Source organism: Cupressus sempervirens, chromosome 5 (genome assembly GCF_028749045.1).
Source record: "Cupressus sempervirens isolate cs-2001-9-10 chromosome 5, ASM2874904v1, whole genome shotgun sequence".
Lineage (NCBI taxonomy): Eukaryota > Viridiplantae > Streptophyta > Pinopsida > Cupressales > Cupressaceae > Cupressus > Cupressus sempervirens.
This window is the reverse complement of record NC_143122.1, coordinates 861739023-861811111: the sequence shown is the minus strand read 5'-3', so window position 1 is coordinate 861811111 and position 72089 is coordinate 861739023. Positions and strand designations below refer to the sequence as shown.

Genomic DNA, 72089 nt, shown 5'->3' with positions numbered 1-72089 from the left:
CTGCTACTCTTACTTGCAAAATTCCATCTTGATATCCCCATTCTCCACCAACTCTCTAATGAAGATATATTTGATTTCTATATGCTTGCTTCTCCCATGGAAGACTGGATTCTTGGACAATGCAATTGATGAGATGTTGTCACAATAAATTGTGGTTCCATCCTCTTGCCTTTCATTCAAATCTGTCAAGATCCTCCTCATCCAAATTGCTTGACATGTTGTTGCATTTGCTGCAATTTATTCAACCTCTGTTCTAGATTGAGAAACAATAAGTTGCTTCTTGGATGCCCATGAAATTGCACCCAATCCCATATGAAACATGTATCCGAAAGTGCTCTTCCTATCATCTATACTTCCAACCCAATCACTATCTGTGTAACCCACCAACTTAAAGTCATCATTTGCAGTATACAAGATTCCAAATCCTTTGGTACCTTTCACATACCTTAGGATCCTTTTTCCCGCTTGTCAATGGGAATCCTTTGGTGTTTCCATAAATTTGGAAATCAAACTTACTGCATGCATTAGGTCTGGCTGAGTTGCAGTCAAATACATTAGACTTCCAACCATACTCTTGTATAGTGTTGGATCCACTGTCTTGCTAGAGTCTTCCTTGCTCAACTTCAAACCTACTGTTGTTGGTGTGGGGGCTGCCTTACTATTATGCATGTTAAATCTCTCCAAGATTTTCCCTGCATACTTTTCTTGAGAGATGAAGATGCCATCATGCATTTGTTTTACTTCTATGCCTAGAAAGTATTTCAAGAGACCTAGGTTTGTCATTTCAAATTTACTTTTCATGGCCTCTTTGAACTCATCAATTAGAGCCTTATCATTAATAGTAAAAATTAAATCATCTACATACAAGACAACAATAAATACATTACCATCTGTTGTCTTGATGTAAAGAGTGGGCTCACCATTGCTTTTGCTAAAGCCATTGCTCATTAAATATGAGTCAATCCTATTGTACCATGCTCGTGGAGCTTGCTTGAGACCATAAAGAGCTCTCTTCAATCTATATACTTTATGTTCTTCACCTGCAACTTCATAACTAGGTGGCTACTCCACATACATTTCTTCTTTCAATACACCATTAAGGAAGGCGGACTTCACATCCATTTGAAATACCTTCCATTTGTGCTGAGCTGTAATAGCTATGAAAACACGCACGGTTTCCATTCTTGCAACCGGGGCATAGGTCTCATCATAATCTCTTCCATACTATTGTTTGTAGCCCTTGACTACCAGCCTTGCCTTATGCCTATCAATCTTGCCTTCAGCATTGCATTTGGTCTTATAGACCCATTTCACTCCAATCACTTGCTTCTTGGGAGGCAATTCAATTAGCTCCCATGTCTCATTCCTTTCTATGGCATCTATTTCCTCATCCATGGCATTACACCATTTCTTCTCCTTAATAGCTCCTCAAAATATATTGGATCACTATGAGAAAATAATGCAAAATTAACACTCTCATCATAATCTTCATACCTTTCATCTTGGTATATCTCCCTAAGACTTTTGGTCTTTCTTGGTAATAAGGAGGAGAGTGTGGGATTGGAATCTTCACTGTTGTTGCTTTTTTGACTAACTCGGTCTTCACTGGTACTCGGCACTGACACTCGATCATGCCTAGAGGAGCTCGGCAATGTCTGAATCTGCTTGCCTTTTCTTCTACTTGTTCCTTCTTTTTGCTGTTCATCAGTATCTTCTTCGCTCATAATTGGCACTTTACTTGAAGTGCATGGTGACTCATCAATTTGTCCATACCAAGACTGATTTTCAAGAAATTCCACATCTCTTGAAAGCATCATCTTGTTGTTCAATGGGTCAGACAATCTGTATGGCTTTGATTCTAGGCCGTACCCTATGAAAATGCATTTCACACCTTTGTCATCAAATTTTTGCCTTCGCTCTTTAGGCACATGTGCATATGCAACACATCCAAACACCATTAGGTGTTCAACTACCCATCTTATTCATGACCAAGCTTCCATTGGAATTCTGTCACGGACTGCCTTTGTGGGACACCTATTAATTAGGTAAACTGTTGTTGCCACAGCCTCTCCCCAAAATTTAGTTGGGAGACCTTTCTCTTTCATCATGCTCCTTGCCATTTCAACAATGGTCCTATTCTTTCTTTGAGCCAATCTATTTTGCTGTGGTGTATAGCTGGTTGTGAGCTCTTTCTTAATGCCATGTTTCCTTCAAAAATTTACAAAAGAATTGGAGGTATACTCCCCTCCTCTATCTGATCTAAGGACCTTGATATAGTGTCCACATTCTCTTTCAGCCTGAGCTTTAAATTCTACAAATTTATCAAATGCTTCAGATTTATTTTTTAAGAAATACACCCAAGTCCTACGACTAAAATCATCAATGAATGTTATAAAATAAGTACTCCCCCCAATGGAAGTAACTTGCATATGACCAACTACGTTAGTATGCACTAATTCTAATGGATATCTAGCCCTCCTAGAATTTCCAGAATTAAAGGGAAGCCTATGTTGCTTACCCAAAATACAAGCCTCACATTTGTCACAAGAATTTCCTAAATGTGGCAAACCTTCTACCATTCTTTTATTTGACAATAAATTTAAACCAGCATAGCCAAGATGACCATACCTGAGGTGCCATAGCCGTGAGCGGTCTTCAATCACACTCCTTAGAGATGATTGTGTGGGAGGTGCAGCACTAACTTGAGATGATAAACATGTCTCAATCCTCAAGGGAAACATTTTGTTCTTGGTCATTTGAACTGCTGCAAGTAGGTTCTTGCTCTCATCCTTTTCTTGAATGACACATATGTCATTCTCCATCAGCACTTTGTATCCATTTTGAATGAGCTGACCAATGCTCATCAAATTGTGCTTCATACCAGGGGTGAAATACACATTTTGTATTTCCCTTTTCTCACCTTTCTTGGTGCGGACCATAAAAGATCCTTTGCCCACAACTGGTAGGGTTCCATTATTACCCATCTTAATTTTTGATTTGAAACTCTTGTCAATGAATGAAAACAAGGTTTCATTACCACTCACATGGTTGCTACATCTACTATCGAGGTACCAAACCTCAGGGCTTCCTTCTTCACCAACATTACACACGATGAAGGCAGTGTTTTCACTTCCCATATTCACATCAGCCACATTTTCTTGTCCTAACTGATCTTTCTGCTTCTTCCAGCATTCATTTGCATAATGCCCATATTTATGATAGTAGTAGCATTCTACATTACTCTTATTTGAGTTTTAGTTTTTTTTACCTCCTCTTGAAGTATTTTGTGAGCTACTTGCTCCATCGGCTCTTCCTGAGCTCTCTGCTGCAGCATTTCTCTTTCCTCCATTACCTTGGCCTCTACCTCTAGAGTTTCTGCCTAAGCCATTTCTTCCTCTTCCCCTTTTTTTTGGATTTGACTGAGCCTTGAATTCTTGGTCTTGGGTAGAAGAAGATGTGGATCTATTGATCCTATACTCATGGGTTTGAAGAGAACCCATCAACTCATCCATTGTCAAAACAGTGAGGTCTTTTGCCTCTTCTATGGTCATGACCAAATGGTCATATTTGTGAGGTAGACTCCTCAATATCTTCTCCACTATCCTCTGCTCTTGATAGTCTTCTCTATTTGACTTCAGTTGGTTAATCACATTGGAGGTCCTTGAACTGAAGTCTGCAACTGATTCATTCTCCTTAATCTAAAGGTTCTCAAACTCCCTCCTTATGTTCTGCAGCTTTACTATATGGACTTTATCAGTCCCCTTGAAGTTCATCTCAAGGATAACTCATTCTTCCTTTGCATAATTTGCTGCTGAAATCTTTGGGAATACTATCCCTGTCATTGCTGCTTCAATAAGGCTTAATGCCTTAGCATCCTTCCTCCTTAACTCTTTCAAATGAGTCTTCTATGCATTTGTGAGAGTAGTATATTGAGTTGGATCAGTCACATCATTGAATCCATTTACCACAAACTCCCACAAATCATTTGTAACCATAATGGTTTTCATCTTCTTTGCAAATGTATCATAATTCTGTCCATTAAATGATGGTGGCTGCTACCATATCTTTCCTGCATCTCCTGCCATGTCAAATATCCCAAGAGAAACAAATGCCCTAACTCACTTTGGATGTGGGGCCTCAAAGCTCTGATACCATGTGAGAAATACAAATTAAAATCAAACTCACAACTTAAAACTACAACCCTAACCCTAAAAAATTTGCTCAGCACTTGAAGAAAAGTGCTCGGCACAGGAAGGTGCTGAGTGCCAAAAATTACTCGGCACTTGCTTGGCACTTGAAGGTGCCAAGTGACAGGCAATAGCTGCTAGTGAACTTGGTACAAAGAGGAGCTCGGTAGCAAATGCCGAGTATGGTCGGCTCACAAAGGAAATGCTCGGCACCAATGGATGACGAGTGAGCTCGGCACCAATGGAGGAAGAAGATGTCGAGTGTTCTATTTCAAACTTAAGAAATATAACATAGGAAATATTTCAACGTGAATGCTTTCACCATTAAAACCAGAAAGAAAAAGCTTGAAGCTTTCAACCAAACTTGTTAAATCCAATGAATAGAAGATGAAGAACAATGGATTAACTATGCTGCTTGCTTTCTAATCAACTCAGATTTAAACTATTACAAAATCTGGTAGCATTCGGCTTCAACCAAAAAAAACCCTAAAATAACCCTAAACTGATTATGCTTCGGAAACTTTAAACCTGCAACTCTAACAGCTGCATACATGAATGCCTGAAGCAATCACTACTTCAACAGGACGAATCAAACAATAACAAACTTACAAGGTAACCAGCAATCAATCACGTGCAACTACAAGCACGAAACAAACATACTTTCTTCTCCTTCCAGTAACTGATCTGCTGATCTTCTCTTCTCTATCTGCAGCTTCTAATCTAATCTGCTTGATCTGCACTTCTTTGAATGAATGTTGAAACATTCCTTTTATCATATTTCATTTTCCCTCTCAACGTTCAAATTTCAAACTCTCAACTACCAAAAAGTGAATGCCTATCATCCATAAATGCCTGTGGTGCTGATAGGGTAGATGGGTGTGGGGCTCGAGGACAAACAGTTGGCATCGACGTTAATTTCTAACAAATATTAATTCAAGGATGATGTGATCTCTTGAAATGATACTATTGATTTTGCTATGAAATGTGTCTCCTTCCTAGACAAGTTGAAGGACATAAATAAACTATATAAAACATTTGTCCCCCGTATAATTAGTTCTTCTCAGCTAGTTTAGCTTTTTATTTTTCCAATGCTTTAATTATTTTATGATTCCAGAATTCTGGTATCAGGTTTCTAGTTATTTCTAGTTCCACTTTTCTGTGAATTTCCTTTTGTTTGTTTGTTGTTTATATTAACAAATTATGAATCATTTTTCTGTTATCTATTCGATACTTGATGTTACTTTGAACTATTGGGCTTGGTCTTGTTGGAATGAGTAGTTTTCACTTCAAATGAACTGTAAAAGAATAATAGAGAGGATTCTAGAAATTTCAAAAAGATTACTAGATAGGGTTAGGTAAAATTCTAGAAGATATTTATAGATAAGTCTATTTGTCCTATGTCCTAATGTAGATGTTTCCAGAAATGATCTAAGACCTCTATAAATAGAGGCATCATGTAATGTAATTGGCATGTACAAAATAATGAATGAAAATAATATATTTTATTGTCTATCAGCACATCATGTTCTGTGTTTCATCAAATTGGTATCAGAGCTTTCCTGGGTTTCATCAAAGTGGTATCAGAGCTATTGTGTGTTTCTATAGGTTTGTCTCTCACTTGATCTGATCCAAACTATAACTTTAATTTTGTACAAACTTGATCCATAAATCCATCCAAAATTCATAGATCTATTCTTAAACTATATAATACAATATTTTTATGTCAAATTTTATTCATCTCACATATGAAATTGATATGTATATCCAAATAGTTTTATTATGTTTATTATATTTCCTATTAAAATGAAAGCAAAAAATACTTTGCATTCCTTGAACTAACTTACTTGAACTTGAAACAACTATATAATTATTTTCTCTAAATATGAAATACTTGAGCTCTTAACGATTTGTCCCTATTGTTGTCTCAATATGATTTCCAATTTATTGTATCTTTTCCCCTAATCCTTTAAGTTTATATACCATTCCTTTCACAATATTAAACCTCCATTATCATCAAAATAACTAGCAACATCTATAGAATGAAATGCATTCTCATCAAATGTAAAAGATTTATAGCCTTATTTTTCACATTAATTGCAAAAAAAGAAATCACAAATGTACTTAGAAAATAAAGCAAATTTTTTTTGCAACATTTAAACATCATAAACAAATAATATGGATCTAAGTCATTTATAGTATTCTACAAGTCATTTTCTTCTTCTTCTAACTACACACACACACACACATACACACACACACACACACACACACACACACACACACACACACACACACACACACACACACACACACACACACACACACACACACACACACACACACACAATATTATTTATTCATACAAACAAAATTCTCCTTCCTATTTTATTATAGAAAATAATACAATATTATCTCTCTTTTTTCCCTTGTCTTTGATTCTACTAAAATATTTTTTTTCCATTCTTTAAAAATTTAGGTATCTCTCCTTATGTAAAAATTTCAAATAATTGATCTCTTTTGAATCTCCTCAAATATTTATTCTCCTTTTTGTAAATCTAATTGTTTGCATCTAATTTCATATAATTAAATTTATAAGCTCCACCGTAATAGTCTCTTTGATAGTGTTCCAAAAAAATAAAAAAATTCCTTGTAATTAATTAACTATAGTAATATTTAATCCTATAATAAACCTATGATTTTGTATTTTGGTGATTGTTTTTCTTGTCTTGCTAGTGGGGGAGAATCAATAGCCTTACACAAGCTTTCTAGTAACAATTTTTTTATTTCCCTTTTTTGGGTGGATGTATAAATATAGGAGAAATATTTGTGGCACTCTTTATCTAATTTGGAGTAGGATACAACATAACAACCTTTCCTTCTAAAGAAAAGGAAATATTTGTGTCACTCTTATCTCTTTATCAAATAGAAAGATAGACAAGATAATAGAACTATGTGTTATAATTAGAATGGTCTCTATAGATTTCTTTAATATCTCTTCCACAAAATTTTCACTTAGGACTAGACATAAATTATATGCCTAAAACTTCATTTTTAATCCTCCTTTACATTAGAAATCTCTTACAACATTAATTAATACTTTATTTTATTTGAATCAAGCTCCTTTATTCTTGAATTAATAGTCTACACACACTGAAGGTTTTTGAACTTCTTCTTCTTTAAGGCTTTACAACTATCTAATTTGGATGTGTTTAAAATATAAGCTATAAACAAAAATTTATCATAGTTTTCTACAATTTGATCTTTTTCAATCCAATGGTTCCCTCTTTGTTCATTATTAACACTCTTTTTCCAATTATCGTTCCTCCTTATTGGTCATGCTTTACACCTTGAAATTGAATTTTTAAATTTCGTATTTGACTTTGATTGAAAATTCAGTTGATTATAAGTCTAACAAATTAGTCAATTTCAAAATAGACTTTACACAATCTTTTCTGATTCAAGATTTTATAAACTATCTTTCTACCAATCTACTGTTTCTATGAAATTCATACTTCTCTAAACCCTCTTTGCACTAGTGTACCTTTTCCAACTTCACTAGTAATAGCCAAACTCCAATATGCCATTCTCAAATATACTAACAATCACCAAAATCTAAGTGAAAAATAGTCAACCTATCCTTACCACGATTTTAATACTAGTTTGATTGGTGGGTGGATATGGACACAAAAAAAGATATAATACATAAAATACAAATGACATCAAATGACTTTAGAAAGCTACAACCGTAGTACTCAACATTGGATTACTAATCCAAAGAAAGGAAAAAAAAAATTATAAATATTTAGAATTCTAGATGAGATATCATCCTTCCTTCAATCCTACAATAATAGTGTAATAAAATCAAGACATGTATAAAATTATAGAAAAGAGAAAAAATGGATAATGCATAATTTTACATGGAAAATCCAAGTAAAATTATAGCATTACAAAAATCATAGGAATATATCTCAAAATACTATTTCTTTAGAAATATCATAGTTATAACAATTTTCAAAATGTATGAAAATTTATGAGTAAGTTTAACATAATAAATAAGTTGCGGAGTCCAAACTATATACTACTTATTAAATTTAGTGTGACACATACAACTACATGTAAAACACTTGTTAAATTAACTATTTTTTGTAAGTAAAAAAAATGACATAATTTTTTTATATTAAGTCAACTCATTCAAATGTTCTAAATATAGCAAGTCTCAAAAAAAATTCTCCCACATGAAGTCAAATTAAAATTTTTGAATTTACTCTATTGAGAGACAATTTCCATTACTACCTGCAATCAGGTAATCTATAGATCAAGTGAAGTTCTACACCAATTGAAGATCTCTCTACATATAGTAGTCCTCATATTATTTGTAGGTTTAACTTTGGTGTGAATTTTTGTGATAGATTTGTGTCCTCCTTCTACCACTTCATAAACAAAATGATATTGAATATCGATATGCTTTCTAGAGTAATAGGATTATTAATGCTCTAAGTGAATAACACCTTTACTGACACAATGTTAAACTATTTTGATCTATTTTACTTGTTAATCACCTAAAATATTATAATTCCAAATAACATCCTTAATATCCTATGTTGCAACCATATATTTAGCTTCAACTATTGCTAATGGCATTCATGATGTAGAGACCAAACTAACAACACATTCAACTAAAGAGGAAAAAGAACTTGCAATAAACTTTCTTTTACCTCTATATCTAGCAAAATAAACATCTTCAAAACCATGTACTTGATTACTACTCCTACTATAACATATAATAGTATCTTAATTGACTCTTAAATATCTATGAATCCATTTCATACATGTCCAGTGATCAATATCAAGATTCATCATGTATTGATTGAAAACTCCCACTATTTATATGATGGTTAATCTAATGCATACCATGGCGAACACAAGACTTCCAACTATTAATAACTATGGTACATGAGACATCTATATCTTCTCTACTTTTGTGCTCATGTACAATTCTAAAGACAACATAATGTGAAATAGAAATGGAGCACTAATCAGTTGGACATTATCCATGTTGAAATGGTCTAGAACATTCCCCAAACAAGTCTTAAATAAAAATCATAATTTCATTTTATTTTTGTCTATATGTATCCTCATTCAAAGAATCCATTTTGAACTTACCAAGTCCTTCATGGTAAAATTTATAGAAAGAGGAATTTTAAAATGGACTATTCTACCCATGTTGGGACCTACAATCAACATATCATCTACATATAAAAGTAGATTGATAAAATTGTCATCATAACACCTTTGAAAATAGGAACAATGATCAACCTTATAGATCCACTGAAACCTATAGTCATCATGAAAGAGTTAGACCAATTGGACCAACATATTGCAAGCCTTATTCAACCATATGATGAATTTTAAGTCTACAAAAAAAAAAAAAAAAAAAATCTCCTTACCCTTTTTTCTTGATAACTTCTAGCTAAGTTGTAGATAAATGTCCTCATAGAGATCACCATTAAGGAGGGTCATTTTAAAATATAGGTGCACTAATTTTAAACAAAGACTACCAAAAAGAGATAAAATAATTCCTTTAGTATTCAAATATAGACTTGGTGAATTTTTTTAATGAAAACCTATAATAAAATTCTGAGCATACACCTTTACTAGAGAACAAAATTTCTATCTCTCTAAATTAAGATTTACATTTGTTTTCACCTTGAAGACCCAATAATACCAAATAGCTTCTCATCTTTTGAGCAGCAAAAAAATCTCCTATGTCTCATTTTCATGAAGACATTATATCTCCTCTTCTATACAAATTATTCATTTCCCTACACATTCTACTTTAAAACCCTCTTGATATTAACAACATTTACCAACATTACTTAGAGGTGCATAATAAAATTACAAGTAGGATAGCACCTTTCAATCTCCTTGGATACTCTACTAGATCTTCCTAAAAGGGGTTACATTTCACCTTGTGGCTCATGTAGTTGTTGTTCAATTGGATGATCTTCTAATTTTTCTTCATCTAGAAAATCTAGAACACTAATTTGTTCTTCCACCTCTATTAGAATAACTTAGGCACATTTTTGTTAAAGAACACATATTGGCTAATTACTATCTTGTGGAAGTAGTATCTCACAAAATTGGCCCCTCAATACCTTTTACATAAAAAAGATAAATACATTTTCTAGACTTCTTATCCAACTTATTTCTACTCTCCTAGGAACATGTGCTTAAGAAACATAATCAAAGAAATGATTAGTCAATTGGCTTACCTTTCCATATTTCTTTAAAAAAATTATTATCAAGAGTATTGTTGGGACATATATTGATCACAAAATTCATTATAACTATCTCACTTAGAATTTTTTATTTCAAACTAGCAGCACTCGACATACATCAGGCTCACTCTATAATTGAATACTTCTTCCATTTAGAAACACCATTTTTCTAATGTTTTGGAGACTATCAATTATCTTTCAATTTCATGTTCACAAAAAAAATGGTTAAATTCAATTGGAAAAACTTTCCTCAATTATTTGTTCTTAAAAATTTAAGTTTCTTAATTTTTTTATTTTCCACCAAAGCTGTAAACCTCTTAAATAATGAAAACACTTTAGATTTCTTCTTGGGATGTTATATCCACACCAAACCTTATAGGAATAGTCATCTATAAATGAAAAAAAAAAACTCCAATACATGTTACACAAGTTTCCCAAGTATCTAAATGAATAAAATCTAAAACATCATTCCTTCTAATAGTATTTCTAGAAAAAAATGGTCTATTCTGTTTTCCAAATAAGAAATGTTCACTAAAACTTAGCTCTTTGAATTTAGTAACTAAGAGATAATTTCTAACAATATTAAACTCTTTGGCACCTAACAATGCCTTCAGACCTAATTTACTCATTTGACATAATGAGTCATTTTCAAAAAGAATTAGCACAATAGCCTCTCCACTACCAGTTTTACCAACCAACCTATATTTATTAAAAACCACTAAATTTAAAACCTTGTTCATCAAACAATTTAATTGAAATAAGATTTTTCTTTAAACTGGGCACAATGCCCAACATGCTCAATAAGTTTTGATAAGTTTTGTGTCTCATATATTAAACCCTAAAGAAAATATTTGATAAGTTTTTTAACCACTCAAATGATTACAAATCAATCAATAAAGAATTTAAAATAAAATCAATCAATGGTTCAAGCATCATTGAATGATAAACCCTATGGAAAAAATCCACTTCTGTTGTGAGCATAGAGATAGTATAAGAACTTAATAGAAAAGAAACAGATACGCAAAAAGAAGGCAAAAAATTTACCGATCAAATAATTGAAAAAGGCTCAATATGAAACAAAATGACTCACATAAATGATGTCAAACCCGATCGTGAAGCTAAACCATATGTCTATCATCAAATAGACATTGCAATTAAAATAAGAAACTTAACCTCAATTTGGATAGTGTTGAACATGAAAAAATATTGATAGGAAATGAAGGCCAATCAAAGATAGGAGATAGAGAGCTGGAAAAGTAGGTTTTATTACCGAAAAAATGATTACATAACAAAATGTACAGGGGCCTTTCCAAAATATAGCTTAATCTACGATGAAGCCACTTGTAACTTAAACAACAAAAATGATCACAAGGTCTACAAGAGCAAAAGAAAATGGGTTTGGTCAAATAATTTGATGGTAACGTGTAACACTAGAACCAAGTTCTTAGGTCAACAATAGATTGGTAACAAAGCAATAAATATAGATGATCTAATTAAAAATGAAGTGTTTGGCAAAAATCTGATCAAATTAGAATGAAACCCATTTGCACTATTTGGTTGACACGAGTATAAATTTTTGCTAACCTTAGGAGTTTACTAGCTACAAACTTATTATACACCAGAGACAAGAACCATCGCCAACCAAATAATGACTGTAAATAAACTATGAGTTAATGGGTTTGTCAATAGAGTATAAATAAAACAACCATTAAAGGCATCTTAGAAAATAATTAAAAATATTCAAACACTGACAATTAAGATAGAAAAATCAATAGAGAAATGTCGAACTGTCATTAATTTAGAACAAAATATGTCAAATGTGAATCACCTTTTGTGAAAATTGATGTCAAATGAATTCATGGATATTCTCATAGGAAGGATACACTAAACAAGCAACTATAAACCTTTACAAAGAGACAAGTAAATGTCTTGAGATGATTATTAATGTACAAGAACTTTTATTAAATAGACAAGACTGAGAGATGTAATGATCTCTTAATAAGATGTAATGATAGGTAAGAAGTTGGCAATAACGAACTACCTAGTTACAAATACCTGTATGCTTAAGAGTTATAACAATTAATACCTAAATAGCTTAAACATAAAATAAATTTTAATTTACCAAAATAGCTTAAACATAAAATAGATTTTAACTTACCCAATACAATTTTGTAGTCTCTCATTTAATTATTGTCTAGAAAACATATCACTAACAGTATCATATCGCTTACATAGTTCCCTAGGTCATGGAGGGTGAAGTATATTAGGATGAGCTGACGTCTACTATGATACTTAAAGTATTATATGCTTTTAATTTACTTAAATTCACAATTCAATCTTTTCGACACCCTAATTTTCATTTATTGGTGTTCTTTAAAAGCTGTTGCAATCAAAACACTGCTCTGTGAGGAATTAAAGGTGATGAGGATCATGAGAATTTTCAGTTGCCAGAAGATTTACTCGGTCAGGAGCTATGTGGATTGAGCATCCTGGTGCTACGATGCTCACTTGACATCAATAAATTTTCTGGAGATTTGATATTGCTTCGCTTGACTAAATGTAACTGCAGCTGTATTCCTTCAAGTCTTTCACTAAGGAGTTTGAGAGTATTGGAGCTTTCTGATGTCAATTTAAAGGACTTGATCACATTTTGTGATGCTGTTCAGGTAAGGAGATTTGTTCTCTATTTCTGAATCATAATTGAAGGACCGATTTATTCTCTATTGATGATGTATTAAAATAAGAATGTTTTAATCGCAGGAGCCGTCACAAGTACCATTCAATAGAAAGTGTCTGCTCTCTAAGCTGTTCCAATCAAGGCCATCTTTTCATCGTAGAAAAAGCTACGAGGTTCTCTCCTCAAGCAATTCATTCGTCATAACATCCACAGATGCATCCTCGTTAGATTCATCGTTGCCAGAAAGTAGATGTCAAGTGTGGTTCAGAAAGCTGAAGAAAACATATTCCAATTTGTTTTCAAGAAACATTAAATGTCTGCCATCACTCCCAATTAAATTTGAGGAAGTTAGAAACCTAACACATTTAGATCTATCAGGGTGCACAAATTTGGAAGAGTTACCCAATTCATTCACTCAAATATTGCAACTTCAATATTTATCATTGCGAGATTGCAAGAAGCTTGTTCTCAGAGATCTAGGAGAAATCTCCACCCTGGAGTACTTAGACCTGCAAGGATGCATTTTGCTGAGTGAATTGCCAAGTGGAACCACACATCAACGGTCATTGAAATACTTAAATATACTCCATACACCGTGGAACAACTGCCTGAGAATCTTGAAAAGCTAGGAAACCTAGGACAGCTATTCATAGGGAGCCTAACGTTGAAATGTCTACCATGCTCTTCGAAATGTTTGGGCTGGTTAACTGAACTGATTCTATTTGAATGCTTCAGTCTGGTTGACATTGGTGATATTGACCAGTTGGTGCATTTGGAAAGACTGCGGATATCTCGGTGTTCAGCAGTGAGGATGCTGCCAGAAAGAATTGCATGGAACAATATAAAGAATTTGAATGTGCGGTGGTGTTTAATGTTTGATGGGTTTCAAATGGAAATGAAATCAGGTAGAGCTCCATCTGATAGATTTTTAATCCATAGTGCAAATCATGGAGCAGATGATCTTGGCAATCTGACTATGAGAGTTTTTAATTGGAACAATTTAAGTGGTTTAACAAATCTTATCATAAGAGACTGCCGCATAACCCAGGTGTATATTCCTCAAGCCAAATCACTTTGTCCTAACCTTGAGATTGTTGATCTGTCCAACAATCTACGTTTGACAAGCAGTGAGGGCTTATCGGACAGTTTGATAAGACTAAAGCTGATGGATTGCCGAGCATTGAAGACTCTTACATGCCTTCCTAATCTCAGACACCTTAAATATCTCGATATTAGTGGGTGTGATGCACTGGAAAACCTGGATGTGAAAGGCCTGAACTCAATAGATGTAATTAAAGCAGGCAAATGTTGGACGCTGAGGAGGATTCAGGGACTGGAGCCGTTAAAAAAGCTATCATATTTTCAGTTATCCACATTCAACACAGTCTCGAGCTCTACCTGGAGAGATATTCTGGTCAGTACAAATATATAGGAATTTTTTCACACCTCGCCTCTTTCACTATCATTATAAGAATGCTTCTGTGTTTATTGATTGATATAAATTTAATTGTCATTGTAGAATACACCAACACATTTATATGATAGCCCAATATTGTCCACTTCATTCGTTTTAAACTTTATTTTCATTGCAAAACTTTATCAAAGAAATGGCATTTCAATTATATTGTAATTAGATCTTTCCCTTTGAAACATGGGCAGTCCTTTCCATCGAGTGTATCAACAGCCATTCTTTGTGGAGCAACTATCAACATGGAGAACGTCGGTGAAATGGTAGTGGGCATTTAATATGTGTTCTTCAAAACAGAATTTGGATTTCTAATATTTGCATCATTGTTAATTGACAATTTCATGATTGAGGTTGACTTTTGCAAAATGTGTAGGAAGGGTTTGCTCACAATTGCCAAGATATTACACTGAAGGGCATTCCCTCGCACCTACTAGAAACTGAAAGACCACTTTCTGTGAAGTTTGTATGTGGAGATTTAGAAGGAGCGATTTTATTGTGCCTAGTAGCAGATAAGTATTCCAAAATTGAAGTAACAGTTGATGGCCATATTTATAATAGCTCATGTGTAGTGGATGATATGAACACCTCATGTGTAATGAATAATGGAAACACCAGTGCTCTACACATGATGATGTGGGCAAAAGACTCTCAAGTATTTCAAGATTACAAATTCTGTAACGATGAGAGTGTGGTTCTCTTTGTAAATCCAACAAACGCCAGACTAAAACGTGGATGGATTGTGACAGCGAAAAGTTTAGAATTGTGTAAACGATTCGCCAGCTCAATCTTCGTAAACTCCATTTTGTAATTACAATAAATAGTTTCCAGTGAATTTTCAGGAACGGTACAAGCACAGCTAAAAAAGCATTTAAACAAGCAAGCAATGTTCTGTTTATTTCTCTGTAAACTATTTCTGTTCTTCAGTACATCCAGAAAATTCTCTTCTACCTAGATTTGATATCCTTTTGACATTAGAGCTGATTTTTTTCCGTAGAAATAGTTCTGTTAAATTAGCTATTTCAGTGATATTCATTTCCTATTGTATAGTAAAGTCATGATTTTCGATAATATACAAATGCAGATTAAGATGAAAGATTGTAAAAAATTATATTCCAAATTCAATGGAGGATAGGGTGTTCAATCCATTAGATTGATCACAATCTGCATTTGGCAATTGTCATGGATTGAAACTAAAAAACTTTGCATTTTTTCTTCACATGGCAAAAATAAGGCATATTATATATCAAAATTTATAAAAAAGCCAATTCGGATCCATTGGCTAGGCCTGCTTTTATCTAGAAGGTTATTACTGCAAGCCACCCCATAAAAACTTCATTTATTCATTTTATGTACCTGTAGTCACTCTAATTTAGTGACAATACACAGGAAAAAGGACTTGTATTGAAGAGGACCCGTAACATTTTGATGTAGTGTTGAATTGAGATAAATCTTGTTTTTGAATAGTGGACTATGGGATGTTTCCAAAGAGCATGTACTCATCAATGCTGAAGCAACTAAGTGAACTTAATCAACTTTGAATAACAATTTGTTTGGCATCCTAACTTGCACCAACAATAACTTTGCACCTAGAGTTAAAATCAAGGTACAATATTTATTTTTGTGGGTTTGATAGTAGATACAATAAAAATTTATATGTGTGCTAATGAACAAACTTTGAAATCTTAAGTTTAAGCATATGTATAGTTTAATAATATTTATAGTTTGCAACAATAGCTTAACAATTAACTAAAATTGCTAATGCAAAATTGTAGATGTGAATGACATCATACCATTGATTTGATAAACTTGTGAATGCCACTCTAAATCGAGAATGCACATCCAATTGTGTTATATATGAATGGACGAAAGGCAAAGCTGAAAAAACCCAACACTTATATTTATTTAATAGGTCTATTAAGTTTTAAAAATTATAGACCATCATTAATGTTATAACTCTAGCTGCTATGGACGAGAGAATGTCCTTAGCAAGCCAAAACATAGAAAGTCTTGATTTGCTTTTATTTTGAGGAAATTAACCTTGCCTATAAGAGTCAAAGTGGCAATGTTCATGATGGTCTTAACTTAAAATACCTAATTAAAGACCTCTAACAAAAATGAAAACCTACTATGTTTTATCAGCCCCACTTGATGTTGTATGCATATGAATTGAGATTGCATATTGAACTATGGTCTCCTTCCACATTTCTTAAAATCAAGCAATTCACATAATTAGTAGTCATGCAATCATACATTAATGTTGAGTTTCACTTGGTTTCAAGAATAGTTTAATATTCTCTACTAATGAGGGCCAACCATGTGAAAGTTGAAGCTCATTTGGCCCCACCCCCTCCCTTCTTAACATCTAAATTCCCCGTTAACATATAAAATTCAATCATTCTATTAATAAAATGTAAAATTCATGAATTATCACATGATAACATTCATAAACACATAAGTTTCATTAGAACATTGACATTAACATTAAAACATATCATTCATTAGAACATTCAATGGAACATATATAAAACATCTAGACATAAACATCAATCATTATCAATTAAGTTACATAAGTTCACATTAATCATTTCCTTCTTCATGTTCTTTTTCATTTGTCCCTCCCTATATTGTTGTAGAGGAATATCAATGTCATCATTGATAATTCTTCTCACCTGTGGATGTGATCTCATTATCCTTTGCAAAGGTGGGTCCTCTGTAATAAAAAAATAAAAGGGTTAAATTTTAAAAAAATTGAGACTTTAAAGATTTTAAAGAATATTGTAGTGCTCTTTACCTTGTCTAACCACATTATCTTGCCCGCTAGCTTGGACCTCAACATGCTTATCAAGAACAACCTTTGCATCCCTTACAACTACAATACAAGATGTTTCCTTAATCCCAACAAATATTATAATTTCAAAAAAAATCATCATTACACCAAATTCAATTTAAAATTTATATTAATAATTTAGATATAAAATATCAAATAGAAAATATATGCATTTAGTACTATGATCCACAAAATTTTAATCCTTCTAGTGAAGATGATTTGAAGAAAATACCACACGACTCTACCCATGCAACACTTTTATGTAGTAATCCAATATTGGTCAAAGTGGATGAGATTCAAAAGATAAAAGTTGCATATATAGGGGATGAACCACAAAACACATGAAATATACCCACACAAACTATAGAGGTAAAGGAAAAGGCATCACCAGATCTATTAATAGGTCAAAGTGTAAACCTTGAATAGGAAGATGTTACGCCAAAGACACTATTTGCAATGTCCACAGTTGTCATTTGGATGAAAGAAGCAAGGGCACAACCAGAACCTACATTATTCATAAGCCTACATATTTCAAGTTTAATAGCCATAGTGATTGTTGACAAGGATGGAATAGAAGAGAACAAGGGTAAGGAAGCAATTCATGTACCTATTCTGCCATCACACAGTGCATTTTAGCAAGGAGGAGAAAAGACTAAAGATGATATGTTGACTACTACATTTGAGGAGAAAATTTCCATACAGATGCTAGTTACTTTGCCAGTCTCTACATCTCCTATCATTAGTCAAGCTCTTTAGAGGCCGAGTACATAGGATATTCCACTGCAAATATCAAGGCCAAGTTCCAACACACCCAAGAGTGTTGAAGTTACATCATTTGAGGATGTAAGGTCAAATAATATGACTAAGCTACCAAAGTTTAATTTTGAGCACAACCACAATTGAAGAAATGAGCATTCTTCAAGACACTCTACAAAGGAAGAAGAGGTAAAAAATCTTAAGGGAGCATAATAAAAAACAAGTTCTCAATGAAATCAATGGCATATTCATTAATACTTTCAACTTCTCAAAAATAATAAGGTATGGAAGATACACAACAAAATTTTCAAATTTTGAAAGTTTTGTATAGAAGCTGACCAGTGTATGTATATTGTCTAACTTATACAAAAAATAAGGATGTATATGCCATGACAAAGTGTTTTTCCCACTCATGTCAAAGGGGAGATTGTTGATCTCATATTGGTTTTGACAAGGCAATGACAAAATACTTAGTCATTATCTAGCAGAATTATAGTGCATAGTGCATGCTGAACATGCTAAGCATAAGTTTCTAGATAGTACAACCCAATAATCAAAGCATGTCGAGTATAAGTTTCTAGATAGTATAGCTGAGTAGTATGAATAGTTAGTGTCGAGAAGATAGTATGTGTTGAGTCACTCAAGTGCCTAGCAAGTTATACATGCTGAGTGATTGAGGTGTCGAGTAGTAGCTAGTATCAAATTCTACAGAAGCTGAGTTCTAGCATTTAGAGCATAGTGAAGGTCGAGCATCAGAGCCTTAGTTTTTTCTAATGACACAAGCTCCTATGTGAACCATTTTTTGTCAACATAATCATGAATTTATGATTATAAGAGATAAGTATGGAGTCATATTTGGAATCCCTATGCAATACATGCAACCAAGCATACTAAGGAAAACATTAGGTGGCAATAAGGATCAATCACAATCATTTATTCTAACCTAATCTATCTCCACCTATGTTTATTTAAGAAAGGAAAACCCCTATGAAGTTTATCATTGTGAGAGTAGAAAAATGCTAAGTGTTAAGGGACCACTTACGGTGGCTATGTTGGCTATGATAGAGATATGCAAAGATGAATCAGTCTAGAGGAACAGAGACAAGTAGTGAGAGAATTATAAAAGATAGATCTAATCAAAAGGATCAAGATTCAATCAGTAAAGAGGAGATCTAATGACAAGTAGAAAGGTGCTAACCAAAGATCAAGTGTTGAATCATTCTAGCAAGTGATGCAGAGTAAATTTCTTAAATGAATAGTCCTAATAGGTTATTGTAAATATCTTAACTGGGTGCTTAGTTAATTATGAGTTGAAATCCTTTAGCAAGGTGAGACATAACAATATTTGTAAGCCTTTAACAAGGAAGACCCCTCATATGGTAGATCATAGTTTATGATCAAACACTTTGTAGCCATAATTGGTCACACTTTACAACTGTAGTAGTAAAGATTTGTGGGTGTCATCCCCACTCTAGTTTCACCTTCTCAGTGGAGGGTTTTTGGGTAACCAATTTATTGTGTTATGTTTTATTTGTACTTTATGCTATGGATGTGATGCATGTTAAGTTATTTCAGTTTATATGTTAAGTTATGAGATGGATGTTGGTGGTATGTTTAAGATGCAAAAATTTTATGTGTTGATTCATAACCTCCCCTCCTCCACCCCCCTCCCCCACCACCCCCCCCCCCCCCCCCCCCAACTCTCAAAACTTACTTTCCCATTGTTATTTCCAACAAATAGATAAAGGATGCAAGGAAATTATGATTCTCAAGTTAGAATCTCCAAAGCCTATGACATGATCTCATGGTACTTTCTAATTAAGGTCCTTAATAAAGTTAGGTTTTAAAGTTGAATCTTTTAGTTGATGGAGGCATGCTTCAAAATACTAAAGTTCTTTTTCTTGGTTAATAGTTCCCCAAAGAGTTTCTTTAGTACTTTCGGAGGTCTAAGACAAGGTCACACTATATCCCCTTATCTTTTTATCATTTTGGCTAATGTTCTTGATAGAAATATTAGTAGGATGTTGGCTATTGGTTCCATTAAAGCCCTCAAATCTTTATCCACCATTGATATTGTCACCCACAAACAATTTATGGCTGACATCCTACCAACAAGAGAGGCTACTATAGTGGAAGGGAAAGCCTAAATGTAAATTATAGGGGATTACGCCCTTTCTTCTGGTCAATGATTTAATTTTTTGAAAGTTTCTTTTTACATTTTAAGCACTCTTGAAAAGCTTCAAAATTGGATTGATATGATTATTGGTTTCTAGATTGCCCTTCTTCATCTCATTTATCTTGGTATTCCTATAACTATAATCAAAGTAGACAATGTTTTTTGGGTAATTTTTCTAGAGAGGATTGAGTTCAAACTGGTGGCATCGAATGAAGCTTTTCTAAGTAATTCTAGGAAATTTCAAATTCTCACATCGGTCCTTCAAAGATCGACTGAGCATTTGATGTCTCTCCCCCATATGCCTATTGGGTGAATTAAAAATCTAGATTATATCAAAAGAAGGTTCCTGGGATTTTTTGAGGAAAATAAAACACTCTCATCTATCAACTTGGATATAGTCTATTCCCCTAAAGATAAAGTTGATCTTAATGTTAGGAATTCTCATCTCATGAGTGTAACCTTCATCTCAAAAATTGGATAAAGTGTTATTAGGTTGGATTTAGATTATCCTAAGATATTAAGAGCCAAGTATGTTAATAATGGGAGTGATACCATCCTACTTAAAAACCCTTCATTCAAGGGTTGCTAATCTAGAGTAACTTGAATAAGACAATTCCTGTACTATCTAAAGGTACATCTTGTCTTGTTAAAAATGGGGCTACTATTAATTTTTGTGAGGGAACCTTGGAGGATATTTTTTCCTTGGATTTCAATCCATTTTTCTTATATATAAAGATGATTCTAAATTTATGGTTGGGTTTCAAGGTTAAAAACTAATGGGAGAGTGTGGGTAATGGTATTAATGGAATATTAACATTAACTGGTTTGAGGTGAGTTTCAAGCCCATTGCCTCTAAAATCCCTAAACATATTAACACCTTATTATTTGTAAGATCATCACAACCCTTTGTTTTGAAGATCTTAGTCTAGGAACTACTCTATTAAAATGGTCTTTGACCTATTATCTCCTAACTAGCTCAATACATTTTATTAGAGAATCTAGAATAATATGGCTATCCATAAAATAAGATTTTTTTGATTGGATAGTCTATCATAAAAATGATTCTCACTTTGGATAATATTAAAAAGAGAGGAATTGATCTAGCCAATTATTTTTTTCTATGTGAAAAAGAAGTAGAAACTATTGATCATATTTGTTTCTCTTGCCCATTCACCCAGAAAGTTAGAAGATGCACTAGTTGCCTATTCAATTTGCACTACTAATGGAAAAAGGATCCTATGAATGTGGTCAAAACTTGCAAGCCACATTTCTCTCATCCTTCTATAATAAAGCTCTAGTATAAATCCCTTCTTTATAATAGTTAGTTCCCTTGGAAGGAACATAACAACAAGATCTTAAGGAATAAAACAAAAATGTCAAGTCTAGGTTTTTGGACCTTAGTTAAAGTGTAAAGGAAAAGTTGGAGAGACTTAATTCCACTAATCACTTCCCTAATATTTATTCCTTTTCTTGAGATGTGGGTCAGCTTTGGGGACTAATGGAAAACTTAATTTTTAAAAAGTAACCTACCCATTTCATTTGAAGGAACACAAAATGGAGCAACATAAATTCAAATTTTAAAAATGAATTTATGTCCTTTAGGGCCAACCTTAATGAAGAAAATAATACATTTATAATTCTCATCCAAAAGGTTTCTGATGCTAAGAATATGAAGGATTTATGGCCTATTATTTTAGGTAATACTATCTATAAGATTTTCTCAATTTTTGGCCTTTCACATTAAACCATTCTTGAATCATATAATCCACCCTCAGTTGAAACATTTTTTCTTGGTAGGAAAATAATGTATGCTATCCTCACAAGTCATGAAGTTATCCACTAAATAGATAATGAGTAAAAGGAAAGTATGATTTTCAAGTTAGACATCTCCAAAGACTATAACATAGTCTCATGGGACTTTCTCATTAAGGTCCTCAAGAAAGTTTAGCTTAAAGTCAAAGTCCTTCATTTGATGACTCTTTATCCCCTTATCTCTTTATCACTTTGGATGATGTTCTTGGGAGGAATCTTAGCAAGATGTTGGCTACTTGTTACATTAAAGGCTTTAGAATTTCCTCCCCACTCCTATTGTCTCCCATGAGAAATTTGTGGGTGACATGTTGCTACTGGAAAAATCTACTATTGTGGAAGTACAAGCCTAGAAGTACATTATAGGGGAGTATGCCCTTTCTTTTGGTCAAAGATTAAATCTTTCAAAAAGTGTTCTTTACTTTTTTAGTTCTCTTGACAAGATTCAAAATTAGATTGCTATGATCATTGGTTCCTAGATTACTCATATTCACGTCATTTTTCTTTGTATGACTTTAACTATGATCAAAGTGGAAAATGGTGTCTGGCTGACTTTATTGGATAGGATTTAGTTGAAATTGGTGGTTTGGAAATGAGCTCTTATAAGTGATGTTGGGAAACTTTGAATGCTCATTGTGGTCCTCCAAATCTCAACTCAGTATATGATGGATTTCTTCCATATGCCTAATTTGTGGATACAAAATCTGGATTCTATCAAAAGAAGGTTCTCATGGGCTAGTTTTGTAGAAAAAAAGTGGCTCTCACTTGTCAATTGGGATACGATTTGTTCCACTGAATATCAAATTGGTGTTAATACTAGGGATTCCCATCTCATGAATGTATATTTCATCTCAAAATTTGGATAGAGTATTATAGGGTCATATTTGGATTGGGTTAACATCTTAAGTGCTAATTATCTTAATAATAGGAGTGGGATTATCCAACTTAAGAACCCTCTTATTCAAGGGTCAATAATCTAGAATAACTTGAAGAAGACAATCCCTCACCTATCTCAAGGTACTTCTTAGCTAGTTGAATATGGAGCTATAGTTGATTTCTAAGATGACACTTGGTACAATATGCGTTCCTTGGATTTCCATCTATTTTTCCTATCTCATAGAGCATTCCAACTATGCAGTCAAGTTTTAAGATTGGGGACCAATGTGAGAGAATATATTAAATAGGATTAATAGAATATTGAGATCAACTTGTTTGAGCTTGGCTTGAAGCCCATTACCTCTAAAATACTCAAACATCTTAACACATTCAGATTTTATAGTCTAGATCATTACAATGCTTTGATTTGAAGAACTCTTAGTCTAGGGACTACTCTATTAAAATAAGTGTTAACTCGTTGTCTCCTAACTAGCTTGGTATGTTTGTTTGGAATAGAGTTTGGAATAATAATGTTTTCCATAAATTCAAATTTTTCAATTGGATAGTTTATCATTAAAAAATTCTCACTTTGGATAATATTCAAAAGATAGGCATTCATCTTGCCAATTGTTGTCTTCTATGTGAAAAAGAAGCATATACTATTGATCATATTCTTTTCTCTTTCTCATTCACCTAGAAAGTTAGAAAAAGCATTTGTTTGTTGAGTTTGTACATTGGTGTTGGAAAATTGATCCTAAGAAAGTGGTAAACTCTTGGAAGTCCCTTTCTCTCATCCTTCTATAGAAAATATCTAGTGGAAATCCCATCTTTACAATTGTTAGTTCCTTTAGATGTAACATAAAAACATGATCTTCAAGGATAAAAGAAAAAGAGCCAAGTCTACATGTTTTTGGTTCTTATTCATAATAGAAAGAAATATTTGAAGAGTTTTAATCCAACATATCATTACCCCCCAACTTATATTCCTTTATTTGAGAAGTGGGTCACCTTTGGGGGCTGAAGGAAAACTTGAACTTAAAAAAACTAAACAACCACTATGATTTGAAAGAATATAGAATAAGAGTTTGAGAAGATTTACGAGGGATTTGTAATTTTGAAATATACTTTGTCCATGATAGCAGAAACATATAAAGTAATTTGACATTATTGCAATAAGATCATACATTTATTATTAATGAATTATTCTTTTTATGGAGTCCATTTCTTGTGACCTTTTATTAAGTTGGGTTGTTCCCTAGGTTGGGTTATTTAGCTTCCATGTGAAACTAAAAGACTGGTATTTGTTTCTTATTCAAAGTAATTTGACATTATTGAATGAGATCATGTATTTATGATTAAGGAATTATTCCTTTTATGGGGTCCATTTCTTGTGACCTCTTATTAAGTTGGGTTGTGCCCTAGTTTGGGTTATTTAACTTCCATGTGAAACTAGAAAAGTGGTGTTTGCTTCTTATTTCCCTGAATTTTTGGATAAAAGCCAAAGTCTTTAAGTGGTGTAGGTAGTTGTGTGCTGAGGAAAAGGTCATAGGGGTGTTAGTGTGAGCCATTTCAAGTTGAACCTGATGAATGGGAAGCATATTAGAATGATAAGGAGTTGTGAGAAATTCTTAAGCATGGAAGGATTATAAAACATGTCATACGAATGAAGGGTTAAAAACCCAAGATCTCACACAAGATAGTAGAATCATGGAATGTTGGTAAGATTATTGTGGGTTATGTTTCTTCTATTTTGATACTATATTTGATCTTTGGCCATTTTTGAGTTGGGTACGGAAGGTGTGAAGATTCTATAGAATACAAAGATGTAATTCAAGGAGGGTCTAAAGAATTTTTTGGATCCAAGTGAGAAAATTGCTAGAATGCATTCTGCGTTTAACAAAGAATTCATTAAAGGGGTATGGTAAAGTGTGGTGAAAGTGTTCACTCAATTCAGCACTTGTGAATGGAGGTATAAAATGTTTCATTCTCTCCCATTTCCTATTCTTAATCATTTTTCAAGGAATGATTTTATTTGTTTTCTTTTTTGGGTGTATTTCTCACTTTCCATTTCAATGGAAAAATGCAAGAAAAATGGTTATCTTCCCAAACACCAAGGGCTTGTATTTTGGCTTTATGAGTACCATAGGATTCTGGTCCCTTGGACCTCCCCTCAACTTGTGATATAGGTTTAATAATTAGGTATTCTCTACCATCTCTTCCTTGTCAAAGCAATCTTATACTCCTAATACTCCTAATACCACCTCTAGTTCAACTATTAGGATTCCCTTCCCCCACAAAAAAACTAAAGAAAAGAAAGATGATCTCCCCAGGAATTGGGAAGAAATTGTGAAAATTTTAGAGGACTTTGAAAAAGGCTCTTTCTCAGCCATGATGATTGAATAGACCCTATTGAACTCTTTCATATTTTTAACTCCCCTTTCCATAGGCTCTATGATGTACCCTCCTTCACCAATCATTTATTTAAGTTATCTAGGTGACCCTCAATTATCTCAAGAAAACTCTTCAGGCCTAGTTTCGGAGAAGGGATTTTCAGATTTGGAAATGCTCACCCTTCATTTGATAGAGCTAGGATTATTTTACAATACGGTGAAAGAGTTGGCAATATGACTTCTATTCAAGATGAATATTACATGTAGGAAAATTAACAATATGGAAGCCATTGGTGAGGAAAAATGGAACTCTGTTGAGTAGACTTTGGGCCACAAGGATGAAGTGTGGTGGTAAGTGGATCAGGAGCTAGATGATAAATTGCAAAATTAGGAACCACAATTTGTATTGCATACAACAACACCTCACATGTATTAATCATGAAGAAATAGGTATCTATGGAGAGGTGGAGACTAAAAGATAAATAGATATAGATTAAGACTGAGGGAGGCAAACTAAGTATGGTCCTGATGGCGCACAAGTGAAACGTATTGTTTCACTAAATGAATGGATAGATATACAAAATCGAACATAAATAAAAGAATTTGGATGTAGATAGGGAGAGCTGAAAGGTGAAGAAAGAGATAAGATTAAATAGAGATATGATGGGAGAACGGAGTGTCTATTTGTTTGAGTAAAAAATATTTCACATTGACATAAATGTGGATATCATTTGTAGAAGAATGCACAACACTTGATTACAATCTATGATTGGCTATTGTTTTAGCCATAAATAGTAGCTAAAAATTAGTCATTTAAAGTCTCTTTTCATGGAAAGAGGACTTTCTTCTTCACTATCTGATGTTTAATGTGAAATATCCTTACCAAAGTAATAAAAATGTTCTTTTAAGTATAATGTATGTTGTTAGGATGAGAATTAACCTAAGTATGTTTTAAATATCAAAATACATAAGTTTTGCAAATCGTATAAATATTTCCTTTTGTACTGAGCCCAAATTCCTATGTTTTTTAAATTAGCACTTAAAATTAATAAATTGGAAAGAAAGGGAGAAGGGTGTGGGGAGTAAAGATTATGACCAGTTATTATGTATGTTTGTAGAATAAGAATTAACCTTAATATATTTTAAATATCAAAATGAATAAGGTTTGGAAATTTTATCATATTTATTTTTGTATTGAACTCTGATTCCCATCTCTTTAAATCGATACTAAAATCATACAAATTAGAATAGGTAAAAGAAAAGGATGTGGGTAAACATTATGACCAAGATTTTCACATCACTAAGACAACATCATGCAATATATATATCACTCAGTGCAAGTGCAAGGAATAAGTAAATTTTTCCCTAGTTTATGACTTGACATAGTCATAAAGTCCATTCCAAAGATCTTCTCACTGAGATGTATTTTATGAGAATTGAAACTAAGAAAAAGAGGTAGAGAATGCAAGATGCATAGACTAAACACAACATAACTAATATGGAAGAATACACTAATGACAAGGATTAATGTTTTCGATGGTTTTTCATTGTCAGAAATCAACATTCATGGAAGCTTATTATTGTCGATGCGGCATTCAGTATGTGACACATGCACCATTTGCGGATGGCTTAAGCATCACACACTAAGCTTCATTCCAACACTAAAAGTGTTAAACCGTCAAAGGATGGCTTAAACATCACACACTAAGCTTCTATAGTTTGCGTATGTATCTCATTATGTCTATCTGCGACAAATAATGCCACTACCACCCGGTTGACCAGCACAGTTGAGGTCGAGTATGGACAAGTGCTTCTTCTTCTCTTCTTCTCCCCCTCCTCCTAATCGAGAAACTTCGCAGTCGGCGGCGAACAGGTTGCTACTCAGATACTTCGCTTCGCCTCCCATCACTGGCATTGGCAGCCCAACGTTGATGGGGCTTCTGTGGTCTGCAGCGTATGTCTGCCCAAGAACTCCAGCCACATGGGGGCTCAGGGAATAGAATTTAAAGCTCAGCTCCAGATGTGCAAAGCAGTCGTCAGAGATAATTCCGTACTTGTGCACCCGAGATTCCTCTGGACTGATGGGCACAACCTGTGCACTGATCCTAAACTTGTCCTCTACTTCACCACTCATCTCGTTGTTAGGGTTTTGGCGAGTGATATTCATTTTCAAGGGGGAGAAAGATAGAGAAGCTCCCTCTTCTTGGGGTAGCAGAATGGATTTGCCATCCACAGCAATGTCCAGCTGGTCGATGGAATCGTCCCACGTGGCCACGTTCTTGGCTCCGAGGAAGAGGTGGTGAGTTCCATGGAAAATAACTCCGATGGACTTGACCCACGTGAAGTCTCTTCGCATGCCCTCTCCCCTCTTTCCGACGAAGTGGGCATTGATGTGAAGGTCCGAGTCAGAAACCAAACAGAAGTGCTGATCTTTCTTGTCGTGAAAATAGAACATGATGCCATCTCCTCCAATGAAGCGAGGATCCTGGCATACACCGCCCGGCTTATCACAGCCTTCAACAACACAACACATTATTTTCTCGGGTTAATCCGGCACAAAACCTTATAAATACTGATAACTACGCAGAATAATTCATTAGTAGTCACACTTACTGCACACTGCCTTGCAGGTTTGGCAGTCCGCCTGGCAGGTTTCCTCACACTGCTCGGGACAGAGAAGTATCCGTCCAAAACACAGTGGGAATCTCCGATTTCAGCAAATGGTCACATCTGCGGATGTTTGGTTGGTATTCAGGAGCGCCACGACAATGCCAACTGCACCAATCAGAGTTTTTCCACTAGTACTCATGATTCTTCTCATGCTTTAACACAGGCCCAAAGCTTCCTTTGGTGTTCATTTTGCTTCCCACAGCCTCGCCTTTTATAGTATGCATGGCGCATTCCTTCATCCGCTGATACGTTACACCTACATCGTGCAACATTGTGTACCCTGCCAACCCGCGGGGTTTTGGCTTCCCTTTATACCCAGCTGCCTGCCGAAAACTTGCAAAGAGAAAATAGAAAATTATATTAATCATAAACGCCTTAGACTCTCTTGGCTGTTCTTATCCGCTATCCTTTCTGTTTCACTTTATTAAAATACGCCTTAAACAATCGTGCCTTGTTCTTAACCACTCTGCATCCCGCAAACAGGCTGTTTTAAATTTTTCCTTCACAGCTTAACATATGTATCATCGTCTATTGCCTGCAAAGCCAAAATAATTAATTTAAAAGATAAAATAGAATTGCCTAAAATCAGGAAGAGAGCACGCACGACATTTTAAATTTTTTTAGTTGTACTATATATGCATTATTGTTCTAATCTTGTTCCGTTTCTAAACTAACTAATACTATTTTATGTTGTTCAAATACTATATTTCCTTAACATATTTTAAAAATTATAGAATCTAATTTCATTTAGATTATATGTACATGTAAATAATAATTGAGAAAATCTATTTTCTACTAGAAGTTCTGTATTTTTTGGAGGCTTCTATCCTACCCAATAAACATGTTTTTCTTATATAAGTTGTGTTTTAGTAATGGATTTAATTTCTATCATTTTTGAGATAGAAATCATTTTTCTAGGACTTGTGTTTCCCATATCATGCCCTTCGGGCTTTAGTGCCTACACCTTCTTCTAAACCTATGTATTTGACAAGGGTGGTTGCTAGTAGCTCTGGGATTTTATCTCCTAACCCGAATGACTTTACTAGAGATAGTGTTCCCCATCACCATCCCTCATGTTTTGTTATTTTAAAGAAATATGGTCTTCTTTATCAAAAGATAAGAACCCCAATTTGTTAGCTTATTTCTTATATCTCTACCTCTAGGCCAATAGGTTTAGATAATTGATATATATTATTTCTCCGATATTATTTCTCTAGTCAGGGCTTGGTCTACACACTCTACCTCCTCTTGCCTTCTATGTTAAACTTTAATTCTTCTAGATCTTCACTCTTTGGTCCCTTTGGTTGTAGCAATGGTTGAAATGTACCCTTGTTTTGGAGGTTTCTTTTTTGTTGTTTTCATGGACAATGTAGATATTGATGATATCTTACAAGTTATTGAGTGGACACATGATTCACATCCCATCTTTCTCTAACTCATGAGTGTCTTTCAAGATCCATCAATGTTTCTCATGTTTGGGTGAGATTACCTTATGTCCTCTTAAAGTTCTAGCATAATTATATCAAGGAAACTAAGGTGGATTAAGTTGTCTCTAGCAAACCCATAGGTATGAAAACCAATAACATCATTCATACATTATTTACTCATATTCTATTTGAGATTGATCTCTTAAAGGCTCTTCTGGCAAGGTTTTTCATCAAGCGAAATACTTTCCTTGGCTATAACTGCTTGAGTATGAAATATTTCCTTATAGGTGTAGAAATGCTTCACTGTATAAGATTTAGTCTCTGATTGGTCTCTAATTATTAAGTCACTCTCCTTTTTTAGACTATTTCTTTGCCTCAAAATTTAGTAATTTTCCCTGACAATTCTGACAGCTTGGAATTCTTCAATCCTAGTTTAGTTCCTAAAGGATTTTGGCAATACAAATCCACATATCTAGTAGAACACATGGATGAAAGAACCTATCAAAAAGAATTAAATACAAGAGAAGAAAAAGCTTTAGGTTTGAAAATATGCAAGATTATATTATCAGACAAAAAGAATGAGTAAAAATATACAATGGATCAATCCTTATAAAGGGAGATCATAAAACCTAAAAGGAAACCCTAGGAGATAAATGGCATTTAATAATTAAGTATTAATTACTAAATCGTAATGCATGTGCATAAAGGAAAATCTTAAGAAAAGAGTAAAGGTAATTTAATCAATGTAATTGAATTAATCCTTTTCTCTAACACTTCCCCTTAAGATTAGCAATAATGCAACTACAAATAATGCATGAAAAATTAAGAAAACTGCAATACTAAAAGCATAAATGGGTCCTAACACAACCAAATATCTAGAAAATTGAGAAATAGGGAAAACCATGTGGGAAAAACCCTACTCCAAAAAGAGATAGAAAAATGCTAAAAAAAGAAGAAGGAAGGAAGGACTCATCATTGAGATCCCCCAAGGACAAATTCCTTCACCCCACACATAAAACATAACTAAAGATACAACAGTGATACAAAAGGTTTAGTGAAGATGTTTGTAACCTACTCAGCACTAAGAACATACTCCAATCTAAGAGAGTCACCCTGAATTAAATTTTTGATGAAGTGAATATGAAGTTCAATTTGTTTGGCCTAGAGATGCTCAACTGGGTTGTAGGAAATATGTATAGCACACTGATTGTCACACCAAAGAAAGGTGGAACTATCAAGCAGAAATCCAAACTCTGTCATAAGCTACCAAAGCCATAAAATCTCCTACCTAGGTAGCACAACTTCCCTATATTTGTCCTCTATCAATGATAATGCATGAGCATGCTACTTCTTGCAAGACAATGTGATAAGACTAGAAACAAGAAAAAAAAACACAAAGCCAGAAGTAGACTTCTGATCATCAATATCACTGGCCCAATCTGATTCTTTATAACAAACAATGTGAGGATCTGCTGATGTATAGTGAATTCCATACCATGTAGTACTCTAAATGTATCTAAAAATGCATTTGGTAGCTTGCCAATGGCCCTCATGAGGATCATGGGAGAATCTAGAGATAAGGCTAATCGCAAAGGAAAGATCAAGATGTATGTGCATTAGCTACAAAAAAATAAATCCACAATCTATCTACATAAAGTGGAATCCAATGTAGGAGTAGAGTAAGTGATGGATAAAACAACACCCAACTAAAAAGGTTTAGGAGAAGGCTTACAATCAAGCATGATGAATCTTTGAAGCTTGTCAAGAGCATACTTTTATTGAAGTATGGTTATCCCATCTAAAGACTAAAAAACATGTAGGCCAAAAAAATAGTGTAGAAGTCCAAGGTTTATCATTTCAAATTATTCTCTCAAATCTCGTTGAACACTCTAAATCATAGAGAGTGAGCTTCCTATAATAATGAGATCATCAACATATAGCACAAGTATCAATAAACCAACCCCATGACATTGAATATACACTTTAGGATCAAAATCACAGTGTGTGAAGTATGATGCAAGCTAGAAGGAATCTATCTTCTCATACAATGTTTGAGGGGCTTGTTTGAGACTATACAAGGACCTCTAAAGTCTATACACCATAGACCAGTCCTACACAAAACCCTTAGGCTGGTCCATATAGATCTCTTCATGTAGGTCTCCATGAAAAAGGCACTCTTCACATCCATATAAAATATTTTCCATCCCTTTGAATCTCCAAGAGAGAGCAAAAGGAAAATAGAATTCATCTTGGAAATAGAAGAAAAGGTCTTAGAGTAGTCAATACCCTCCACTTATGAAAATCCCTTTGTAATAAGATGTGGCATGTCCCTATCAATAGAGCCATCCACGACATACTTGGTATGGTACACCCACCTAGACTGAATCAAATTTCTTCCTTTCAGAAGAAGAAGAAGAACCCAAGTTTGGTTCTTCATCAAAGAAGAGTACTCCTCATCCATAGCCCTATCCCAATCTAAGTGTCATATCACCTGTGAAAATCTCTATGGATCATCTGAAATGACATGACCAAATTATCTAATACTAGATGTCGAAGAACAAGTGAGATGAGAATCTGAAGGATCTCCTACCATAGGTCCACCTACATCAACAATATCATGAGACTGCTTAGGCATTCACAAAACAATAAGGGAAGGAGGGGAAGGTGAATCATCATCAAGGTCTTCCTCAAAGGATAAATAATATTGTAGAGAAGAAGAGAAACCACTAGGCAACAAGGGAGAAACCGGTCATGGATGTTCCATCAAAGGATAATGCTCATCAAACTAGACATCTCATCATAACAAGACCTCTCTAGAATTAGGATCAAATAACCTATACATTTTCACATCCTCATTGTAGAAAAAAAATGTGAGTGGTTATCCCTTCCTCTCCATGGATTTCCTTTGAGCATCTGGAATAAATTTCCAAGCCTTACTACCAAAAATAAAGAATCTAGAAATACCAGGCTTGACATGAGTCCTAGCCTCCACATGATTGAAATTCCATAATTCCTTGTGAGGCATCCTATTTTGAAAATATTTGGTAGAATTGATAGCCCCAACCCAAAAAGAAGGACTCATATTTCAAGACTCTATCATACAATTGACCATCTACCATAATTTTATTTTCTTTCTCTCAACAACCCCATTGTACTAAGGGGTATGGGGAATTGTGAAGTGATGTTGTACACCATCCTTAGTGCAAAAACATCTATAAGATTGATTCACATATTGCCTACCATCATCAGTGTGTATATGCCTAATAGAAATACCAAACTTCTTCACCACAAATGTCTAAGTAAAGATTCGAAATTAGTCAAAGACATTAGATTTGTACTTCAAGAAGTACACCTATGTGCATCTACAGAAGCCATCTATGAAGGTAAGCACATATCTAGCACCTAGAAAAGGTGGAGTGGGGAATGACATAATATCACTATGTATCAACTCTAATGGTGCCTTAATATGTGAGAATCAACTTGTCAAAAAAGGATCTCGATGATGTTTTCCAAGCATGCAACCTTGACAAAAACTAGTAGTACAAGAGATCTAAGATAGCCCAATCACTAGCTCCTATGTACTCATTTATGACATACATAGATTATGTAGTTCATATGACCAAAATTCTCATGCCAAAGCTTGTGCACTGTGTCTGCATGAGCAATAGGAGAAACACTTGCAGAATTAGAGCTCTTGAAGCTGAAAAAGAGACATAAATTATATTATAAATCAACACTTTGAGTAGCAAAAACCAAGTCAAGATCATGGAGGTCTTGAATAAACACATCATGTGGTAAGAACTCAGCTCTTAGATTACGAGAGCTAGAATGAAAAATCTGATAGACACATAACAGGTTCGTAGAAATAGTCAAAACCATCAAAACATCCTATAGAGAACTACATTCTAGCAAAATAGTGCTAGAACCTCAAACTAAAAGTTGTGTAGAGTCACCAACTACAATCTATGTAGTAAAAATTAGAGTGAGTGAGGTAAACAAAAAAGGTAAGTGTGTCATACAGTGTGAAGTATTTGAATCAATAATACAAGTAGTGGGAGAAGATCATGGAGAAAGAGCATGTCCTTTCCTAGAAGGAGGAGGTGGTGTCTTTAGAGAGCCAATATTATGCTACTACAGAGCCTCCCCTAAAGTCTCAAGATGTTTCCAACACCTAGAAAATGGATGTCCTTCCTTGATACAAAAACTACAAGGATGGCCTATAAATTTTTGAGTCTTAGAGGAAGACTCACTAGACTTAGAAGTTTTACCATTTAGAGTGGATTTTTGTAAATATAATATAGGAGGTGGCTCCAAGGAACTCTAAGTACTAGATGAATCTATTTTTGGCTTTAGTTTCTACTTTTTTTTCACTATAGATGACTAAGCAACTAATGCCTAGTTATTTTTATCTTGTTAGATATTCCAAAAGTGTAAGATTGACCTTCTCTCTAGTCAACCAATCACAAAATACCTCAAATGTGAGCATGCTAAATATGGGATACAAAGCATCCATAGTGGAATGGAAGGTAGAACAGAAAATTTGAAAGCTTCCTTGAAGCTTTGACAAAATTAGATAAATGCACTACTTATTAGTCTTTACTTTCCCACAACTATGTAAAAAAGATCTTTATTATTTAAACTTCATCAGAAAGTCCTCAATAGAGGGAAAAGCATTAGGGGTATAAGTGATGTAAGCTCTTCCTCTATCTGAAGCACCTTAAACTCATTGATAGTACCAAATAAGCCCTCTAGCTTAGTCCACATATCTCAAGGACTAGAACATCCATCAAGATAAAGTTGTAAACTATCAAATACCTGCAAAGAAATCAGCCTCATGGCCTCATTCATCTTGTTCCCATGTTGTATGATCTCAAAGGGCATCTATAAAACTATCTGCATTTCATCTAAACATGAGCATAATCCTTTTGAATGGAGAAGTTGTGTCATCAAATTTTTTCATGTGTGATAGTTATGTGGGGTTAGAAGTGCTAGAAAATACCCCTCATAATGAAATAAATGAATCACAATAGCTAGAAAGAAAGGTTACAATGAGAAGAGTAAAAAAGATTCAAATGAGTATAATGTGTACCAACTTTTTTTGATTAAAATTTCATAGAATGTAGAAATTTCTTGAGAAGACCTTTTCAACACTTCTTCTAGATAAAAAAAAATTGGAGCTAATTTGAGAAAATTGGGATCCCAAAAAAGGAAGAAGGATCAACTAGCTTCGATGGTAAAACTAAGTACCATACTAAAAATATTTTCCAAAATAAGCTCCATGGATTTGATGGGCCCAAAATTAGCTTTTCAATGGTATCTTGTTTGACCAATTTTGATAACATATACTCAATATATCTTAAAAAAACCAAAGATTTCTCTTTAGGATAAAACAAATTAAGTGGATGATGGGTTGAAGGCTATCAAATTTTATCCCAGAAAGTGATGATGACATTATTTTTGCAACCCTACCAGTACCTGCATCCGTTCTGATGTCAAAAACTATACCACAAATGCATGTGTCCTTGCATGACTTTTTTTTAAAAAGGTAATAACTTTCTTAACAAAAAGAAGTGGTTTTTCAAAAGGGATTTTTAAAAAAATATAATTCTTTAAAACCCTTTTAAAAAAATACTTTTACAATTTTTTTGTGCAATAATACAATTGGAGCCTAAGGAAGCATTCCCGATCTGGGAACAATTTGTTTTGCCTCAAATTTCAGCTGTGTCCAAATTGAACATACCTTATATGAAAATAGGGGTTTTTGGGAGTTGTGAGCTCAATTGTGAGATCCATATTTGTGAAGGGTGATGTGACAGGAAACTAGAAAAGTTGCCAAAAGAATTGCATGTCAAGGAACCACAATCAAGATGCACAAAAGAATACATATTTTTTGACTAAGGTGATCAATCTTAGACACATCATGAGGCTAATTTCACAAAAAGAATACTCACTCGAGAAAGGAAGATGGTAAAAAAAAGGCAAAACATCAACCCCCCATTAAACTTTCATTAGAGTAGTGCATGTACAACAAGGCACAAGATATACTAAATCTTGAGAATAGAAAAACCTATATGAGTGTCCTTAGATGACACTTCTCAAATCAAAAGGGAAAAAAAATACAGATTATTGAAACAAAAATACAGAAGAAAGAGAACACTTTATATCAGTGTGTTTACAAGAATGCATAAAATAGATGTCTACAAAGACTAGAAGAGACATAGGGCTAATATAATAGATAATACAACCTATGAAGAATCATTTGAGTCAAGAAAATTGATCCCCAAACATGAAACAACCAAGATATCTACCAAAATGAAGAAATGCAAAAAATTGAATAGACTGTGCCTGGAGAAGAATCGAGAAAAGCAACTAGCGTCATTAGAAATATCTCAAAAAGTCTTTTCCAATGATATAAAGCTTTCCCAAATTGTAGATCAAATGCTCAAGACAGGTTTCCTAGAGTCAAAATTATAACTCTAGACTTTAATAGAAGAAAAAACCATAAAAAACATCAACATAGAAAATAACTTGCACCAATACGATGGGCTTGGAACTAGATTTCTAGTGATATCTCATTTGTGGAAAATGGATTATGTATGCTTAAAAAATATTGTTATTAAAATGATAATTGGGATTTAGTTGGATCTTGATAATCTCTATATTTATTAATAATAACTTATATAAATCCATTATTCTCATTTATAACTACTTATGGGAACACAACTTTCCAACGATTTAGGTAATATTTATATCTCCCCAACAATTTAGGAAACATTTTATTTTATTTAGTCTAAAACTAAACTCTTAATGTAATTACTCCAACATTCCCCCCTTTATTACATTAATACAAACAAGAGTTGAAGTTTCAAGGGTTTTTCCTTAATGAAGTGTCTTCACCAATCCTCCTCACTTGCTCAAGAAATACCAAATTTACCATACCAATAAATCTCCTCTAAGTGTGACTAATGTCTCCTCCAATTCCACACATGAGATTCCTTTCCTCTGAAAGTGTGCATCTCCTTTGAGTGTGTCTAACACCTCCTCAAGTACTATGCAAGAAAAACCACCAATGTGTATGCACATAAAATATGTTTCCTCTAAATACGCTACATGTCCTTTGAGAATGTCTAATGCCTCCTCAACTGCTCAATAAATAATATTCAAGAAATAAGGAAAGCATAATTGTTGACATATAATTTTCAAAGATATTTGGTGAGAGACTAGAGACAAACAAATTGAGTGATATGTTCACTTGTACATTACAAATTTGAAAAATTCAAACCAAAAAAAGAAAAGAAAAAAGAAACAATTATTGGCAAAAATTTTGTGACATTTTATAACTACTATCTTATTTAAAATAAGAAACCAACTCTTGCGTAGGAATTAGTTTTTGCATTTTCTTCATATTACATGTATAATTTTTGAATAAAATGTCATAGGTTTAATAGAAGTGGAGGACCATAAACTCTAATTCCAAACATTAAAGTTTTATCATATTTTACCATATTATGGTATTAGTTATTCCTATTATAGTTGTGTGTTCATTGTATGTTGCTCAGATACAAAAATACAAGATTATATGCTATATTATTTGTAGATTGAATACAAAAACAAAAACATTGCTATTAAAATGATAATTGGGATCGAGTCAGATCTACATTCAATAAATCTTCACATTGATTAACATTGGCTTATACAAATCCATTATTTCAATTTATAACCATTTATGAGAATACAACTACTTAACTAATTAGGTAACTATTCATTTTATTTAACCCAAAACTAAACTATTAATGTAAATAATCTACGCTTTTTATGAAAGAGAGAAAAGATACAAAATTGTTAAGTTAAATGACAATATTAGATCATAATCTATAACTTTCCTAAGGAGGGATATTAAATAAGAGAGTAACAAAGCCAAATCTTGTTATAGTACAAACTCTACCTTGGCTTATAGTATAAAATTGTTATATTATATGTATAATTATACCATTTTTTCTAGTGTATCTTAATTTGTAGATTTTTTGGCTTTTAGCATTCTCTTCTTCATCTAAATTTTTGGTTCCAAGAGGTATGGCATCCTTTCATGTAGGGTACTGGAATAGAGCTTTAGTCTTATCCTAAGGTCCTTTTGCTCTTAGTTTTTTCTTAGGTAGGGTGCTTTGTTTGCGACAATGATTTATTGGCTATGCTTGATGGTGGGCCTTGGTGATGAGATTCAAATATCCTTTCTATGCATAAATGGGTTTCTTCTTTCAACCCTTTGGAAGATTCAAGTGATATTTATTTTGTGTTTGTGAGGTCGCCTTATCTTCTCGTTCTTCTTTTGTTCAATAAAGTCTAAGTCTATGAAGCTCTAGGTAATACTTAATGTAGAGTCTTACAAGGTAGACCATGTGACCAAAAGCTTTGTTCAAACTTCATTTGTTTCCTTTCTATTTTAAGTGGATATTCAAAAACACTATCTAGAGAAGTCATTCTATATGTTTATGATAGATCTTGGTTTCAAGAAGTAGACTATGAAGGGGTTCCCATTTTGGAGATGCTATATTACTACCAAACACTATTGAGTACTCACATACTACTCATAAACTATCATTTTAACTTAATAAAAAACTATTATCCATGATGGTTTGATTTTTTTTCCTGATGTTAGTTATGATCAGAATGATCTTTGTAATTGAGTTGACTTTTAAGTATTGTTCGTCTCTCCAAATTCTCTTCCAATTGCCCTCAAACGAATGGTACTAGGTCTATTATCTTTGCAGTTGATGTTGTCAAAGATTCACTTGTTTCCTTTGTTGGTAACATTTCTAAATCACTTTCAAATTACTTTCTGGGACATATTTTGTCCGGAGAAGAAGTTGTAATTTCTCAAGGCCATGTTGTCCAAACAGTTACTTTCTCTATAATCATATAAAATTATCCATGAAATAACACAAATTGACTATTTTGTTTTGGGTGTGTGGAAAATGTCATCGCATTCCGATACGCATACTAAGTATGTTTCGTGACATTGAATATAAATATTAATTAATATTTGATAAATGTTGCCTTAACACATACTTATACAAAATATATCATTCTTATTTCAATGTTTCCTGCAGAACGGGTCAAATAAACGAAATTCCTAGATTCCTTTTAGCGTTAAACATCAGGATTATTTCGATATTTATCGCAGAACGCTCACAGAAATTGCAAAACGCATTTGCTGCGAAGTTCATAGCAATTCAACGTTCAGATAATTCATTTTACTAAATCAAAGTCGAGTTGAAAGAATATATTATAGCATGCTACTGGATTCCATTGTCGTTATGCAACTTCAATGTTCACTATCTTTTATATCCATCCATCGCAGTGAATCGGCCAACTGCCGAGTAACGCGCATGGTATCAAAACAATATACCAAATTATTAGCTCACTTGTAGTTTTCTGTTTGAATCTATTTATGTAAGGAAAGCGTAAATCTGTTTTTTCTATAAAAAAATAAGTTAAAATTGATAAAATCTTAGTTCAGCAAAATTCTCTGTATCTGTTTAGAAATTAATTAATGAAAGCTTAGTCTCAAAAATAAAGTTTAATTGTCCATTCTTCAGAGTATCTTGAGAATATCCAAGAGAATATTCAAGGGCCTCTCACTTGGGTGTTTACAAGACTTTATAGAAGTCAATGATATTAAATTTTAGCCTAGAATTTAATATCTTGATTTTTTTGAAAATTTCAGCATTTGTGATCTGCGTAATCTGTAGTAAAAAACAACGAAATATTTGGAGAAAAACCACTATTTTTCATGAATTTGGGAAAAAAAAAAAATTGACTTTCTTTTGTCTTTGGTACTTTTTTTTGTGAGAGATTAGCATGCACCTAGAATATATTGAAAATTAAAACTATAAAGAAACATGGTGACAGCAGATAACAAAATTATTTCATTAATCTGACTGCACACCAACAACCAATTACATAACCTCTATAAATAGAGGACTTCTAGCTGTTTACAGCTTACATGTGGATCATCTAATGTGACAGCACTAACACTTCACTTAACAACCTTGCCATGTGTTTGGAGACAAATTCAATTGTGCATACATGTGGTGGAGTTAACTACAGTCCTACAAAACTGATGACTAGAGAATAGGCAGCAGCAGTCAACTGTTAAACAGAATAGCAGATTAGGTGCAACAAACTAGTGACTTATTCCAACAGAATTTATGAATTGTTGGTGAAAATCAATAGAGACGAGTGCCCAGATTAATTTATTATATTTTATTGTCCATAGATCAATGAAAAAAGAGATGAGAATTTTTTTTATTTAAATAATTAAATTTCACTCTACAAATGTAACTTCCCCTTGTACTAGATGTGTCAATGCAAAACTTTCAGACATCCTTTATTGTAATTAGAGTCTCCTGTAGTTCAATCCCAAGCCCTCATGTGCCTTCCACCCCAGTTTATACTTCGGTTTCATTATGGATCAAGGTTTTCAAAGCTTTCAGGTTACAATAAATCATAGAGGACCTGACGTAAAGAAAACCCTTGCTAGTCTCATCTACCGCAATCTTAGAAAGTATGGACTGCGTGTATTCCTGGATGTGGAAGAGCTACAAACAGGTGATTCTTTATCTCCTGCAATTGAGAGAGCCATTAAAAGTGCATCCCTTCATATTTGTATTTTTTCTGAGACTTATGCTCAATCTGCTTGGTGCTTGAATGAGCTAGTTTGGATATTGGCCTGTGATAATGCAAAAGTTATCCCTATTTTCTATGGCGTTCAGCCTTTAGACCTTCGATATACAGGGAGTGGAGCATATGCTAAGGCCTTTCAAAATCATAGAATCCGCCAAAGGGTTGAACCCCAACAGTTGCAGATATGGGAAAATGCGCTCAACAAGGTCTCACATATTTCTGGCCTGGTGTTCAGCATGGATAAAGAGTAAGACTTTTATCCTATGGATGCTCTGAATCTAAAGGTTTTCATGTTTATTATCAATTGTTAAAATATCATATATTAAGGTTTAATTTTTAAGTTAAAAGTGTTAAAGAATCATAGTCAATTCATTTTTTCCTGAACTTCATTTTTTCTTGAATGTGTGATGTTTAAGACTGACATGCTTAAAAAATTTGAATGTCTTATATGTTTAGATGAATCATTTTAAATCAGATATAACAGATGAGTTTAAATAATAAAGAGATTGTAATTTAAGATCAACTCAGAATATGCTCCAGAATTATCTTTAACATGTTAAACATCACAATTGAGTGGCCGCACTTAAACTCTACATACTAAAGAAAAAATTAAGTCAACTTCAACTTTTAAACATTTTTAACCAAGAAATGGAACTTTCTATACAATTCAATGGTAAAAACTTATGAAATGAATATAAAACTAGGGTATTAAAGTAGCTCTATTAGAAGAGATTAGGGTGTAGATGAACCATTAAAAAATGTCAATATTTTTAATGCGCTGTAGAAACCCAACTGACTGAAACATCGCACGGTGAGCACTATGTATTTTTGAATTTTTAAAAATCTGATTCACGATTATTCATCTAAGCATATGAACCCTTAAAATGTATTGTCCAAATATGAAATAGAACTCGACAAATAATTGTCTTTATTTTGCAATATTTCAGCGACCTCGGAGACCTTATGGATAAAATTGAAGATACCGTGCTGAGAGATGTGAGAAGGGAGGCACTGGATGTAGCTAGGCACCCTGTAGGACTCGACCGAGCAGCGGAGGATTTTGAGAATGAAGTTCTGAATAAAACTGAATCATGTCATATCAAGGTTGTGGGAATCGTTGGACCTGGCGGATCGGGAAAATCAACACTAGCCAGACATCTCTTCAATACAAAGCGTTTCGAATTCAGTAGATGTTGTTTCCTTTCAGATGTGAGTAAAAAGGAATTGCCGTCTTTGCAGCAAAATCTGTTAACTGAACTTGTGGGTTCTCAGCCATATCTGTCAATTAACAACAGCAGTCAAGGAAGAAGCGTGATTAGACGTCGTCTGGCTGATTACCGTGTTTTCATAATTTTTGATGGCGTAGATAACATTGATCAAATGGAGAATCTCTTGTTCGTAGTGAGGGACGTTGTGGGATCGGGTAGCTTGATTTTCGTTACATCTCGTGACAGAGGATTGCTTTCCTCGTGCTCTCAGATAAAAACTTTGTATGATGTGAAATTATTGAATGTAAAAGAGAGCCAAAAGTTGTTCTGTCTGCATGCTTTCCAGCGCCACGGACCAGCAGAAGGCTTTGAAGACTTGGTCCAAGACCTGGTGAATCTGTGTGGTGGGTTTCCTTTGGCTTTGAAAGTTTTAGCTGGATATTTCTGTGGGAACATTGACAGAAGTTACTGGATGCGGCAGGTGGAGAAATTCCGTAAGGAAAAGCCGGATAACGTTCTGGACAAGGTATTGAGACAAAGCTATGAATCTCTTGAAAGCAAGGAGAAAGAAGCATTTTTGGACGTTGCCCACTTCTTAGTGGGAGAGGAAAAAAATCTGGCGGTAAGGGTTTTGGAAGGATTCGATCCCAGCGGCAAAGACTCTCTTGAGATTCTTCATCAGAAATGCCTTGTGGACTTTGAAAGTGTCAGCGTGGATTTCAATATTAATGTGGAAGACCAATACATCATGGCAGTCGACGACCTGGGAAATCGAGTATGCGTAAGATTTGTCAGCTTACATTTAATGTCAGCTACTTTTTCTTTCATCACTAGTTTCAATTTATCCGTTCGTTTCTTGTGCTACTCTGCTGTAAAATCAATAAAGCTATGTTTAGTCAATATGTTCATTTCACGTTAAGTAGCATGGAAATTTCATTATAAATATCATTTTGTTAGAAGTTGAAGTCGATTAATTTGTTCATTCAACTTAGCGGTAATGTTTGTTTTCAATAGATAATTACAAATATGTATAATATTTAAGTCGATGGCACATATAAGTCAAAAAAAAAGTCAATAGCTAACTAATCTATATTTGGATGGATAAGAATCTCACCCAACCTTTCCACTTGGGAGGCTTGACGCGGTCAACGGGAAGCACCAAGATTATCATGCATGATTTAACAAGGGAGTTAGCAAGGCAAATAGGAAGAGATCACACATACAGTCGCCTTTGTTGCTCAAATCATCAAAGCATTCCTACAGAGGTATGTAATCCTAACTTTGTAATGTTTTTACTTTAATTACAATAATTTAATGATAATATATCTAAAATCTAAATGATCCATTCACTCAGCACAATATGTTCGTAAATAATCGTGGAATGTTCCTTTTTATCATGTGTTATATGCTTGTAGTAGAACTGCAAGTTCCATTGGGAGCCATGTCATCTCTTTTACAAGGAGCAGCATTATTTCCTAATCATATTTCTAGTCTTTATTCTACCTTGATCTTGATTTAATATGTCTTACTTTTATAGAATAGGCACTATTTTGTAGCTATTACTTAATGGTAATTATATTCTTAGATACATATCATATATTATGTTTCATTTAATTTAGTGAATCTCCTCACCTTATTTCATTTATTGTTTCTTCATCTAGACACATTTTATTTTTATCATGTCCATAAGCAACCTGTTATAGGTGTAAATATTCATTTACAAAAACTTGTATGCTAGGTTTTGTACATATTAGAGGTGACCATAGGAACTCGTCATCAAAAAATAAACTTTTTGGCATCTCATGCATTCAACAACCCAATGTCCACTAAAAAAAAATTACTCATTATTTCCTTTAAATGTGTAGAATTTATTAAATATTAATGTCTACATATCCCTTGCTAATGAACATTGCAAGTTAGATTTACATTGTAGTTGTTCTTTACAAAATTATTAGAAAATATACCAATTATATTTGTCCTATAAGTTTTTAGGGTTGCATGAAGATTGCATGAAGTGTGCATGCCAAAGGATGAACTAAGTGATGACATTCAATTATATTCATTTCGCATTCTCTCATCTTTAGTCATGCATAGAATTATATGTTAGAATCTAAAGTCATTATATAAGTTACATCTACTTGTGGTTAAGTCATCAAATTTGGTTGAATTGTCATAGTTGTATCATAAACATTTCAGCGAGTTACAAGTGAAATAGGACATGATGATTTACAATGTGATAGTCGCAATGTCCTTCACTTATCATCTAACTTGATCTAGAATTCTAGAACTAAGTGTTGGAAATAACAATGGGAAAGTAAACTCTAAGAGGAGGGGGGGGGGGAAGCGGGGGTGAACCAACACTTCAAAACTTTAACCATTAAACACTCACCACACATCCATCTCACAATTTAGCATGTAAGCTGAAATAGATAATGACACATGTTCATCCATAGCATGAAACAAATAACACATACCATAGTAAATTTGTTACCAAGAAACCCTCCAATGAGAAGGTAAAATCAGGGTGGGCATGACACCCATAAATCTTCACTACTGCATCTATAAAGTGTAGCCAGTTATGGTTAGAATAAGTTTGACCATAAAATATGATCTACCTTATGAGGGGTCAGCCCTATTAAGGGTTTACGAAGATTATTAGGTCTCACCCTATTAAACGATTTCAACACCTTACTAAAAGTGTGCCTTACTAGAGGAGTTAAACTTATAGTAAAGAAAGCATTCGGTTAAGAGATTTACACAAGTTTGTGAAGACTACTTTATTAGGAGATTTACTTTTCATCACCTATTAAAATGATTCAACACCATGATCCTTTGGTTAGCACTCTATTTCTAGATTTTAGAACTTCTCTTTTTTGATAAATCCTTGATCCTTCTGATAAGATATGTCTCCTCTTTCCTCTCTCTGCTTTCCTCTATTCTCTCTAATTGATTCTGTAACTTAGATCATTTTCACAACCTCCATAGCCACCATGAATACTCTCTCTGCACTTAGCTTTTGTCTCCTTCCATGCATTCACACATTACAAACTCCTTAGGATTTGCTTCCTTAAGTAAACATAGGTGGGCTAGGGTTACGTAAGAATCAATGGCTAAGGTTGATCCATATTGCCACTTAGAACATCCCTAAATTTGATTGGTGGCATGTACTGCATAGGGATTCATAATATGCCTCCATACATATCTTCTAGAATCATAAAACAATCATTAAGTTGGCCCAAAAATGCTTTACATAGAAGTTTGTGCCATTACAAACAAGTATGTCCAAAACTATTTACTCGACATCTAAAGACTCTGATGCTCTACCATCACTACATTCTCAATGCTATAACTCAGCTTCCAAATGGCTCGACATACACTATTTACTTGGCTCCTAATTCACTCAGCATGTATAGTCTTTTCGGCTCATGAGTGACTCGACATATATTAGGTATATTACTCAGCATGTATTCTCTAACCACTCATGCTCAACATGCTTTGATCACTTGACTCACACTGATTGCTCGGCTCGCTCTAATCACTCAACTTGCACTATAATATTGATAGATATTGATTAAGTGTTTTTTCACTATCTTGTCAAAACCAATTTGAGATTAACACTAAGCATATGATATTCAATATCATTTTGTTCATGAAAGGATGGAATGTAGACATATCTCTTTGGTCAAAATTAACCCTAATATTAGCCATGTACAGGGTATAATTTAGTGGCAAATTTTCATATTTTGGTGAATTTTAGGGTTTGCGGGAGTTGTTTTTGGCAATTTGTGAGCCTTTCCATGGTTTACCTGGTCACCAAGATTTGTCGAGTTTACTTGGTCAGCTAGCATTGTCCGATTTAGTAATTGCCAAGGGAAACTTTGTATTTGCATTTTTTTAAGGTGGTATTCACCTTTCATGCATCCAACTTAGTAATGGTAACCGGGGTAATGTTCACCATGTTTCAAAGTTGCATTTGCATGCGCTATCGAGGGATTCACCAAAAATGTTTCATTTTTCCATGGAGGAGTCGACTAGTTTCAACCTTGGGGAAAGTGGAGGAGTCGGCTTGTTTCGCCTTAGTTTAATTGGTAATTGATTTGTATAAATCCCAATTCGCCCAAGCAATGAAACATTCACCAAATATTGCTTGGCCGCTGGCACTCCAAATTTAAGGCAAGACACATCATGAGCATGAGTCAGACTCTAGAGGTAGCTTCAGCCTTCCGCCTTCCATTTAATAAATTCAGCAGGTATGGAGATATTGCATAGTCTATCTAGTAATGGAAATAAGAAACCGTTTTTGGTGAAATGTATTGTATACTATACTAGTACAAAGTAAGGATTTGACGTATTATGCCACTTTCGAATGAATTTTTTGTTGATTTAGTACTGTCTACCATGTCAACCATGTAACCTTTACTTTTAAACTATTTGATACACATCTGTCATGTCTATGATTTAATGAAATTGATCTTGTAGAAACATTTATAATGCGCTCGTTGATACTTCTGAAGCTTAATCAAATTAAAAATCATGCACTTAATTAATTAAAAGAACTTACACTTTTAGATACCTATGTTGGAAAATCTCTTCTAAAGCAGAAATATCATTTATGTTTCTATTTTACTTATTTTGGTTCCCATTTCGTAGTGCCCCGAGCTAAAATTATCAAATGATTACTTTTTTGTTTTTCTTTGGTATCCTTATGTCATGTCCTAGGCTTAGTTCATGTCATGGATAGCCCTGAAGGCTGAGGGTACATCTTTCTCTTAGTGCTTACATGATTATTTTTCTTCTTCCACGGTCTTGTATTTAGAGACCTATTTAGGATGCTAGAAAGCTGAATTGTGGTTTTCTTTTTAATGATTTTAAGGTTTCCAAAGATTCATGCTTTTATATTTCAAATTTTGTATTCAGATTTCAATATCAACTTCAGCTTATTGTTTATTTCAACTGAACTGATAGTGGTTGATTCAATAGACCCCCAAAATTGAAATAGTTAGACATTCAAGGAAACTTTGTTATTGCATTACAAAAAAGGTGGCTGATTAGAAAACAAACTAGGACTAAACCCTATTGGTGTAAAACAATCACTTTTCTTGCCAAATTTAATGAACTAACTACAAGTCAAAAGAAATGGCATGCCACAATCAGGTAGAAGTTATGATTCCTTGTGCACCATTAGCTTTTTCACCCCATTATGAATATTAATTTTTTATCCAAATATTCTAATATATCTTGAAAGAATTATTGCCAACATCAAAAGCTAGTTCTATGGGAAATCCAAGCACATGGTATCCTTCAGGCGGTCAAGCAATCAATTATCTCCATTTTTAGATTATTCATGTCTGCTTATTGAAGTCAAATTCTATTTACTTTCTTGGAGTTAATTGGTAAATCTGATCTCTCCATTCCATAATGGAGCTAGATGTTTCAATGCCTATTGAGTTCCTATACATTGACTGTAATAGGTGTTACCTCAGATGTCTTGCTTGCTGGCTGCAATTATCTCTATTTTTTGAGTTGGAAGTTTTCCTTGTAACAAACTCAATCCACCTCCATCTTTGATATGTTGTGTAATATCACTATTACTGAATTATATGTGTTCCTTCTACGAAGTGAATCTCCATCTATTTTCTTATCTTTCAAAGTCATGCACTTTTCTTTTTTTTATTGTTATTTATATCTACTTGTGTTACATGGGTTCTTCATTGTTTGCTTCTAAGCCTAGAGAATAGTCTTGACCTTGTCTAATTTCAATTCCTAGTCTAAAACTTTTACTAGTACTACTTATTCTTAGGGAAGTAAATGAATTTTCAGTGGATTGAGATGTCAGGGGAGGGTGAGTCTCTAACTAATATTGCTCAATCTCAGGGAAGTGAAACTAAAGGGGTTGTCAATGGAAGGCTACATGTTGACAAGGGTAAGACCCCCAAGGGTAGTGAAGGAATTAATCTTACATCAAAATGCCAAAAACTTAGAGATACTACCGAAAAGGTTTTCTTTGGAATCAACAATGTTTCTGGTCCACCAACTTGTGCAACTACAAGTGCATAAGGAAATCACAATAGCTCACAACCGCTAGAAGATGTGGTTGTTATTCAGTTAAATCAAAATGCATCAAATGAGGATAATAATGTTTGAACAATAGAAGATATTGTAACCAAAGATAATATTGATTTTGGTAGGAAGAAAAGAAAAAGGAATGTAAAAATGGGGCAAGAGTGGGAAATGAAAAGGAATTTCTAGGTTGATTAGGTAGAAAAGTACTGGTTTATTGTACCAGTCACAAACAATGATGAACCACCAATAGAATGTAGATGTATGATTTGTACTTGGAAAACCAAAAGAGAAAAAAAGTTCCAGCTAAAGCTCATCACTATAGGAAAACATATTGGTAATGTTTATGAAAAACAAATCATAGATGGAAAGGAACTAGCGACAGTGAGATGGAAATCAAAGGAAGATTGCCTTCATATTAAGTATGCCATAGAATATGAAGAGCATTTCAAGAAAATAGTAGTAATTGGTAGTAGCATTAGATGCAATCCAATCAAGGTTGGGCTTCAACATGCAGCCAATGATGCAAACTTGGCAAAGACCATTTAGATGAATGTTTTTTTTCATATTCTATCTAGAGGGTGTCCTATGAGATACTTTAATGAATATAGTAATTTATTATCTTTTCTGAGAGTTCCTCACTATCCTATGTCACATTTGTCAATATACACTAGATGGGAAATGGAAAGTTGTCTTGCTAAGGTGGAAAAGAAAAATGTACAGGGGAGAGTAAAATAATCCAAGTTCATTTCATCATCCTTAGATGAAGTCACTGTGGTAGATAACACTGCTTGGGTCTGTATGCATGTAAATACTATAAAAGAGCATGTCCATCATGCTCATCTACTTTGTGTTCATAAAATGAGGGCCAATTCAACTATAGAAAATTTATATTTAGAAGTTAAGAAAGCTTTGAATGAAATTGCTGGTATGGATGAGTCGACAATTTCCAAGAAGTTAGTGTGTGTCAGAGCTAATGGAGCTGCAATAATGCAAGGGCAAAGGACTAGTCTTTGTGCAAGATTACAAACTAGTATTGCACCTTACATGCTTGGCATGCACTACATGGCCCATCGAATGAATTTAGCATATAAGATTGTAAGTATCTTTCCTATAGTGTCAAAAGTTGAAGATCTAATCCGTGAGCTCCACTCCTACTTTTGCACAAGTCCTAAATGTTTTGCAGAATTTAAGATTTTTTTTGAGGGAGTAACAGGAAATAAGATTCTCAAGGATGTTGAGACCAGATGGATATCTTTGCATGGACCAGCAAAACGAGTTCTAGCAGAATATCAATCCTTGATTGGAATTATTTATGAGCAACACCTTATAGTAAACAAAGCTCTTGATTTGTTAAATAAGTTAAGTGATATAGAGAACCTATTAACTTTAGCCAGTCTTGTCCCCATGCTAGATTTAATGAACAAACTTGTTAAGAAAGCCCAAGATAGAACTATGTATATTCATGAGTATAGTGATTTACGTAAAATGACATGCATGGCTCTACATTCTTTGTATTCAGATCTGACAGGTCATAGCCCAATTTTTCCAAGGTGGGAGATAATTACAAATTTGAATCATGCTGAGAATTTTTTACGATTCAATGCAAAAAATGAGCTATGTGTGTTTGTGAAAGGATTTCAAATACCAATGCACCAATCTAAGACAAATAAGAGAGGAAAAGTACTATCAGTTAGGAAGGATGATTTTGACAAGATTGTTAAATCTATTAGTGAAAATTTGAAGTCTATTTACTACCAACTTTCAAGTGAGATTCATGAAATATTCCCTCGAGAAGAAATTCTTGAAGCAATGAGTTGTGTGTTTCCTCAATTTTGGAAGCACTTCAAAGATAATCCTAGTGATGCAAAGTTGTTTCATAATAAACTTTACAAATTGATAACACAGTTTTCAAAGCATATAGATTGCAATGGACAACCAATATAGGGAATCTTAAATTCAAATAATCTTTAAAAACAATGCAAATATTTTGGATTGTGTATGAAACACCAGATGGAAAACTTTGAGAATCCATTTGATCCTAGTGCAATAACAAGGCTCTGGAAAGGGATAAGTTAAAGTATTGTGTACTTCAATATCAGAATATTTTAAACTTGCTAATTTATGTCAAACAATGATATTAGGGTCGGTGGAAGATGAGAGAGTTTTCAGTGCATTGGGGTTTTTGAAATCAAAGGTTAGAAACAAACTAGACAAAAATTTGGAAACTTGCTTGAGATTGTTTGTAACTCAATAAAATGTTAGAGATTTTCCTTATGACAGGTCAATGGCCATTTGGAATTCCATGCATGAGAGACGAGGCCTTTGCAACACTTCAAAAGATGGTGGTGCTACTGCTAATTCTGACATAAATGATGAATTTAGGTCTCAGAGTCAAAATGAAGATGATGATTTTATTGATTTTGAATACCTGACTCAAAATGAAGAGGAACCTATTAGTACTACTTAGTTTCAGCATCTAGAGTCCATATGGGATATAGAAGCATCACATTTCAGCCCAAGTCAATGAAGTGATTTAGCATTCAGTTCTAAGGTATTTATAGCTAGATACTCTACTTCAGTTCTTCCATATTCAGTCATATTACAATTACAATTTAGCAAAATAGAGTTCAAGATTTTTGTTACTCTATTTTTGACATAATGTTATTTTTGTTTGGAAAATAATTTACAAACTCTGTCTAAAATGGTTTTTTTTTGGGGCAGAATATGCAGGCGTAGCTATAGTTATTATAGCAACAACATCAATAGCAAGAGCCTTTACTTCAAAATTCTCAAAGCCCTTCTCTTCAGCAACAACAAGTGGGTTAGGTCTTGGATTGTAGTTTCTTTTAGATCAAAGTGGTTTTGAAGTTGATAGTTTTAATTTAATTTCTTGACAAGGAAGGGGACATGAATAATTTTTAAATTTGAGACTTTTTTGAACAATGAAATTATGAATCTAAATTCTCATTGTTCATACTAAATGGTATACAATGATATCATTAGCTATCAATCTAATTATCTGAATTATGAATCATGATATATTTATTACTGTCATACTACTTTTGTTACAGTCAGTGCTATTATATTGCTGGCAAAATATATCGAATAATAATAATATTAATTTTATTATTGGAAAGATGAATTTTAGGTGTAAACAATAATATTTTGTTAGCCTTATTTCGAGTCACAATTATTTCATTTTTCTATGTTTTCTTTAACATACTTGAGTTAGCTAGCGAAACCATCTTCCTTGATTTCATGTTTCCCCAGATATCATCAAACATCGTATGAAGTCACCTTGTGCTATCCATTGTGTTTTTATACTTTGAACCTCTTTGAACCCCTTTGAACCTCAGATCAAAGTAGTTCAAAGATGTTCAACCAAGGGATTTTTTGTTCACCATTTGTTTGCAGGTGGGACCCACTAAGTATTATAAAGGTGTTCTTTCAAAGCATTTCGAACCCCTTTGAACCTTGGGTTGAAGTAGTTCAAAGATGTTCAACCAAGGGATTTTGTATTCATCATTTTTCTATAGGTGGGACACACTAAGTATTATAAAGGTGTTCTTTGACTTTTGAAGCAATTCAAACCCTTTGAATCTCATTTTTAAGCAGTTTTAAATGGTTCTATCACTAAATGCACACTTTTTCTAGAAAGTGCATAAGGAACACTCATGTACTCTTGGGTACTAAGGTAATGATTCACATACTCAACATTTAATGGATGAAAAGCTCAGTCTTTCCACAGACAAGCAATATTTGACTAATTCTACAATACTTTAAACTAACTCTAGAGCAAGATGAATGAAATTGAAAAATACAGAAATGGCAGTAGATACCACATAGAACTAATCACCATGGTTCACATAGTAATGAATCAGCTTCAAACACCAAGTCTTAGAGCACATCAAAAATTGATAGGATGTATATATTAAAATTAGCTTCTTGATATCAAGTCTTTTAAGAAAGCATTCGCAAACATATGACTATTTGTCTTTTGCTACTTCAAAAAATTAACTTAAACAATACTAACTTTATTAAAGTATACTTTGGCTACCAAAAATCTAACCGCTAACTAGCTAAATGCTCTAGCATTTATAGTTTTTACATAATCAAAAAGGCCTCAATTAAAGCCCAACCTTTTGGTTAAAATAGTTATAAATGTTAAAGATAGTTTTTGAAATAGTTCCAAAAATAAACAGAAAGTAATTAATTTTGTTAAACTTCATCCCCAATTTTCTCTTCGTCAGCCATGGTTTGCTTCACCAGCTTCCAACTCCTGAAGGCATTCATGAATTCCTGCATTACATGGGAGTATGGGTTTTTCAAGCTCAGCAACTTGGATTTGTGGGCATCCTTTTGCCATTTGAACTCCTTAATCTTTCGACTTTTCTCTGACATGAGATTCCTATTTAGGTATAACATAGATTTGATGTTTGCCAGCATAGTGAAATCATTGGCTATAGGTGTGTCACTATCTTTGATCTTCATTATTGCATCATTGAAACTTTTTGTCAACACCTTAGAGTCTCTATTTCCATCCTCAAATTGTGGAATCCCTATGGGATTGACAACATTCATATCCTTTAGGAGCTCCTTGTGCATCCTAGCAATCCCAATTTCAATTGATTGCATTTCCTCAATGGCTTCTTTGTAGATAGACTCCTTCCAGCCCATATTACTTTTTAGGATGAATAACATGCATGAATCCATAGTTTTCATAGGATTTTCACAAAGAAATTTTAGTACTCCATATTTTTCAACTTCATTAACTTGAAACACTATGGCCTAACATCGATTTTGATCAGCTTCCCATCCTGGTATGAGGGTTTGAATCTCACCAAATAGTGTTTCTTCCTTAGTGCATGTAGTAGTGAAATCCAAGATAAATTTACTGCCTTCCTTGATTATGGAAGCTACCCAGTCTTACACTGCGTCTAAGAGTAGTTTTCTCCTCTAAATTTGTTTAACTAGCTACTAGTTGTCTATGAAATCAGGATCAAAGGACTGTGGGATCTAAACCACTGGAAGAGCACCAAGATTCATTAATGAATCTATGTAGGTTGCCATGGTAATCACTAGGAACTTAAGTTCTTTCTTTTCTTTAGTGTCCTTTTCTGATTGGGTCAATATGTGATCCACGGAGAACTTGAAAAAAGGGTTACTTATGTCTCTATTAATGGTTCCCAATTCTACAGTGGTGACCTTAAGACCTTTAGTATCAATTTCCCTAGATTCATTCTTTTGTTTGTATATGGCTTCTTCTACTATTATTTTCTCATTTACTGGATTTTTTATATGATGAGCATTCATTTTTAATTTCTTGATCTTATAGCCATGAGCTGCATATTTGGTGACAATGTCTTGTACTAGTATAGACATAGGTTGTAGGTTCCTCTTCTTGCTGACTGAATTGGACAACCAAGATGGGATAACAGGAGTAGTGGAGATTCCTTGGGCTTCTTTGGTAGGAGTAATGAACTTGAGTTGGTTTGTCCCAGGAGTTTCAATTTTCTACACATCTCCATCGACATCTCCATCGGCATTATTTGAAAGACTAAATCCATTGCCTAGACCCAATCCTTGAGCCATTGCTTTCTCTTTTTGAATCTCTTGTTGCATGAGTGCCTCAGATTTGGTTTTAGACCTAGTTCTGAGGGTCGTGTTTTGTACGGGAGATTACATTCTTTTCTGCCTATTAGGAGTCGATAAACTACCTACAATAGGAGACAAAATTGGAATGTTAGGAGATGAAACCAGAATGTCAGAAGTTAGTGGTTCAAAAAAAGAAATCATTTTTAGAGATTTTCTAGCTTGTTATTCATTGACTGTCCTCATGCTTCTTCTCCTTAGCCAGTTATCCAGGTGAGTGAGGATGGATCTGGTTCTCAAATTTATGTCATCTTCTTCTTCTAGGTCCGAATCCACTTCTAATTTTCTTGACTCACTTGCTTCTTCCCATCCTAGTTCAACAATGTTTGAACCATCTTCAACCACTCCTTCTAATTGAAACTTCAGCTTGAGGGCACTAATTTGATGAAGTTTTAATCTTGAATGGTCTCTTCTTAACACATCCTATTCATTCTTGTAATCCTCCCACAAATTCTCTAAATGTGGAACTATAGACAATTGGCCTTTTAAACCAAGAACTTGAGCTGCAAATCCTTTGCTATCAAAATAACTCCTTACTTGATAGGATCCAAAATTAAAACCAATCAAATTTCTTGCAATGACCAAGGCATTAATCATGATGTTGTAGGTTAAATGGCCAAGTTTGATAGGAGAAACTAATTCCCAGTTCTCTTTAGGCAAGTTATCTTTAATCACTAAGAACAACTGCCTACAGACCTCAGCTAATACAAAACAAACAAGTGTGTAGCTAGGAAATTTCATCAGTTCTTCTTCAAACCTACCTACCCTCAAATAGGTAAATTTAGGAAACTAGATAAAATAGCTCCCATAGTTTTGAATTAAGTTTTGGGCTTCTAAGGATATCCTTGGAATTGGTGCTTTCTTTAGGATCACATGCACACTCTCTATTAGCACATCATGCACTTTCCTTAATTCTTCTAACATCATGTCCGTTTGGAGTAGAGGGCAGTATTGGTAGATGGTTATATCTTCAATCCAGGTTTCATGTGGAAGAGAGGTAATATTACTCACACAAGCGATGCAATTTAAGTCAGATAAGAAGCCATGTAGAAATTCTCTATAGATTCTTTAGCATGCTTAAGCTAGCTCCTTAATGAACTAGCAATTACCTCAGCCCAATCTAAGAACTCTTTTCCTTTTAGAATAATCTCCACATAATGATACATCCATTCTTCAAAAAGAAAAACATCACCTGAACCTTTAACCCGATGTAACAAAACCATGAGGTCATGAATATGAGGTTTCATATGGTCCTTAGTGACTATTTTGGGCAGCCTTAAACCACCTCTGTAATTGGTTGCCATCCACTTCCTAGCTAGGATGTTACAGTATTTACTTGGTTTTTCTTAGTACTTGACCAAAGACTCGGTAGAGGTGAATGTAGCAAAGGTACATTTAGGTAAACACAAAATTGAGGAAATGGTTGCCCTGGAAATAGGTAACACAGGTTCTCCATCTTTGTTCAAAATGATTTTACTCCTTACATCGTAGTGATCAATATAAAACTAAAATAATTCAGGACTCAATAGAGCAGAGGGAAAAGCCACAGCTTCAATTAGACTACTGGTTAGAATTTCTAGACAACCATTCACCCCATTGGCTTGCTCAAGAAAATTGGTTTGCAATTTTTCCACTTTGACACCCTCCAAATTAGTATCACAAATGATAGGTTTTTTACATTCTAAACTTGAAACATTCTCGAAGAAATGTAAAACAGACTTAATTTCAAGCAAGGAAAATAAAGCCCAATACCTATTACTAATTCTTTCTTTGAAATGCACATACAGGATAGAATAAAGGGAGGGATTTTTTGTACTCTCACCTATAGCTTGCTGAGAAAAATCAAACCTTTTTCCTTCTCTTTCTTCCTCTCCTCCAATTCAATCTTTCTCATAACAAACAAAAAGAAGGGACTTAAGTTCCTTTAAAAGGAAAGGAGAACACACAGGCAGAAGTACAACCTCAAAATGAGGCATTCATGGGAAATAAGTTGTGGCTGGATTCACACATTGCAAAACCCATAACAAGACCTCTTCATTTAATAACTTTCCTTTGCAGTTGTCTTTGCAATGATTACCTTCCTCTGACAAACAATCTACTTTTCTGGTGAAAGATTTCCCTTTCCAATTCATGATTACAACTCTTTACATGTTTGAAATTAAAGCATCACTCCAAATCATTACCCCCTAACATATCAATTAATGCCTCAAGAACCGAAAACCTTGAATAAATCATGATCACTTTTCCCCAAAAGTCTTCAGTGATAGAACCATTTTGAACTGCTTTGAACTAAGATTCAAAGGGGTTTGAAGTGCTTTGAAAGAGCACCTTTATAATACTTTGAAGGGGTTCTATCGTTCTATCACTAATTTTACACTTTTTCAATGATAAATATTTTGTAAAGGGAGTTGTACCTATAAAATGCCAGAGGGAAAAAAATATTACTATGTTTACCCAAGTGCTATGAATTGTATTTTATTTTTCGAGCCTTGGGCATAGATTGAATTGTTATTTACTAAAGATTAACTTATGCCTTATGAGAGCAATGCTAAGATGAGAAATATAATTATGAATTGCTAAGATGAGAAATATTATTATAAAATTTAACCATATAATTGTAATGTATATATTTTATGTCTAGTAGTAGCACAATGAATTAATTCACCCACAAAATTTATGTTTAATTTTGAAATTATTATTATTCACTAATGTATATATTTTTCATCTAATACAATGAAATGATTCACCCAAAAAAATAATATTTTACTATGATAGTTATTTTTTGTTTGCTAATGTATATATTTTTTGTGGTTTTAAAATAACACAATTGCCCAGATTTTAAACATTATTTGAGAGACTATGAATGATTCGCCAATGGAGATTATTATTTTGTCTTTGAAAAGTGTTTTTTTTCAGCATAAAAATTAATTTTTTTAATCAGGAGTTTACACCTTTCGCCAAGTTTTTACACCTTTTCTAAAGGAGGAGGGGTGGGGGGGTGGGGTGGGCAGGGGGGGGCACGGGGGGGGGGGGGGAGGTGGGTGTTTCTTAAAGTATACCCTTGCCATGTAGATAGTATGATTAAGGCTTTAAGGAGAGAGAAGTTAATTTGGTATAGAACCTCTCTTGGTCTGTAGACTACCTAATAATAGGTAGCAATGGAAATGCTTTTTCGGTAAAGGAATTTCACAACTTTTTTATTTGACTTCAAATGGGAAAATGTTGGAATTCATCAATTGTGTCGGGTCAATTCAATAGATGAATTACATGTAGTTATATAGGTCATACTTACTAAATATTGTAAGTGATTTTTAATTTGGACTCTATGGCTTAGTTGTTATATGCAACTTGAAGTCATGATTATTCATATGCTTTGAACATTGTTGCAACTCTAGAATTTCCTAAAAAATAAAAATGAGAGGCATTGCCCAATGCTTTTTTACTAGTATACTTTTATCAGGTTTTCCATGTAAATTCTATATTATGTATATTTTTTATTCTCTAGATTTTTCATTATCATACACATCTAAGGAACAAAAAAATTTAATGATTTACTTTAAAAAAAAATATCTACATATTCATCCTACTACATTTATAAGTACCTTTTTTTAATTGCACAGATTTTAATATGTTGATTTTGGTGAACATGTATAACCTTCTAACATGTTATGAATCCTCAACATATTTTCAAGTACCGCTAGCTTCAAATAGTAGAAATGACAAAAATGACAAGTCAAGAAAGTATGATAAAGATTCATATTATAAGTAGATGGATAGTGAAGTCCTTGTAGAAATAGAATTTATTTGGGTAGAAATGTAAACTTGTATTGTGGACATGAATATAAACCAAATTCTTGTCTGTTAACATGAAATTATAATAATTATAATTTTGAATTTCCAAATGTATGATTACATATATATTACATGAATACATTTTGTACTATTTTTTTTTCAAATTGTAACATACCAACGATGCATCCATGTACTAGCTTAGATAGTAACATGGGTCAATAGATAACATATATAAATATTTATTTCTCTTTATCAATTAATTAGATGATTTTATTATTGAACTTGTACTTCAAAGACATGCACCACTATGTATGAGCTCTAGGATAATGAAAACAAATTTCTATTTAACATGCTTGATGGACATGAGCATAAGTACAATATGTCAAAATTAAAAAAGATACTAAACATAGATATTTATAAAACTATCAATAGTATCATAGAGCTGGAATTCTTCAGTAAACCATTGGTAAGACATATTATTAATATTGAAAACACTACAATACCCATGTAACTACTCTTTTTTATCATCACTAAATCATCTATAATTAATCCCTTCTATGATTCTTCTTTGTACGTATAAGTCTCAAAAATAACATGGATAGTCATAAGTGTTATGTCTAGGTCATTCTAGATCTTAGGTATACCTTAACAAATAAAAATAAATAGATAATATTTATCTGCTTACGTTCTCTCTTCTCTATAATATTTATTAACATCTAGAAGTGTGTAATTGATTTTGCATTACTTATTTAATTACTTTGTTATAACATGTTTCATTGGAAGGAGAAGTTGGGTATCTCAACAACCCCCCTTGATAATGACCATGAATGCTTTAATATTTTCATATTCTTTTCCTATTGATTGTTGTTTTCTATTTTGACATTCTAATGTTCATAAATAGAGCTTTAGAGTTACTTGAATACTTTCCTTTTATAAGAATTTCAACCCCTATTTCATAAATGTTACCTTTCTCTTGGCTAGCTTGAACCAGTGTGGTAATATCTCAAATCTTTAATACTTCATCTCTTTTTGAGAAAGTCACTCTTGATAGATATATTACAAAACAATTGTTATTTTTTTTTCTAAATAATTGTTTTATTCTTCTTGAGCATTCAAATCTTCAAATTTTTCTTATATTTTTCATATAAAAATATTTATAATTGAACATTTTATCAACTTTACTTTTAATTTTGTCCCTCTAATCCCTAATAGGTGAAATTAAATTTTGAGAGCTGATCCCTCAACAACTAGGTCTTTTGGGAGGGGTGGTCTTGTTATGGACATGCTAGGTGGTATATTGGATACTTATTGGGTGAATTTGGGATTCCAAACCATTCACACTACTGAAATTTGTATTACATACCATGGCTTGAGTTAGAAGTCATAGGGGGTTATAAAAGGATCACAGTGGAGGGTGATGCCACAAATTTCATCATGGTGCTTTCAAGAAAATGAATGCTGCGATGGGAGACAACTCACATTAACCAAAAAATCTTCAATACTCTTGACACATTGGAGGATTTTATATCCTAACACATCTATCTTGAGAGGAACAAAGTTTATGATAGGCTGGCAATTAAGGATCATTGCACTAATTCTATTATTACATGGAATGACTTCTAAGATCTTCCCAAAGTCATTCATATGCATAGAAAAAAAGGATATTTCTAATCGTATCTCAATAATGATACCAAAATTTAAGCTAACTATGATGTGAAATGTTATTATTTTCCTTGGAAATTGAGATTTAACTTTGTTTTCAAAATCTCTAGCCCTCTAATTTTTTGTTAAGTTTTTATTTTTTTATTTTTTTAAATGTACTTTACCTAGGGTTTGATATTTTCCTCCCGGCTATAGCAGTCCTTTTGAATTATGGTTTATACTAGTAAGGATTGTATGACCTACAATATGGGTGGTGGTTTAAATCAAATTAGGCCTAACACTAGCAAATAATTAAAGAGTAGCTCAAAGGTGTGAAGTATTATTCAAGAGTGAAATGTTGATAACTATGTGGTAGGTATGCAATTATACAAAATCAAACTTTTTTGATAAATTTGTTACATCTTGAGATGGTGGTAAGGTCTTCCATGAAGGAGTGTTATTTCTCTACAAAAACTATTACCATGATGACTAGCTTTCTCACATAGGGAAAACAAATTGCCAATGATTCCAAAGTAATTTACAAAGATGATTTGAAATGGCTTCTTAACTCAGGGGAGAAGGTTCCACATTTCTAGAATGGATTCAATAGATTTGAGTTTCTAATATTGTACAAGGACATGGAAATTATTATCTTTAAGTTAATCATTTAGGAAGGTAGATTAAATAGATACCCATCACCTTTTCTTCTTATTCTCAATCATTTCCTAGGGATGTCAACTTCTTTTTTCCTTTTTGGATTGTGTTCCCCCTTGTCATAGTCTTTAGCTAAAGTTAAGAGTGATGATGTTATTTAGAACTTCATGGAGGTCTCCTCTTATGTCTTTACAATTTCCAATTGGATCTAAATCTATAGGTGGTCCCTTCTCCATCCATAAAAAATGAGCTAAATAAACCCAATTTCATGATGTCCACACACCAGTCAATATTTTGTCAAAATTCCTTCCTTCTCTAGGTCCAGCTATGTCAATCCCCTTGTTAAGAAAAAATGTAAATATATAGACTTTGATCAACCTAAGGAATAATTTTTAATTCTGTAGACAACTTTTCTTCCTCTTGGTCTATGAAATCATCATAGACTCCATGGAATTTAGCTGCAAGTTCCCCTTTTATTGTAGAGAAATAGGTAGCAGATTAAAGTCATGGGACAAATGATGCGATAATATGGGGAGCGAGTAATGAACTTACTTCAAAACATAAAATTTGGGAAATAATGGACTTGCTTAAATTAATGACCTCAATAACCAAATTCTCATGGAGGAAGATGAAAATAAAATGGTTAATTCTTTTCCCAATATAAAATTGCAACAATCCTAATTGAAAGAAGAACACCCAGGTATATTGCCTAAAACATGGAAATTATCTCTAATAGTGCTTGATGCAAAAATTCCCTTCATGTAGAGATAGAGGAAGAACACTTACATGTAGAAAGAGATCGAAAATATTGTAGGTTGTACTCAAAGATGATGCGGTCTCTTCAAATGACACTATTGATTGTGCTATGAAATGTACCTCCTTCCTAGGCAAGTTGAAGGAAATAAATAAACTGTATAAAAGAGTTTGTCCCCTGTCTAAGTAGTTCTTCTCTACTGGTTTAGCTTTTTAGTTTCCTAGTGCTTTAATTATTTTGTGATTCCTACATTCTAGTATCAAATTTCTAGTTATTTATAGTTCTACATTTTTTTGAATTTCCTTATTTTTTATGTTTTTTAAATTCAAAACTTATGAATTAACTTTGTGTCACCTATTAGATACTTGATGTTACTTTTAACTATTGGGATCAGTCCCTCTCCCACTTGATCTGATCAGAACTATAACATTAATTTTTTAGAAACTTGATATATAACTACATCTAAATCTATTTAAAAATAACATTTCATAGATCCATTATTCAATTATATAATCCAACATTGTTAATCCAAATATTATTCAACACACCTATGAAATTGATATGTATATATCCCAATAGTTTTATTATGGTTATTTTTTCCTATTAAAATGAGAGCACAATATAAATTGCATTCCTTGAAGTAACTTACTTGAATTTGAAACAACTATATAGTTATTTTCTCTACATATAACATACTCAAGCTCTTCATAATTTTTCCTTATTGTTGACTCAATATGATTTCCCATTTATTGTATACTTTCCCCTAATCCTTGAGCTTTATATATCATTCCTTTCATAATTTTAAACGAACATTATCATCAAAATAAATAGGAAAATCTATAGGATGAAATGAATTCTTATAAATTCTAATAGATTTATAGAGTTATTTTCACATTAATTATCAAAAAAAAAAAATCTCAAACGTAGTTACAAAATAAAATAAATAAATAAATTGTGACATGAAACACCATAAAAAAATAATATTGATCTCAGTCATTTGTTGTATTCTACTAGTTGTTTCACACTTACACACACATGCACGCACTTACGCACGCACGCACGCACGCACGCGCACACACACACACACACATGTTGTTGGAAATATTATGACAAGATAAGTTATTGAGAGGGGAGGGATGAATCACTGACCATTAATTTTTTTATCCCAATTACAAATTAATCCTTTATGTGAATTCTGATCTAACTACATGCATGAGAAACTGGAAAACATAAAAGCATAGACAACATTTTAACACAAGATTTGGTGACCCAAAAACTTTTCAAATAGAAAGTAAAACTAGGGTGGGGATGATATTGACAAGCTTTAGTACTGCAATATAAAGTTGGCCTATTAAGGCTTACAATTATCACTTCTAATGATTTGCCCTATTAAGAGCAATAAGAATTGCTAGGTCCACCTTGTTAAAGGATTTACAAACATATAATGAAGTATGCACTTAGTAAAGAGATTTACACAAGACTGTTAGGTCTACCTTGTTAAATGATTTGGCTAATCCACCTGTTAGGATGAAGCAGTAGCTGATCTCTAATCTACAACTTGGTTTGCTACATGAGATTTCTTTGAGTATACAAATCACCTTGCTGTGATAGATAAATCTTTGCTGCTCCTTATACTATTGTAGCCTTTGTAATTCACTCTTTTTCTCTTCTTTGATGATTACATTCCTTCTCTTTGATTATTTGGATTTGATACAACACATTACATATATATCAATCCACTTACATAATTACAAAGTTAGCCACAATACAAGTTTGCACAAATATTACAAAGTCAGCCAAAATGTAGAAAATCGGGTCCTGAAGAATGACTCGATGAGGTTCTGATACTCAGCATCCACTGTTAATGCTTGAAATCATCATGCGCTCAGTAGACATAGAAGCTCAGTCCATATTGATCACTTCCAAGTAATCTTAAACTTGGTCTGCACTGGTGACTCGACAAATGCTATGAAACTTGGTATATAAACTGAATCACTTGATTCACACTATGTAGCTTGATTAATGCTATCACTTCAAGCTCGATATAAATTGAGTCACTTTGTTAACACTGAGTAGCTTAGTTAACACTAGACTCACATCACATCAACTATGAACTCGATAAGCAATGCACAACTCAGTTTGCATTGGTAAACTTGGCATACAATGAGATGCGTGATTTACACTGGTCATCATCACCATAGTAGTAACTACTCGATGCAAACTAAAGTATGTCTATAGGACTCAGTAGCAACTATAGAACTCGATAACAACTGAAATGCTTGGTTAACACTGTTAACTATACAATATGCTCAATTTGAACTTACAATCTAAATAAGTGTATATTACTAATAATAAACATGACTGGAATGTCAACACATGCATACAGACATTCATTTAAATAAATACATACATACATACATAAATTTACATATAGATATATATAGATATATATACATACATGTGTGTGTGTGTGTGTGTGTGTGTGTGTGTGTATATATATATATATATACATATGTATATATGTATGTATATATATACATACATATGTATATGTATGTATGTATGTATGTATGTCTATATGTGTGTGTGTGTGTGTGTGTGTGTGTGTGTGTGTACATATGTATACACACACACACACACACATATATGTATATACATACATACATACATACATACATACATACATATATAATATATATATATATATATATATATATACATACATACATATGTGTGTGTGTGCATGTGTACATATATATGTATACATATGTATACACACACATACATACACACACACACACACACATACATATCTGTGTGTATGTGTGTCCATACAGATAGATGTATTAAAATTTTGAAATTATATTATCTTTTCATACAAAAAAAATCTCCTTGATTACCCTATTACCTAATTTTCCTACCTATTTTATCGAAGAAAATAATATAAACTTATCACTTTTTTTGTCCTTGTCTATGATTCTACTAGAATATTTTTTTCCTTCTTTAAAAATTTAGGTTACTCTCCTTCAATATTCTTATCATATGTAAAATTTTCAAATAATTAATTTGTTTTGAATCTCCTCAAATGTTTAATCTCCTCTTTGTAAATCTAATTGCTTGATTCTCATTTTAGATAACTAAATTTATAAACTCTAGTGTAATAGTTTAAATCTCTTTGACAATGTTCTAAACAAAAAATAATCTTGTCCTTGTAAATAATTATATTATAGTAACATTTAATCCCATGATTTCATTTTGATAGGTATTTAAATCTATGATTTCTTGTTCTGACAATTTCTTTTGCTTGCCTTACTAGTGGGGGACAATCAACAACCTTACACAAGTTTTCTAGCAAAAAAAAATTATTTCCCTTTTGTTGGTGGATGTATAAATACATGAGAAATATTTGTGACACTCTTTATCAAATTTGGAGTAGGGTGAAACATAACAACCTTTCCTTTTAATGAAATAGAAATATTTATGGCACATTTTATCACTTTATCAAACATAAAGATACATAGGATAATAGAGCTACCTTTTATAATTAGAATGGTCTCTATAGATTCCTTTAATTCTCTTTAACAAATTTTTTACTTGGGACTTGACATGAATTATATACCTATAACTTCATTTTTAATTGCCCTTTTCATTAGAGATCTCTTACAACATTAGTTTATACTTTATTTGATTTGATTTGTGCACCTTTACTCTTGAATTAATAGTCTACATAGCTTGAAGGTTTTTGAACAACTTCTTCCTTAATGATTTACAAGTATCTAATTTAGATGTGTTAAAAAAAAAACCTATAAACATAGATTTATCATTGCTTTCTATGACTTCATCCTTATTCACTCCAATGGATCCCTCTCTGTGTTCATTTTTAACACTCTTCTCCCAATCATATTTCCTCCTTATTAGTCACACTTTACACCTTGAAGGTATGTAGTAGATAATATCTAATGATGTAGGTTCAAATAACAATGCACATAATATTAAATTATGATAACTAATATCTAAGCATAATTTGAGTGTAGATTAAACATTAATTTAATCAACAACACCCCTTTAAGTACAATTTGGAGAGAAGATAATTAGTCTATATAATAAAGATGCAATATAGGTCATAACAACTAAAATGTTTTAGTGACCCATGTCTATAATGAAAATGTAAAAAATAAACTTATCACATAAAGAAAATAAAATAATGATAATAAAGCATATAAGAAAAATCCCATCTAAAACATAGAAAATAAACCAAAGGTCTGGATTAAGGATTCAATGACATTCTTAAATGACTAAATACATCATGTACATATAATCAAATACCTCCCTAGAAGAAAGAATATAGAAGACTACATAGTTCCGTATAATAGATAATGTCCTATAGAAATGATGAGTTCTTGAAGATAAAATATAGTCTAATCTTAAAAGACCCAATTTCTCCACGTGGGACGAAAATAAATCATATACAAATATGAGAATGCTTCTCATTATAGATTAGAATAGTAAAGTAGAATCTAAATGAAATATTACAGTATTTTCTTTCAAAATATGCTTGTGTTATGAAGACATTAAAAGATTCTGTCATGAACCAATCAATATTATAACTAATCATTGCAGAAGGTGACAAAAAAGAACCAAATTAAAAATTCATTTGGAGCAAGATCCAAAGGAAAAGATAAATTAACAAAATTGGTATCCCAAATATAATCAAATAATAGAGATAAACCCTCTAATGTGTCAAGCAACTTTTAATATGGGACTCAATAAAAAATCACCCATTATTGGTCAAATACGAATCCATAATGATGAACTTATCAATAAGGATTATGGAAGTATCCAATGATAGTGGATCAAGTAGTTCTAAAAGTAACTCTAGAAACTAAAGCTCTATACTTTTTAAATAAACTCTCTAATGTGTCAAGCAACTTTTAATATGGGACTCAATAAAAAATCACCCATTATTGGTCAAATACGAATCCATAATGATGAACTTATCAATAAGGATTATGGAAGTATCCAATGATAGTGGATCAAGTAGTTCTAAAAGTAACTCTAGAAACTAAAGCTCTATACTTTTTAAATACTAATTTATAAAGTTGTTCCAAAAGTAGGAATATCATTATACAACTTGATGATAAATTCTCACTATGATGAGTGAGAAAAAAATCCCCCCATTGCACATATAGTTTCCCTTCCCAAAAATAAACAAAACAATTTTTTCAATAATGGTTCTTCAAAAAAGATATATATAGCCATCATGAAGAAACAAGATAATTTCCAAAAAGGAAAAAAATGATCTATGGTAAAGAATTTTAGTGGAGATTGAGTAGATGATATAAGGTGGTAGTTGTGCAAACCATTAATTTAATAACTCTACAAGTCAACTCTTTATGTAAAGTTAAAATATCACTACTAACAAAAACAAGGTATGATCACACCCAACATGAGAATTTTATCACATTATTAGGAATAATAGACAAGTTTAAAAAACAAAAGAAATGTTCAAAGAAGAAAAAAAGTAGGACTAATGTCCAATGTGAGATTTGAATTAACATCGTAACTAGGCCCTACCCACACTATTGTGTGTCATATATTAAAATTTAGGAGAAAAATATTTGATGAATTTTGTATCCATGCAAATGATTATAAATAAAACAATAAAAATTTTAAAATAAAATTGATTAGTGGTTCAAGCATCACTGAATGATAAACCTTGTGGAAAAAAATCCACTTGTGTTGTGAGCATAGAGATAATAAAAGAACTCAATAGAAAAGAAATAGATCCACAAAAAGAAGGCCAATAATTGGCTTATCAAATAGTTGAACAAGGCTCAATGTGCAACAAAACGAGTCACATAAATGATGTCAAACCCAACCATCAAGTTAAACCAAATGTCTATCTTCAAATAGACATTGCACTTAAAATAAGAAACTTAACCTCGATTTGGACAGTGTTGAACATGAAAGAATGTTGATAGGAAATGAAGGTAAATCAAAGATAGGAGATAGAGAGCTAGAAAAGTAGGTTTTGGTACAAAAAATTGACCATATCACAAAATGCACAAGGGCCTTTCTGAAATATAGCTCAATCTATGATAAAGCCACTTGTAACTTGAACTAGAAAAATGATCACAAGCTATACAACAGCCAAATACAATGAGTGTAGTCAAATAATTTGATGGTAACATGGAACACTATAACCAAGTACTTAAGACAACAATAGATTCGTAAAAAAGAAATGATTATAGACAATCTAATTTAAAAATAAAGTGTTTGACAAAAATCTGATCAAATTAGAAAGAAATCCATTTGTACAAATTGGTTGACAAGCATGTTAAGTTTCACTAACCAAAGGAGCTTACAAGATACAAAGTAGTCTATTATGCACTAGGGACAAGAACCATCACTAATAGAGTATAAATAAAACAATCATTAAAGGCATCCTAAAAAATAAGTAAAAATATTCAAACATTGACAACTACGATTGAAAAATCAATAGAGAAATGTCAGATCGGCCATTAATTCAAAATAAAATGCATCAACAATGAATCACCTTTTGTTGAAATTGACCTCAAATGAATTGATGGAGATTCTAAGAAGAAGGAGACACTAAACTAACAACTATAAACCTTTACAAAGAGAAGTAAATCATCAAAATGGTAAATTTACTCACATGATTAGTAATGTACAAGCACTTTTCTTATATAGATAAAAGTGAGAGATATAATAACACAAAATAATATAATCTCTTAATAAGATGTAAAAATAGATATGCAATAGGCAATAACAAACTACCTATATGCTTAAGAATTATAATAGTTAATATAGTTAATACCTAAATAGTTTAAACATAAAATAGGTTTTAATTTACCCCAATATATATTATCTAAAATTTTGTAATCTATCATTTAATTATTGTCTAGAAAACATATCACTAATAGTATCATATCTCTTACACAGATCCCTAGGTCTATCTAATGGGCTCATGAACGGTTAAGTATATTAGGATGAGCTGACGTCTACTGTGTTACTTAAACTAGTATATGCTTTTAATTTACTTAAATTCAAAATTCAATATTTTCGACACCTTAATTTTCATTTATTGGTGTTCTTTAAAAGCTGTTGCAATCAAAACCCTGCTCTGTTCAAGGAATTAAAGGTGATGAGGATCATGAGAATTTTCAGTTGCCAGAAGATTTACTCGGTCAGGAGCTATGTGGATTGAGCATTCTGGTGCTACGATGCTCACTTGACATCAATAAATTTTGTGGAGATTTGATATGGCTTCGCTTGACTAAATGTAACTGCAGCTGTGTTCCTCCAAGTCTTTCCCTAAGAAGTTTGAGAGTATTAGAGCTTTCTGATGTCAATTTAAAGGACTTGAGCACATTATGTTATGCTGTTGAGGTATGGAGATTTGTTCTCTATTTTTCAATCATCATTGAAGGACCGATTTATTCTCTGTTGATGATGTATTAAAATAAGAATGTTTTAATGGCAGGAGCCCTCACAAGTACCGTTCAATAGAAAGTGTCCGCTCTTTAAGCTCTTCCATTCTAGGCCATCTTTTCATCGTAGAAAAAGCTACCAGGTTCTTTCCTCAAGCAGCTCATTCGACATAACATCCACAGATGCACCCTCGTTAGATTCATCGTTGCCAGAAAGTAGATGTCAAGTGTTGCTCAGAAAGCTGAAGAAAACATATGCCAAAATATTTTCAAGAAACATTAAAAGTCTGCCATCACTCCCAATTAAATTTGAGGAAGTGAGAAACCTAACACATTTAGATCTATCAGGGTGCACAAATTTGGAAGAGTTGCCCAATTCATTCACTCAATTATTGCAACTTCAATATTTATCATTGCGAGATTGCAAGAAGCTTGTTCTCAGAGATCTGGGAGAAATCTCCACCCTGGAGTACTTAGATCTGCAAGGATGCATTTTGCTGAGTGAATTGCCAAGTGGAACCACACATCAACGGTCATTGAAATATTTAAATATACTCCATACCACCGTGGAACAACTGCCTGAGAATCTTGAGAAGCTGGGAAACCTAGGACAGCTATTCATTGGGAGCCTAACGTTGAAATGTCTACCATCCTCTTTGAAATGTTTGGGCCGGTTAACTGAACTGATTCTATTTGAATGCTTCAGTCTGGTTGACATTGGGGATATTGAACAGTTGGTGCATTTGGAAAGACTGCGGATATCTCGGTGTTTATCAGTGAGGATGTTGCCAGAAAGAATTGCATGGACCAATATTAAGAATTTGGATGTGCGGTGGTGTTTAATGTTTGATGGGTTTCAAATGGAAATGAAATCAGGTAGAGCTCCATCTGAGAGATTTTTAATCCATAGTGCAAATCATGGAGCAGATGATCTTGGCAATCTGACTATGAGAGTTTCTAATTGGAACAATGCAAGTGGTTTAACAAATCTGATCATAAGAGATAGCCGCATAACCCAGGTGTATATTCCTCAAGCCAAATCACTTTGTCCCAACCTTGAGATTGTTGACCTTTCCAATAATCTATACTTGACAAATATTGAGGGTTTGCCAGACAGTTTGGTAAGACTAAAGCTGATGGATTGCCGAGCATTGAAGACTCTTACATGCCTTTCTAATCTCAGACACCTTAAATATCTTGATATTAGTGGCTGTGATGCACTGGAAAGCCTGAATGTGGAAGGCCTGAGCTCAATAGATGAAATTAAAGCAGAAAAATGTTGGAGGCTGAGGAGGATTCAGGGACTGGAGCAGTTAAAAAAGCTATCATATTTTCAGATATCCACATTCAACACAGTCTCGAGCTCTACCTGGAGAGATATTCTGGTCAGTATAAATATATAGGAATTTTTTCACACATCGCCTCTTTTACTATCATTATAAGAATGCTTGTGTGTTTATTGATTGATATAAATTTAATTGTCATTGTAGAATACAGCTCCACATTTATATGATAGCCCAATATTGTCCACTTCATTCGTTTTAAACTTTGTTTTCATTGCAAAACTTTATCAAAGAAATGGCATTTCAATTATGTGATAATTAGATCTTTCCCTTTGAAACATGGCCAGTCCTTTCCATCGAGTGTATCAACAGCCATTCTTTGTGGAGCAACTATCAACATGGAGAACGTCGCTGAAATGGTAGTGGGCATTTAATATGTGTTCTTCAAAATAGAATTTTGATTTCTAATATTTGCATCATTGTTAATTGACAATTTCATGATTGAGGTTGACTTTTGCAAAATGTGTAGGAAGGGTTTGCTCACAATTGCCAAGATATTACACTGAAGGGCATTCCCTCGCACCTACTAGAAACTGAAAGACCACTTTCTGTGAAGTTTGTATATGGAGATTTAGAAGGAGCGATTTTATTGTGCCTAGTAGCAGATAAGTATTCCAAAATTGAAGTAACAGTTGATGGCCATATTTATAATAGCTCATGTGTAGTGGATGATATGAACACCTCGTGTGTAATGAATAATGGAAACACCAGTGCTCTACACATGATGAAGTGGGCAAAAGACTCTCAAGTATTTCAAGATTACAAATTCTGTAATGATGAGAGTGTGGTTCTCTTTGTAAATCCAACAAACGCCAGACTAAAACGTGGATGGATTGTGACAGCGAAAAGTTTAGAATTGTGTAAACGATTCGCCAGCTCAATCTTCGTAAACTCCATTTTGTAATTAGAATAAACAGTTTCCAGTGAATTTTCAGGAACGGTACAAGCACAGCTAAAAAAGCATTTAAACAAGCAAGCAATGTTCTGTTTATTACTCTGTAAATTATTTCTGTTCTTCAGTACATCCAGAAATTTCTTTTGTACCTAGATTTGATATCCTTCTGACATTACAGCTGATTTTTTGCAGTAGAAATAGTTCTGTTAAATTAGCTATTTCAGTGATATTCATTTCCTATCGTATAGTAAAGTCATGATTTTCTATAACATACAAATGCAGATTAAGATGCAAGATTGTAAAAAATAATATTCCAAATTCACCATCTTTAGATGCTAGACCATTAGCAACTGTTGCTTGCATTCCATTTGATCTTCCTATTTTCAATAAGAGTGTACGCATAAACCGAAGAAGTGGAGAAATAATGTATACAAGCATAGAAATTTTTCAATCAGTAAATAAAACAATATATTGCAATATATTTATTCAATGGAATTGTAAAACTTTCATGATTCTATGATCAAGCATCAATTAATTTGAAAAATCAGAGTTTATAAAATGCGTTGCAAATTCTTTAATATCAGTAAATAAACAATATATTGATTCAATGGAATTGCAAAACTTTCATGATTCTATGATCGACTATCAATTAATTTGAAAAATCAGAGTTTATAAAATGCATTGCAAATTCTTTAATATATAGTTGTTCAATAAGTTCATAAGATTTAAAAATTAGTATTGAAGTTAACTAAAGTAGTAAAAATAAAATATTGCAATTAAAATTATTTTTAATTTGAAAAAATAAACTATCACATCAATTTTTTTATATTCATACAACACTATAGGACTATAGTTCTCATACATATGAAATAAAATTACAATGCCAATATAAACACTGTATGAGGCACCAAAACAAATAGTAAAAAAGTTGGATCAAAAGTATTTAATGATCATTGAAGATCTAAGAAAGAAGAATGGAAAGTAATTTTTGTCCAAGGTGCAAGGGACCTAAATGATGTAAACAAGCCTTAAATTACATAAGGATGCAATACATTTTATAGATGAGTTAGAGTACCTAATGTGCTAAAAGATTTAATAATGGTCAAGTGTCACCAAATTATAAGAATGTGTATTTTTGAAGGGTCTAGGAGTCCTTTATAGGGTGTCTTTACTTATTTTGGTCGATAACAAGTCTTTATATTTCCTTGGAAGTCACTAAAATAGTCAAATTTGTGTTTGGAGGTAGATTGTCAAAGTTTGAATTTGACAATCACTAACTAGTTGGCCTAATTAATGTTTTAATCATTTGTTAATATAACAGGAAGTTACAGCCAGTTTAGAAAGTTTAGACTAAGTCTATAAGATCCCATACAAGGAGGAAAATGTAGAGTAATGGATTGGGAAGAAGTAACCATATTGGATTGTACAAACTATACTTTTAGATTTTGAATAAAATCAAGGTTTTTTTACAATTTATTCATGGTGTATCTATTGCTGATGCATTACCTACTAGGTTGGAGGATATGAGAAAAAAGAAAAAACTATCCAACCAAGTTTCTGCTTAACCATAGTAGAAATACACCACAATACAAATTTAACATAAATCTAACTCTTTATTCATCAATAACTTATTACATATAATGTGCCAATATGTAAGGCCTTCGTGGTAATGGAAAGATACATTTAAATAATTATAACAATATTAGATCTCACAAGATCCAAACAAACCCTAGCTACCTATATCTATATCACAACAACATTATGGGAGAAACCCCAGAAAGAATCTAGACATGTGCTCGCAAGCTACCAAGAAACCTTCTTGTTACCTAAGCTGACAATAAGTTACCACCTTTGCTACACTTCACTCCTCCCCACTACTCCTACTCTAGCTTCCTCTCCTACAACACTACCCAAACCCTTGTTTTATACATCACAACCATAATTCTCCCCTTATGAATAAGACATTCTAGAAATCAAGACAAATAAAATATTCCTTAAGTCAACTTAGAACTCTTAAATACACCTAGGAGAAAGAAAAAAAAACTAGAAATAGGTCCTTACACAACCCACAACTGATCCATGTCATGATAAAATGCAAGACAAATTAAATGTATAGTTTATGTAGTCAAACAATCAAGAACACCAAGTTGGTGAACTAGAACATTGAGCAACAACAATAACAATTGAATGCTCTAAGAACACACTGGACCATATGGAGCATAAACCATCTACCAAGTTGCATATCCATTGAGCATGAGTTACATTAAGGAAAAACCAACCAAGTATGAACAATATCATTGAGCCCATTCATCAAATGAGATTGCCAATGAAACCACATCTTTCAATTAAGAACTACCACGAAGTGATCGAGCATCATTGACCTTCAACCAAGTTCACCAACTCTAGGATAGA

General features: G+C 33.2%; 2 protein-coding genes across 2 annotated transcripts; one reads left to right on the top strand and one right to left on the bottom strand.

Annotated features, from left to right (window-relative positions):
- Positions 1-27185: 27185 nt before the first annotated feature.
- LOC149558638 (uncharacterized) lies at positions 27186-28723 on the bottom strand. The gene is made up of 5 exons (XM_089830980.1): positions 28719-28723; positions 28548-28598; positions 28250-28447; positions 28058-28149; positions 27186-27958 (listed from the first exon to the last, which is right to left on the bottom strand). Exons 1-5 carry the CDS (start codon positions 28721-28723, stop codon positions 27186-27188), a joined length of 1119 nt encoding a protein of 372 aa, XP_089687106.1.
- An 11284-nt stretch (positions 28724-40007) lies between these two features.
- On the top strand, positions 40008-69717 carry LOC149558637 (disease resistance protein RML1B-like). Its single transcript, XM_089830979.1, has 6 exons — positions 40008-40471; positions 41172-42213; positions 67111-67398; positions 67493-68824; positions 69070-69141; positions 69252-69717. The coding sequence occupies exons 1-6, from the start codon at positions 40008-40010 to the stop codon at positions 69684-69686; spliced, it is 3633 nt and encodes a 1210-aa protein (XP_089687105.1). The 3' UTR covers positions 69687-69717.
- Positions 69718-72089: the final 2372 nt, after the last annotated feature.

Excerpts from the sequence above, each read along its gene's own strand:
- LOC149558638 (XM_089830980.1), bottom strand. Across the intron at positions 28,150-28,249 it reads AAGCATGAGAAGAATCATGA|ATTCCCACTGTGTTTTGGAC; the intron begins GTACTAGTGGAA and ends CTGAAATCGGAG. Across the intron at positions 27,959-28,057 it reads AACCTGCAAGGCAGTGTGCA|GCTGTGATAAGCCGGGCGGT; the intron begins GTAAGTGTGACT and ends GTGTTGTTGAAG.
- LOC149558637 (XM_089830979.1), top strand. The coding sequence starts at position 40,008 with ATGGATCAAGGTTTTCAAAGCTTTCAGGTTACAATAAATCATAGAGGA. Across the intron at positions 42,214-67,110 it reads ACCTGGGAAATCGAGTATGC|CTGTTGCAATCAAAACCCTG; the intron begins GTAAGATTTGTC and ends GTTCTTTAAAAG. Across the intron at positions 67,399-67,492 it reads CATTATGTTATGCTGTTGAG|GAGCCCTCACAAGTACCGTT; the intron begins GTATGGAGATTT and ends TTTTAATGGCAG.